The sequence below is a fragment of the Urocitellus parryii genome, chromosome 9, assembly GCF_045843805.1.
Source record: "Urocitellus parryii isolate mUroPar1 chromosome 9, mUroPar1.hap1, whole genome shotgun sequence".
NCBI lineage: Eukaryota > Metazoa > Chordata > Mammalia > Rodentia > Sciuridae > Urocitellus > Urocitellus parryii.
This window is the reverse complement of record NC_135539.1, coordinates 36,448,079-36,518,601: the sequence shown is the minus strand read 5'-3', so window position 1 is coordinate 36,518,601 and position 70,523 is coordinate 36,448,079. Positions and strand designations below refer to the sequence as shown.

The following is a 70,523-nucleotide window of genomic DNA, read 5'->3' as shown; positions in this document are numbered from 1 at the left end:
TGTTGTAGGTAGGGAGCCAGGAAGGTAGGCAGGACTATGACTCCAAGACAGCCCTTGACTCTCTCCAGTGAGGCATTCCCACTCCACTCCAGGAAAGGCTTCCCGTTACCAGCTCTTTGGGTTTTTCTAGAGAATGTGAGCAGCACAATCTTCAAGTGAATTCTCTAGATTGGAGAGGTCTATGTTCTGAAGACAGGAAAATAACGTGAGGGGATATGGAGATGATCAGGTCAGGACTCCCTGTGAGGAGACCCATAACCCACAGAGGAAGCAGCCTGGCATGACAGGAAAGAAAAAGAAGCCACAAAGATCATGACCCAACACAGCTGGAGAGAAGCGCCTGGAGGAGGGCAGAGGGTGGGAGAGGTAGGAGGGCCTGACTACAGGGATCTTGTGACTAGAGAAAGGGAGCAAAGACACAGAGAAGGATGAGCCAGCTCTGCCAGTTCAAAGGGTGGTCCTGATGGTCCATTGGGTCCATTTGTATTACAGCTGTTTATCTGCCTGCCTGTCCTAGCCAAATCAGGGTCCAGGAGAAGGGGTCCAAAGTGTGAACCTGGTCTGCCTCTCTGGGGACCTACCGGGGCCAGGATGGGACCTCCTCATTAACTGAGTTCTTCTAATTAAGTGCCAATTAGCCATGATTTGTACCCTTGCCAGGGGTGTCCTGAGGCCACCCCTGCCCTTCAGTGGGTAGCAGGGGCCTGGCTGGGAGCCCCCTTTCCCCGCATCCATGCAGCTACAGTGGCCAACGGTGGAGCGCGGATACGCGCACCAGGGATGCTGCACAGCGCGCGCTGCGCTCGGCACCAGGCGGCCCGGGACACACACAGGGCCGCGCATCTTATCCCCCCGCCCGGGTGAGTGGCCGGGCCGGGAAGGGTTAAGCCCACCGAGCTGGTGGCGGCCTAGAGCGGCGGCGGCAGCGGCGGCGGCGGCTGCGGGGGCCGGGGCGCGGGGGCGCAGCGGGCGGCAGGGGCGGGGGACAGGATGCGGATGCCGGGGGGACTTCCTGTGCCGGCCCCCGCGCCCCCGCCCCGGCCCGGCCAGCTGCCCGCACGGACGCACGCACTGGCGGGCGGGCGAGCGAACGGGGACCCGGCCCGGCCGTGGCGCCCGCCCCTCGCCCCGGCCAGCGCGGCCCGGTCCAGGCCGCCCTCGGGCTCTGGGCACCTGTGGCCGGCGGCCGTCCAGGACCTGTGTCGCCCGTCCCCAGCCAACCCAAGACCCCGCCACCCTGCAGCGCCAACCTAGGGCTTTGGCCCCGGCCCTGCTGCGCGCGATGGTCCCGCAGGGCCAGCCTTGAGTCCCGCGCGGAATTCGGGGCTCTGCCTCCTGTCCTCGCCCCCGCCCGAGAGTCTCCACTAACTTCTGCCCGGGAACTCCACTCTACCCCTTGTCTTGGCCCAGGGCGACCTGGGCATCTCTGACAGCGCAAACCCTGCCGAGTGCCCAGAAAGGCCCCAGGGTGGCAGGCGCCTCCCAGGCTCTTTCTGGATGGAGGCGCCTCCGGAAGGAGCCGGCTGAATGCTGTGGCCTTCACCTTGCAGCCTCTGCTGACCACACCTCCCCTAGTGCAGAGGCTGCAGCCAGCAGGAAATGCTGTACCAGGTGAGGCCCAGGGGAATTCACGCTGGGTGCCCAGACGCCCTTCTTAGGAGGGTTGGGCTGACTTTGACAGGCCAGAGGGAGCTGGAGGCAATCTGGGTGGGGAAGGGAGGCCTGGATGTGGGGCCACCTCTGCAAGGAGGCCACCTCTGAGGAGCACAGACAGGCAGGCCGCCCTGCCATGGCTTACAGTGCTCTGGGCACCTGCCTTTCCAGAGAGCTGGTGAGCTCCCAGAGCAGACTGTGACACTGGAGTCCCTGGAGACCAACAGGCCCATGTTTGAAGCGGTCAGGGAACGTGACTTAGATGGTCCAAGAGGACCCCTAATGCTTCTTCTGTGGCTCTAGCTCCCAACCTTTGTGAGTGGCTAATCCCCACAGTTGTGTCTCAATTAGGAGCAGCCTGATCAGGTGAAGATGGAATCCTGTGAATAATAGTCAGAAGAAGCTGGCCTGCCAGCTGTTCTGCACAGCAACAGGGACCAGGAGCTGCAACCACCTCCTATCTGAACAGCTTCTTTCCTTCTTCTCAGCACAGCCGGCTCCTGGGGACCCCGGTGTGACCACCAGGATGGAGGTGGGGCCAGCCACAGAGACCTTTGTGTTGGAGCTGCGCTGTCTTGAGGATGGGGGTCCAGGGCCTGCTGCCCTCTCAGGTGAGTGCTGGAGGCAGAGGCTCCTAGCAGGGACCTTCTGACAGAGCCCCAGGTATGCTCGTACAGAGATGCCCCAGGTATGCAGGTGCAGAGATGCCCAGGTGTGCCGGTACAGAGATGCCCCAGGGCAGCCATCCCCCTGCACTGCTTCACACCTGCTAGCTTCCATGCCTTGAATAACAACTGCAGGTTTGTCCTGGAATTTTTTTTGGCATCTCTATCAGGCTGCTCTCTTGTTATGAGGGGTACCCTGGAAGTACTGATGGCCTCTGCCCTGACCCCCACTTATATGCTGGCCTGACTCTGCTGCTCAGTTGCCCCAGCAGCCCAGTGACCTCCACTGTCCCACTGTGTGTGGGGCCACCCTGCACCCTGCTCTGGTTCCCAAAAGGAGTTGAGGAACAGAAAGCCATTCCTCCTCTGCAGCTTGTGCCTCAGATGCTCGCTCCCTTCCCTGAGGTTTCTCTCCTTGTCCACTTCTCCTGACCTCTGCTTCCCTATGTTTTTCTCTACCTGATGCTCAGAGGCAAAAATGTGGCTTCACCAAATCTTCCAAGAGCTCTCCCTCTGGGACCCATCTGGGTGAGCCTTCTATGGTGGCCATACTCATGAGACTGTTTCCTGTTGGGTGCTTTAAGGACCTGAGTAGGGCCTGGGACAATGGGGGCAAGTACACTAAACAGGGACTCTTCTGACTTATACATTGAACTGACAAAAAATCTTATGAGGTTATACATGTCAGGCAACATGTAACTACATATTTACTAAAGTGTCTCTATTAAAGGTGAAAAAAAAATGCTGCCCTAGGAAGTCACAGTGGCTAAGTAGCTAAGCTAGAAAGGAGGAGAGTCACACAGAGGTATGATCTGTGGCTTCCAGAGGAGGTGGGAGAAGGGGGTGTCTAAGAGACTTCAGTCCTGCTATAGGGACAGGTTTTCATGGCTGTCTTCATCCATCATCAGAGAACCCCCAATTGGTGTGAGTGTCTAAGGAAAGGGCTGTCATTGACCTATTATACTAAGCAAGGGTTGTTAAAAATATTTTTCTAAAAGGAATTATATGTATGCAAATATCCTCTGTTTTTATTAAATGTAAAATATGTAAATATCCTATGTTTTTATTAAATCAGTATATTCCTGGAAAAGTGGCCAGAAAGTAAAATTTATTTATTTATTTAAGTTGTAGATGGATGATAAATAAATAAATAAATAAATAAAATTTATTTTTATGTGGTACTGAGGATTGAACCCAGGGTCTCACACATGCAAGGCAAGGGCTCTGCCCCTGAGCTACAACCCCAGCCCTCAGAAAGTAAAATTTTATCAATCAAACCATTGCTTTCCATTTCATGATTGAAAATATGATGCTGTAGGAAGAACACGTGTTGAAATCAGTCTGAGGTGGAGAAAGCTCCTTGACTCACACTTATAAAGAAGAATTAGGATTTTCTGATAGCACAACAGTAATATTCAGAATGAGAAGCTGAATGTGGACATTGTGCTGAAGGCAGAACATAGCCAGTGTGCTCCTGTATGTGCAAGATTTCCTCTGCGCCTCGCACAACACTGGGGCTCTATATTTATCCCAGTTCTCACTGTGTCTCTGAGGGTATAGCTCTTTTTGCAAAAGGAGAAACTGAGGTTCCCAGCAGTTAACTAATTGGCCAGCCTTTGTGTTGACTTGGGGCTCTTAGTTCTTTCCATTCCTTTCTATTTGGTCTTTAGGTGCTTCAAATGGAGCTAGTTGTATCCTGAGTATTTCCGAACTGTTGTTACTCCATAGACTAATTCCTAACCTGTCGGGAGAGGTAATTTTCAAGCACCTGCTGGGTTCTGGGGAACATGCAGGGCCTTTGAGTCTGTAGGAAGTTGAACAGTTGAACTGGAAGAATTAGGTTCTCAAATGAGGACTTCCCACCTGAAACCTGATAGTCTCTCTGATACTTTGGTGATTTCTAGAAACTACTTGTGGTAGTCCTTCTAGGCAGCTTTACAGAAATGTTTTATTATTTACAGAGAAGGCAAGTTTCATTTATTTAAGATGTGACCGTCACTGAGGTCAGAGTTGAGCATGAGCTGGACTGTTGGAATGGCTGCTGGGATTTCCACTGGACAGTGAAGTGCAAGGGACTCCTGAAGGAATGATGTTGGGAGCCCCAGTCACCCATGCTAATATTGGTGCCAAGATCTAACCATGGAGCTTGTGTGAAGGGAGGCCCAGAGGAGGGGTCGGGGGGGGTCTAGAGTATAGTGACCAATGGTCACTTGGACATCCCCCACCCCTGGCATTTCAGTTTCTGTCATGCTGCTATTATCAATTGATCTAACATTTTTGGGTCCCTGCTGAGAACTTGTTAGTGTGTCCTTGAGTGACTGTATATGGGCAGGTCCTAGAGGGCTAGACTAGAGAGCTTCCTATAGATCCTTCTCTCCTAGCTTCCTGCCATTTCCACTACAGGTGGCAGCGGTGGGAGTGAGAGTCAGGAGGAGGAAGAGGCTCAGGAGGGGCGCAGTGGCCCACAACAGCCATCAGTGTCAGCCCCAGTAGGGGCCAGTAACATTGCTGAAGAAGCCCAGCCAGGACAACAAGAGCTGCTACTGCAACAGCTAGAGCAGCAGCCAGAGCTGCAAGAACAGCCCCAGCAGGAGCAGCCTCAACAGCAGCAACCACAGAAGCAACTATTAGAACATCAGCCAGAAATGCAACAGCAGCAGCAACAGCAGGATGGGCAACAGCATCTGCCTCAACTACAGCTGGAGCTACAGGAAAACCACCAATCTGTGCAACACCAAGAACTGAAACCACAAGTGCAGGTAATACAACAACAGGGACAGGTACCAGAGCAAGTGCAAGAGAAACAGTTACAGCAGCAGGAACAGTTACAGCAGGAAGTGCAAAAGCAACAACTTTTGCAACAGCAGCAGGAACAGTTACAGCAACAAGTACAAGAACAGCAGCTGTTACAACAGCAACAGGCACTGCTACAGGAACAGCACGTGCAAGAGCAACTATTGTTACAGCAGCAACAGGCACAGTTACAGCAGCAAGTACAAGAGCAACAGCTCTTACAGCAGCAACAGGAACAGTTACAGCAGCAAGTACAAGAGCAACAGCTCTTACAGCAGCAACAGGAACAGTTACAGCAGCAAGTGCAAGAACAACAGCTGTTACCGCAGCAACAGGAACAGTTACAGCAGCAAGTGCAAGAGCAACAACAGTTACAGCAGCAACAGGCACAGTTACAGCAGCAAGTGCAAGAGCAACAGCTCTTACAGCAGCAACAGGCACAGTTACAGCAGCAAGTGCAAGAACAACAGCTCTTGCAGCAGCAACAGGCACAGTTACAGCAGCAAGTGCAAGAACAACAGCTCTTGCAGCAGCAACAGGCACAGTTACAGCAGCAGCAAGTACAAGAGCAACAACAGTTACAGCAGCAGCAACTGCTACAACAGCAGCAACTGTTACAACAGCAGGAACAATTACAGCAGCAACAGTTCCAACAGCATCAGGAACAGCTACACCAACAGCAACTACTGTTGTTACAGCAGCAGGAACAGTTACAACAACAGTTGTTGCAGCACCAACAACAGGCACAGTTACAGCAGCAGCTCCTGCAGCAGCAGCAGGCACAGATACAGCAGCAGCTATTGCTGCAGCAGCAGGAGCAGTTACAGCAGCAGCAACAGCAACAGCTATTGCAACAGCATCAGGAACAGCTACAGCAACAGCAGCCTCCTCCAATGGAGCCAGAGGAGGAGGAAGAGGTGGAACTGGAGCTCATGCCAGTGGACCTGGGGTCAGAGCAGGAGCTGGAGCAGCAGCGGCAGGAGCTAGAGCGGCAGCAGGAACTGGAGCGGCAGGAGGAGCAGCGGCAGCTGCAACTCAAACTGCAGGAGCAGTTGCAGCAGCTGGAGCAACAGTTGGAGCAGCAGCAGCTAGAGCAGGAGCAGCTGGAGCAGCAGGAGGTGCAGCTGGAGCTCACCCCCGTGGAGCTGGGCACCCAGCAGCAGGAGGTGCAACTGGAGCTGACCCCTGTGCAGCCTGAACTGCAGCTGGAGCTGGTTCCCGCTGCAGGGAGCAGCGCGGCGACTGTCCCAGGGGCTCCAGCGGCTGTTGTGGTGGCCCCCCCAGGCTACGTGGTGCTGCAAGAGCTCATGGTGCTGCCCGCAGTGGCCACGTCAACAGTGGTGGCCATCCCGGGCCCAGCGGGCAGCGCCGCGCTCACTCCAGCACGGCAGCGGCGGCGACGGCGCGCACGAGACCGGCCGACCATCTGCGGAGAGTGCGGCAAGGGCTTCAGCCGCAGCACAGACCTTGTGAGGCACCAGGCCACGCACACCGGCGAGCGGCCGCACCGCTGTGGTGAGTGCGGCAAGGGCTTCTCGCAGCACTCCAACCTGGTGACACACCAGCGCATCCACACGGGCGAGAAGCCCTACGCCTGCTCGTATTGCTCCAAGCGCTTCAGCGAGAGCTCAGCTCTTGTGCAGCACCAGCGCACGCACACTGGCGAGAGGCCCTACGCCTGTGGCGACTGCGGCAAGCGCTTCAGTGTCTCCTCCAATCTGCTGCGTCACCGGCGCACACACTCGGGCGAGCGGCCCTACGTGTGCGAGGACTGTGGCGAGCGCTTCCGCCACAAGGTGCAGATTCGCCGCCACGAGCGCCAGCTGCATGGAGCTGGCCGCTCGCGTGGCCTTGGCCTGCTGCGGGCCTCGAGGCCGGCGCCGTCTACTGGCCCATCGCGCGCCCAGCAGGCCTCCGGGGCCACAGCATCCACCAACAAGGCTTCATGATGCGGGTGCGCATCTCTGCAACAGAAGGCAGAGGGCCAGGAGCAGGAAGGGGTCAGCCTGGAAGCACGGGGCATCCAGGGCGGGGAGGGTGCTCTTTCAAGCACCCTCCACATGAGTGGAGGGTGAGAAGCCCCACATGGAGTGGGATGGACACCTCGACCCCAGTTCATGGTCATGACCCCAGTACAACATCTCCCGGATCATCCTGGAATATCCTTGGGAACGAAAAGACTACCATCATCCCCCATATTCCCTGAGAAGTGCCAGGTTCACAGATCCACCCCCAGAAATCATCCACAAGAGAACAGCCACTGTGGCTAAAACAGCACGTGGGGAAACCCATGAGCGAGAGGGCTGCCAAAAATTTTCCCCTGAGAAAATTGGACTTAGTAGAAACAAGAACAGCCTGAGAACACTCCCCAGGACAATTGAGGATGTTTGACGTGGACCAAACACTCACCAAGGAATAAAATAAATCTGGTGAGGCACACATGGAAAATAATGGATCCTGGTGAAAATTATTTAAAGGAGGAAAAAAACAGGGAAAAAGTAAACTTACCTGCACTATGTAGGAAACTGATCAAGGCATTGAATTGTCCTCAGTGGCATTTGCCTTGAAAATACTTGCCAGTATGAAAATCTATTGGGCTGAATACAATTCTGATGAAAATACCTGTTTTCATAAACACAGGGTCACAGTGTCTATGGGGTCAATGTGCAAATAAGTGCCAGGAAGTCTTGATCTGGGTGGAAGGTAAAACCTTTCCCGCCTGGGGAACCCAGAATTGGAGCAGGTGTCAGAGGCAGGTTCTAGGCCTCTGCTGCAATGTTCTCAATCCACCAGAGGCCCTTTAATATTCCCTGGAATAGAGAAGCCTGTAGCTGAAACAGAGCGCATTCTGGGAGGGCTCTCCAAGGTCTGGAAGAAGCCTCCCCAGGAAAGATCTCCAAGATAGCCCCACCCAGCCAAGCTGCTCAGATGCTGCCCAGAGGTTGACTCCTTGAGACCTGGGAACAGAGATCTCTTGGATCAGGATAAGGGGAGGGGCACCTGAACAGACCTTGCCTTCTGGCCCCAGGATGTGTGAAGAATGTTGGGGACAAAGATTAGGAGGAACAGAAAGGTTATTTACCATGTTTACCAAATCGTCCAGGGCAGGGGCTGTATGAGCAGTAGCAATTGCTGATTCCTCATGGGAAGGTGAGCTGGTGGAGGATGTCACTGGCCACCTCTGGGCTTGAGGCTCTTCCTGGCCAACCTGACTTCCCACGTGGCTGCTTAGTTCCTGCCCCTCTCTCCCCTCCCTGCTTCTCCTTTACTAACACAGCCTGCCACATTTTACACATGTGTTGGTAAGTGAGAAACAAAACATAAAAAATAAAGTGAAGAAACACAGTGTCCTGTCTTTGTGATTTCACTTCTGGATTTTGTGTCTCCCCTCAGGTCTTCATTTCTAAGGAAAAATTGCCTGGGTATTCTAGAGCAGGAACTTAGTATTCATTCTCTTTGCCCAGTACTCCCCCAGACCCTTCCTTCCACCTGTGTCCCTTGGCCAGAGAATGGGCCTATTCAGTAAAACCCTCATTGGAAGAGCCAGTTTCAGCATTTTGTAAGGACAAGCTTTATATCGATTCAGTCCAGTTGCCGTGTGGAGTGCTGGGATGATGGTGAGAGCTCACTATTGGATGGCCATTTGGAGAGGGGTCATGAGACTGGGGGTCCCCTCTCAGTCCTGAGAGTCTTTAATTCTAAGACTTAACCAGTCAGATGCTCTCAGAGTTTTTGGTCATTCTTGTGTCTCACTGGCTCCCCACTTTCATCTCCAACAGTACACATCCTCAACTCTTTTTTTTTGGGAAGATGACCTTTGGGCTTCTGGAATCCCTTGATTCTATCTATGTAGAAAAGCTAGCTATCCCTTTGAATTGCCTTCTCTTTGGGGGCCCTTAGCCCATTAAGATGGTATGGGGAGACAAGCCAAGCTCTTCTGCTTCTGGTCAGGATGGCAGGGAGGAGTGATTCACATGAAGTTTGCCGGCAGGATCTGATCAAAGGGTACCATGTTGGGAAAATTGTTATTGCAAAGCCTGGAATTGGTAGGTTTTGCTGGGTACAGTTAATTCCATGACGGAGGGAAATGAGAGGTTTGAGTCCACAGATGTCATTTAAAGGCACATAAGGACATGAAGAAGGCCTTTATGCAATATTTAAAGAAACCCTATGTGCAAGGCCCTGGTTCAATCCCCATCTCCATAAAATAGAAAAAAATCCTCATTTCCTTTAGCTAACGGCAGGTTCCTAAAGACCAGACACAGGGCCTATTGCAAGAGGTTGCAAGAGCAGAGAAACTTCACAGAGGGCTGGACCAGACTCACATCAGGGCCCTGATATAGAAAGAGAGGGCTCCTTTAGCTTGGATTGATGAGCCCCAGGTCATGTGTTTGAGGTCAGTGAGTCCTGCAATTCCCCCAACCCAATGGGCCTGCAGATGTGGCCATTTTCCTTTGCATTTGTGTCCCTTGCCTTGTCTGAAGACCTTGCAGAGGTCTCATTGAGGTAGATGCCTTTCAGGGTGATGCTTGCGTTCCTTAAGGTCTGCCCCACTTCTCTTCCTGGCGATGAGACCTATAACGGGTTTCTAGGTCTAGTGTGGTCTGGCTTGGGGAGGACCAATTCTGTAGAGGGAGAGACAAAATTATTCACCAAGGGAGCTGTAAGATCTGGCTGTTATATACCTGCAGGAACCAAGAAAGCATGCCTAGATGGATACTCCCCTCATGAAGGAGCAAAGGAATGTGCAGAGGAGAGGCACTGGCCTCACCAGGAAGCTCAGCAGGGGCTGTTTCCTGTAGATAGATCAGGGCTGACACTGGAGGTGCAGTCATGGAGCTGGACTCCCTCATGTCAGTGGGTATAGCAGAATCTTGGGCTAGCAGGGGGCCAGCTGTAGTGCTTAACCACCAGGGGAAAGATGGACATGACTGATGAAGTGGGAAGTAAGGTTGGAATGGCAACCAGAAGGCTCAGATGCAACGGAGGTGTCTATGGTGGTGAGTAGTGACCATGGTGTTCCCAGGGGGTGGAGAAATGATCAGTCACCTAGGGTATTGCTATATATATCCCCCACAAAAAGGTCAAGTGGTGCCCTTGAAGGCCACTGTTAGTTTCCCTAAAGGAAAGTCATGATCTCTGGTCTCTTTCCCAGTTTCTAGATCTGAGCCAGTTTCTTAGATCCAGAGAAGTCAGGGCCTTAAGGAAGGACTTTATGATTCCACTGCATTTGGTGTATATGGACAGCAATGATTTTCTCGGCCCTCTTCCAAATGGACCTAGAGCCACTTACCCAAGTAAAATTCATCAAGGGGATGGGACACCCAGATCTTTCCACCAGGGGCCCTGACCTCACCAGGGTGACGATCTGAGTCACCCCCTCAGACCAGTCCCCTAAACCCAGTAGAAGTGCCAAAGGCAGAGCATCTAGAACAAAGTTATTGGGCAGATGAGGAGTATCGGTTATGGCCTTGGGGCCATCTACAGCTTCGGCAGGGACTGGGGCATACAGCCTGCCCCTTCTTTGATATGTGTTCCTCATGTGGAGTGGAATCGACATGAAATTGAGTGGTTGTATGTGAGGCAAACAGTGGTCTGGAGCCAACATTGATTCTCAGCCCACACCTTTTTGGATGGATCCTCTGGATGGATGTGTGGGTTCCCCCCACCCCTGGCCTGACTTCAGGGAGCTCAGCTCCCAGCAGCCAACACCTGAAGCTCTTCCCCTCATGCAGCACCAGAAGTGCCTGAGAGTAGATCTCCCCGCAGTAGGCCTGAACAAACTGGAGTGTGGGCCTGGGAAAGCCAGCTACCTCGCCTGAGGTCGGGACAACATGAGGGTATTACTTCTGCTCTGGTACAAGATCAGGTTCCCTTGGCAAGACTGCCCGAGCCTCTCCCCCTTCCTACCCTTCCCTGGCTGAGTTATCTTGATTAACTGCTTGCAGAAACGGTCTTCTTAGGTCTACTTTTGGAGAATGTGACTTAAAATAGGGTACATGGGCAAAGTCTGGTAGTAGGAGAGAGAGGAAGAGCCTGGCTTGCTGCAGGTGAAAGACAGGCTGGCTCCAGGTGTGGTGAGCATTCACTGAAGAGTCCCCAGTGGGAGAGAAAGACACAGACAAATAACCATGGGCATGGAGCAACTGATGGTTGTGGGGAGCCAGGGAGCCTCCTGGGAGAATCTAGACTGGCCAGAGGTGTTTGCAGGTGAGAACTTAGGAATTGGAGAGGAGAGGGAAGTCACACGTGTGCCGAGGCTCAGAGAAGGACCTGGAGTGGTTAGGGACAGTGTTTCTGGACAGCTGGAAGGTAGGCTCTTGGAGAGAGGGAACAGAATGAAGAGGTGAGCTAAGCAGGGGCTAGGTTTTGTGGTAGCACATGATTTTCAAGCCAAAGGGGGGTGTTCAATCCTGTTGGTATTTCCTATATTTTGCTCATTTGCATATTATTTGTATTATATCCATCTTTGTGACTGCTGACTTAATTATTTTCTTTAAATGACTAATACTGTTATTGAATGATTGATTGATTGATTGGGGGCAGGAATTGAACCCAGGGGAACTTAACCACTCAGTCACATCCCCAGCCCTGTTTAATTTTTTATTTTGAGTCAGGGTCTTGCTAAATTGCTTAGGACCTTACTAAGTTGCTGAGGCTGGCTTTGAAGTCTTGATCCTTCTGCCTCAGCCTCCCAAGTTACTGGCCACCATGCCTAGTGATATTGTTCTTAATAGATACGTGTAAAATAGAAACTGTTACGTTTAAAATAGAAACTGTTTCATTATAAAGGGAAGGCCAGTGGGGTAGCCTAAGCCAGCTATGTTTCCCAGAATTCCCTTTTAGAGTTCTAGTTAAGGTCAGCCACATTGGGATGCTTGCTGTGGGCAAAGAGAATACAGACTAGTTTTGGAAGAATATAATAATAAATGTCATCTATGACCAAGTGACCAGTTGCAGAAATGAGGGCTGTAATTTTTATATCCTTATTTTTATATAAATCAATTGTTTATATTTTAATCAATTTTTATCTTTCTTCCATTTCCTAAACATATAACACAAAATGTACTAATCTTGGCTAACTTTGTTTTTATTTATTTACTTATTTTTTGAGATGGAGTTTCACTATATTGTCCAGGCTGGCCTGAAATTCCTGGGCTCAAGGAATCCTCCTGACTCAGCCTTCCAAGTAGATGGAACTATAAGCATATAATTCCACACCTGACCAACTTTACATGTCAGTATTTAAGTTAAAGAAAATTTATTTGTGTTGGGTGGTCCACACCTGTAATCCTACCAACTTGGGAGGCTGAGGCAGGAGGATAGCAAAGCCAGCCTCAGCAAATTAGTGAGAAACTGTCTCAAAATAAAAACAACCATAAAAGGGTTTGGGGATGTAGCTGAGTGGTAAAGTGCTCCTGGGTTCAATCCCCAATACCAACTTTTTTTTTTAATTTAAGGGATTAAATTAAATTAGAAGCCGGATGATATTACCCAGTGATACATAATGGAGCTTTGTATTTCCTTGGGGGAAAGAATCAGTGTGGTTTGGGTCATATGAAGGTGGTTGTACCATGTTAGGTGGGCTGTTGTCTTTATTTGGAGGTTATGTTTTCAAAGATTTTTTTGTGGGGGGAAGGACGGGCAGTACTATAGATTGAAGCCAGGGATGCTCTACCACAGAGCAACATCCTCAGCCCTTAAATTTATTTTGACACAGGGTCTCACTACGTTTCCTTGGCTGGCCTTGAATTGCAATCCTTCTGGCACAGCCTCCTGAGTAGCTTTGGTTACAGGTGTAGGCCTGTCTGGGTTTCAACATATATTGGACTTACTAGTGATTGCCTGGTGCTCCATTTTCATCCTAATTCTCTACCTTTTACTTTAAAAATCCCCTTTTGGGGGCATGAGTTAAGTAATTTGAGGCCAGCCTGGGCAACATAGACCTCATCTTATAAAAATATATATATATGCAACTATGTGGTGAGTTCCACAGAAAAAAGCAATCTGATTGCACTTAACGATTAGAGCGCATGCATCTGACTCTGCTTCCCAGTGAGTTGACGTACACATTCCTCAGGTCAGCAAGAGCTGCTGTTGCATCCTCACTGGAAAAAGCCACGGAATGCTGGGAACTTACAAGGTTTCTGCAAAGTGTCCTGGCTTCTGCAGATCCCACCTGCAGGGAGACCCTCAGGGCAGTGCCACTGGGGGCTCCACTTGTAAAGGCTCCTCCTCTGTCCTGGAAGTTTGCACAGATATCTTCTTCTCACTTTCTCTCCCTGGGGGACACCTGGACCCAAAGCAGCCAGGAGCTTCCAGTAGCAGCAGCCATGCAGGCGACTCCAGGGTTGCAACAGTTTCCTTACTCACATGGACGAAACCCCTAGGAAACTCAGCTGGGAGCCATCTAGGAGCCATTCCTTTTCCATCTTCTCTGCTCAGTTGCTAAACATGGGCAAGTTCCAGGGTTCATTCTATGTCTGTTCCTTCCCTGTCCACACCCTGACCCCAGGTGCCTCTGCTCCTCTTACAGCCTCTTTAAATATCATCCATTTGCCCCAAACTCCTAACTTTCTGTCTCTAGTCTGATGCCTCCCCAAGGCTTCTCAGCATCTCATCCATCTCTTTTTGGCATCTCTACTCCAATAGCATCTTAGCATAAGTAGGCCTGCTCTCATGCTCTGCCCCCAAGGTGCCTCCTGAGTCCTGAAACCCAGCCAGGGTGTGAAGTGGGAAGTCCCATGAGTCAGGCCCTGCTCAAGGGTCCCCTGCCTGTCTCTGGCCCCTCTTTCTTCACCCTGGCCTCCCACCTCTGCTCTTCTCTTCTAACCACATCCCAGTCCCCAGTTCTTCCCACCTCCACCTCCAACTCCCATTAGCAGTCTGGGCAGCAGGCACAGGAACTGGTGATCCTCTTCCACACTCCAGAGAGACAGGAACTCTCATCTACCTTTGCCTAGAATGTCTGTCCTGGGCAGATCCATAATGAGGCCATGGAGTGGCCTAGTCTAGCACCTGGGCTGCCTGCCCTTCCCATCTGCCCCAGCCAGTCTGTCCCTAGGACTGAGCTGCATCCTGAGTTCTTGTCCATGTGGCCCACTCTTCCAGGCCACTGAGTCTGCCCTAGATTCCTCTGTGAGGAGAATTCCAAGTTGCAGACATATATCAGTGGCAGAGAAGTCAGAGGGTGACAGGACTGAAAATGGGGACAGAAGTGAATGATTAAGAGTTGGAGGGAGACCTGGGTCATGATGTCAAAATCTTAGTGCTTGGAGGCTGGGCAGCTGGGCTGGGAGAGGCCTCCAGTCATGGTCACCCCCATCCCCATCCCCTGACCATGGCAGCAATGGTTCCTTAAGCATAACCTACATGGCCAGGGGACACTGGGAAATTGTAGGAATACACAGAAGCAAGACCACCTAACATTGTGTCACATGGTGTTACCATCGTTATGTGGGTCCTCTACAATCATTGCCATTTAAATTATGATTTCCTCTTTGTGTTTTCCATTTTCCCTCTAGCATTTCCATGTTTTACTATCCTGGGATCACACAGCATCCTCTGACTTCCAGAAGTTCTCCACCCAAGGAAACAGCTTGTCTTTGCTGATGCAGACACAAAGCCCTGTGCACAGCAACCAGAACTCTGCAGTCCGCAGCCCGCTTGCACCTGGAAGGAAGCCCAGAGGGAGTTTGCCCTCATGGCCCTGTCTTCCTCTTGAATGCTGACTCTCACAACTGACTCCACCCCTTAGTGCCCCCCAGAATAGGGGATGGAACCCAAGCTTCATGCATGCTAGGCAGGTACTCTACCACTAAGTCACACCCCTGGAACAAATTTTGAAGGGTGAAGGATGAAGGCCGTGTGAAGCAAGCCTTTGTACAAATTCTAAACATGGGTCTGTACCCCCAACCCCACCGCCCTGGCAAGGGCTCCCCTGAAGCCCTTCCACCTGAAGTTTTAGCTGCATCAAGGGGTTCTTTGACTTGGGCCAAACTTTGCCACTGTCATCTTTCCATCCTCACGCATCATAGATCTTTAGATCACGTTTCTGCCTTCTGTGCTGGTGGCAGCTTAGGCCTGCTGAATCCATATGTGCTGGGAAATATAAAAGCAAAATGCTGAGATAAGGAAGAAAGAAAAGGAAGAAAGAAGGCGGGGGCTCACCAGTGAAAAACACACAGGTTATCTGTTTTCAAAAACTCATAATTTGGAGCTGGGGTTGTAGCTCAGTGGTAGGGCACTTGCCTAGCAAGTGTGAGGCCCTGGGTTCGACCCTCAGCACCACATAAGAATAAATACATAAAATAAAGGTATTATGTCCAACTACAACTAAAAAAATAAATAACTCACAAATTTACCAAGAGTATAATCAGTCTTAATTTTTCATATAATTATCATATCTACAAAGGTTTGTGAAAGTACATGTGTGTGTGTGTGTGTGTGTGTGTGTGTGCGCACGTGCACCCAGGTGGAGGTCTTCCCTCTCCTCTAGAATGTGTTCAGTAATAACAATGACAAAAGGGCTTTCTTGCAACTAGGTAGATATGTCTTGGGCTGACCCTTGGGCCATATTTGTGCCATGCTACAGTAGGTACAAAGGTTTATGACAAAGTATGGATATTCCTCCTCTCACTCTCCCCCCGCCCCAGACCCACCTTCTCCTTTTCAATTAATTCAATTATTTCTTATTTCTAAGATTCATACCATAATTTCTAAGTGGAGGGTGTGGTGGCATGTGTCTAGTTTCAGCACCTGGGAGGCTAAGGCAGAAGGAGCACTGAGCCCAGGAGTTTGATCCAGGCTGGGTGACATAGTGGGCACTGGAGGCTGGCAGTGAGGAGGCTGTCTTCCCACACAACGATCATCAGGAAGCTCATTCTGTGCACCAGCCTTCCTGTGGCTCCAAGTGGAACACAGCAGAATTCCAAATGTGGCTGAGGCCAAGGACATCTGTGTTCATACATGCAGGATCTGAGTAGAACTTGCCTAATTCTGGTCCCAGCTGCAGACTTATGCTATCCTCTAGCACCCGTCCACCCCTTAGCTGGGCAGAACTCCCTTCCACTCTGCTCCCAGGACTTACTCGGTTGTTTCCTCCCACAGGAAGCCCTCCTGGGATGCTCCCAGGCTCTCAAACTACAGAGCAGCAAGGAACCTGGCATGAAGGGTGGGTCCCTACTCCACTCCCAGGGGCCCATAGTACTGCTCTGGGGGAAAAAAAAGGAGTGGAAAACAGTAAGGTTTTAAAAACAGGTTTAATTCAGGACCTATTGCAACAGGGACAAAGAGACTTCATTATAGAACCCAGATCAGTTCTGAATACAACAGGGAAGGAGCTAGGGTGGGGGCAGGTGTCAGTCAGAGAGGGGTTTCTGCTGACAGTGACTAATAATGCTTGTGAAGGCAGACCAGGCTGATGGGACTTCAGCCAGGGATGGTAGAAGATGTGAGATCTGATCAGACGCTGAGGGGGGATTCTGGTTGGACTGACTTTGCAAGATTTTTGCTATAACTGGGCAACATAAGGATGGCACGGAAGCTAGAGGGCATGTTGAGAAGCTCCTCAGAGGAGTCTGAAGTCTCGTCAAGGAGAGAGTCTTTGTCCCCAGCCTCTTGGTCCTCCTCTGTCTACAGTTCAGACACACCCTGCCTATTTCTTGCAGGGACCTGGACTTGGTCCAGCCTTGCCTGGAGGGTGCTTCTGTCATCTGTCTGCACCCAGGCCAGTAGAGGGCTGTCTTCTCCACCTTTCTGCCCCCTGACATCCCCAGTCCCAGTGACCACCCATTCCAACCATGCCCTGCAGCTGCCTGGCCTGAAGATTGTGATGGACTTGGACGTGGACTGACATAGGCAGGAAGAAGGGTCTCCCTCTGGAAGGACAATGGAGGAGTGGTGGTGTCCAAGTGGTGTTGGAGATCACAGAACCAGAATCCTAAGAGGATCCGCTTCCTGCTGAACAATTTCCATTCCCATAGCTTAATTCTGTCACTTTGTTACTATCCACCTAGGTTACCTCAATAGTCTTTGGATGGCTTCCTACCACTTCACCATCCATGATGGCAAATCATGACCCTCCCCTGCCTGCTACCTTGGGGTCTCCAGGAAATGCTTCAAGCTTGTACCTGAGGTCATTGCTCAGGCCAAGTGTCCCCTACCCTATTATGTCCCAGTCTCTGGCCATTTTTCAGGCTTGGCTATCTGTCCCATGAAGGAGTATGGCCCCTCACTTCTGCTTTCTATCAACTCCTGGCCCATGGCTCTCGGGCCATACCTCAGTCAGGATTCTGGCACCCAGACTCGACGTCCTGCATCCCTCACTGCTATGCCCTCACCCCCACCCTAGAACTGTGGGTGACACTACACAGGAGCTCAAGCTGAGGCTGGAGGGGCAGCTGCTTCCCTCCTGCCCTAGCTCCACCTCTGCACCCCTCCCTGTGTCCTCTGGGGAGGGAAAGGTACCACAGCCAGTGTGGGCGTCTGTTTTCCTTGTTCCTGCTTTCTCCTGCTCTCATGAGGTGCACAGGTCTGGGCAGGCCTTGTCCCCAGGCAGACTGCCAACTCCCTCTCCTCCAGCTCCATAAACAGCTGGTAGCAGGTGGACATGAGCCCATCGCCCTCCTTTCTTCCTCCCCAGAAGGTGCATTGTGCCCTTTCAGTTTTCCATGGGTGGTACTAGTTCCCTTCCCTTCCTTACGTTTTTAGCTCACTGGGTGCCCAGGAGGGAGGCAGGTGATCGGAGGCCTTGGGCAGATCTACATTTGTGCCCATCATGTCAAAAAGAGGCATTCAGTTCCACCCCAGTCCTCAATCATCCATTGTAGGGAATGCTATAATGCCTCGTCTACTTTACAATTGTCATCAAAACACTCTATTCACTGCCAGGCAGGTTCTTACCTTTGAGACCTGAGGACTCCATGGTAAGTTCAGACGCCCTGAATCCCATTCCTGAGCATGGGGGCAGGGCCTGAGCCGAGTCTGGATTGATGTGTTTAACGGCCACACACTATCCTGGAGCACAATGAGCACTTTTGCTCTTGCAGGTTCCCTCCCTGATGATATCTACCCCGCCATCGACTTTCCCATTTTTCTTCCCACTTTCTTCAGCTCTGCTGCTCCACTGGGGGCTGTTGTATCTTTCTGCACATGATTCTTAAGAGTGGGGTGAGTCACATAGCTCCCATCTGAAGGCCTCTGCCTACCCTTCTCCCACCCACTTGGCTTGCAGACCTGAGAACCCCAGAAGTGAGCACAGGGCCTGGCATATGGCAGATGTGCCAGGCATGTGGGCTGTGTGTAAAACTGTCTTCATGGAGGTGGGCACAGTTGTGCATGCCCATGATACAGTCACTCAGGAGGCTGAGGCAGGAGGGTTGCAGTTTTGAGGCCAGCCTCAGCAACTTACTAAGACCCTGTCTCAAAAAAAAAAAAAAGTACTCATGGTGACAGAGCACACCCACTCATCCACACATGTGAACATGTCCTAAAAAGTGTGAGTTTGTAAGCTGGAAGTCCGGGGATAAGGTTTCAGACCTTGGTGAGAAGGAGGAAGGGGTGTAGTCTTGGACTCCGAGAACCCACATGAAGGGGCAGCCAGAAGCCCCAGTGGGCAAGACTTTCCTGGGACTGAGATTAATGGAAGCTGAGCAGCAGGGTCACTGTGCGTTCAGCAGCATCAAAGCTGCACAAGAGCCTCGAGAAGACATTGTGGAGTAAAGGGGGGGGGAAGGGAGGGGCTAAGGCTGGAACCTGGGTCTCCCATGAAGAAAGGATGGATGGCCTGGCAGGGTTATGCACAGGGTCAGTTGTTAGGAGCCACAGCAAAAATATTGATATAGGCACCTTTGGATTTAATGACTGCCAGCCGGCAATTCACATTCATATGGTAATTGGCATGTCACTCTTGTAATGGGAGAGTTCCCATTGGCTGGAATAGGATGGTAGGAGGGTGTTCCGGGGGAAGTGGAAGCCCCCCCCCCCTCAGGTAGAACACACACGTGGCGGACCCACCTGTTAGGGGACGCACACGGCCTCTCTCTAAATAAAACTTTGTCTCAGTTTGACTGGCTTGTGTTTTTGTGCCCAACCGGGTTGCAAGATTGCAAGCCCGCGTGCACTGACAGCTCAGCAGGGAATCGCTCAGCAGGGGTGCCGCAGGCAGTGCTCGGCAGCAGGAGCGGGACTCAGCCGGCCGGGGCAGGGCAGGTTGCGGCAGTCAGTTCCTATAGGCACCTGGTGCCAGAAGGCTCAGGGCCCATTGACTTCAGGACATGGGTGACCCAAGCATGGCCCACTTGTGACAGCTGAGCATTGCTCTAGGAAGGTGCAAAGACTTTGGGATGAGGGGAGCCAAACTGAGGCTGTGGGTAAAGTCTACTCATTAGCATCTGATCCAGACCCAGGGATTATAGACCTGATGGGAGGGGCCTGGTGGGGCTGAAGGAGGGAGGAGGGACGACTTTTACTTATTTTGACTGTAAAAATAAACACTGATCCTAGGTCTCTTACTAAGCAGTTGATGTTTAATTCTCATAAAATGGTGGGTGGCCCACCAGAGCACTCTTTGCTCTGGAAGTCACAAGTGTAGAGCAAGGAACATGGGTGGTAAGCCTAACTTTGGTCTGGGATATGCTGAGTTTGATGGACAGTGGGGCCTTTGCCCGTCTTCATCCCTCAGTGTCATGAGTTATGTGAATTTTGGAGATTCTGCCTATCCAGGTGATACCACTGGTTATTGGTGATGAGTTCTGCTCCCTCCATGTTTAAGTTTGAACACTAGAGGAGCATGCTGAGGCAAGCATATAAGCTGGGTTTATTTCAAAAGGGGTTGTTGGGTGTGTGGGAGACTCCCCACTGAAGTTAAGTTTCCCTCTCAAGAGAACATCATGGAATCCTTTACCCTTCCCCCTCCTCTCCGAAGAGCGAAGAGCGCCAAGCCAAAAAGCGCCAAATTCAAAACTTTTCTCTACCAATCCCCGCAGGACACAGTGTCCTCTCCTGTTCCTGAGTCACCCTGCCAATCAGCACCTGCCACATCACCTACGCAACCCTTCTTAAGCCTAAGCTTGCAAGCTCATGCTCTCTGCCCTCCTCCTCTCCTTTCTCTGCCTCTCCTTTTCTTCCCCTTCGGGCAGCCCCCCAATAAAATCTCTTGGTTGAATCTCCATCTGGGGTGAGTCACTCACCTTTCATTGGTGCCCTTACTCGGATGGGACTCCTCTGCTTTTAAGCAGGACCTCCATCCCGCCGGAGATCACCACCTAAGCGGAGACCAACCTGTGCCCATCTTCTCGATCACCTCCTTTACATCCACCATCGGCCTACAAATTGGTGAGTCTCCCTCTCCGGACCCCTAAACCTGCTGAGGCTCGGTAACAGGGAACTGGCCGTTGATCATCCGGCAGCCCCTGTGGTGTCTCATGGGGAGGAATACACCCCACCCAGACCTTCATTGTCGCAGTGGTCCTCTGGAGTCTTCCCCTTCCAACAGGCTTCGGCCTGCTTGAGAACTGGCAAACCCCCTCCCCTCCTCGAGCTTAGGTCTCCTTCTCCCCATTCTTGGTCCTAAAGCCTGGTGCCAGGTGGCCCATAGCCCGCATGGCTCTCCAGGAGGGCCCCTCACCAGAGGGGCCCTCAGCCTGAGGTCTCGTTCTGATATTTGGCTCAAGTGGGACGTCTCTCTAGTCAACATATCGCACCCTTCCTTATAGCCTCAAGGGGGGCACCTCCTTCCTGCCGGCCAACTCCCCTCTCAAATGCCTCCTTGGCAATTTGGACACCCTCAGCCTAACCCCGGAGATCAATCCCAAGAAACTGATAAAATTCTCTACTCAGGATTGGCCCAATTATCCCTTAGATAACCAAAACCATTGGCCCCCTTATGGGTCCTTAGACCCTGCCATTTTGTGGGATCTCTATAATTATTGTATGTGATCGGAAATATGGGCAGAGATTTTTATATATTCAGGCTCTCTTCCTCCTTCGTTCAAATCCGTCTCTCTGTACCTCTTGCAACCCAAAGCATGTCCTCTTGGCCTATAAACCCTCCTCTTCTTCTGCCTCCTCATCCATGGATTTCGGTCCAGCCAACAAGCCATTGCCATTATGTCACCCAAACCCCTCCCCTCCTCCTCTTCCCTAGTCAGCACCAGTCCCCACCCCTTCAGCTCCTCCTTCTTTGGGCCCTGCCCCCATTTCTCTCTTCAGTCCTCCATCACCGATTCCCCAATTATGGCTTCTTTGAGAGAGGTTGCTGGGGCAGAAGGGATTGTTAGGGTCCACATGCCCTTCTCCATAGCAGACCTTTCACAGATTGAAAAAACGCTTGGGTTCCTACACCACCAACTCTGCCTCATACATAAAGGAATTTCAGTGCTTACTCCAAGCCTACAGTCTCACTTTTCATGACATTTACATGATCCTGGCCAATACCCTTCTCCCAGAGGAAGGCAGGCAGGTCTGGGAACAAGCCTGTAATTATGCTGATGAGGTCCATCAAACCACCCTGGCCCACCCACTAGGCACCCAGGCAGTTCCTGACCAGGATGCTAATTGGGACTACAATACCACTGGCAAGATTAGCCCTGAGGGACCAACTTTCCACCTGCCTAGTGGCTCAGATGGGTGGCTCAGAAGGTGGAAAATGTTGAAGAAATCATTCAGGACAAAACCAAGAACCCTTCCACCTTCCTAGATAGACTGACTAAGGCTCTCCAGCAATATACTAATTTAGACCCTGAAACCCCTAATGGGGACAGCTCCTAATGACCTACTTCTCCCAGAGCTACCCTGACATTTGGGCAAAACTTAAAAAACTGGAATGGGGACCCTTGACTCCTCAGACTGAAGTCCTGGCCACAGCCTTTAAGGTGTACCACGACCGGGATGAGAAGGCCAGAAAGCAAAACTCCCAGATGCCGGCACAGGCTCTGCAGGGACCTACCCCACAGACCCCTTCGTTTTGGGCCAAATGCCCACCACCCAAGATGGCCCCTGGGCCCCGTTTTAAGTGTGGAACAGAGAGACACTGGGCACGAGAGTGCCCGAATCCCAGGCTGCCTACTCGCCCATGCCCTAAATGCCAATTAAGGGGTCACTGGGCCATGGACTGCCCCGGACCCCTAAGGGGAACCAGATCCACCCCAAGCCCAGACCTGGATCTTTTGGGGCTGGCCATGGACGACTGAAGGGGCCTTGGGACTCCCTCCACGACGACCACCATCACCTTTCAGGAGCCCAGGGTCACTATTATGGTGGATGGACGCCTGATTAACTTTCCTTTTAGACCCAGGGGTCATTTATTCAGTCTTGAGGGAGTTTTGGGGACCCACTCTACCATCCTTTTTCCCCATTGTTGGGGTAGGGGGACAAACAATCCTTCCCCTTAAAACCCCCATGCTCTCCTGTAGGTTTTACCACCATCCTTTCTTCCACCAGTTTTTGGTAATGTCCCAATGCCCCACCCCCCTACTGGGAAGGGACATCTCAGCCAAATTCCATGCCTCCATCACACTCCATCCCAGCCTTTCTTTTATCCTCACCCTTGCAGAAGCAGCCCACATGTCCGTAGGCTCCCCACCTTCGCTCCCTCCAGAGGTAAACCCTCAAGTTTGGGACACTTCCACCCCCTCTCTGGCTCACTGTGTCCCTGTCAGAATTCATCTTAAGGACCCTCAGCATTTCTCTTGTCAACCTCAATAACCTCTTGCAACTAGCAGTCTTCGGGCCTACAGCCCATTATTAAGGACTTATAGTGCAAGGGCCTAATAAGACCTACTCACTCCCCTTACAACACTCCAATTTTGGCTGTAAAGAAACCTAATGGACAGTACCACCTTGTACAAGACCTATGAATCATCAACGAGGCAGTTAGACCCATCACCTTCTGGGGCCAACCCCCTACCCATCTTCTCTTCCATTCCTTACTCTTCTTCCTACTTCTTAGTCATTGGCCTAAAGGATGCTTTCTTCACCACTCCCCTTGCTCAGGATTCTCAGGACATCTTTGCCTTCACCTGAACCAACCCTAAGACACATCATTCCCAGCAGCTTACCTGGACAGTCCTCCCTCAAGGTTTCAGAGATAGTCCACATATCTTTGGCCAAGTCCTGGCACAAGACCTTTGGGGTCTTACTCTTCCCCACTCCACCCTTCTGCAGTATGTGGATGACTTACTCCTCTGCAGTCCTTCCCTACCTGTCTCCAAGAACAACACTGTCTCCCTCCTTAATTTCCTCTCCAAAAGGGTTACTGAGTCTCTCCTCAAAAGGTCCAGCTCTCTCTACCAGCAGTTACCTACTTAGGAGTCCAAGTGTCTCAGAGAAAAAAGGCCATCACCCTGGACCGGAAACAGTTAATTCGAAATTTGCCAGCCCCACTCACCAAGGAAGATATTCTCCCTTTCCTGGGGCTGGGGGGATACTTCCGGCCTGGATCCCAATTTTTCTCTTGTAGCTGCAGGCTTCCTTGAGCACCCCCACCCCTACCCCCGCACCCCACTTACCTGATATGCATAGACCCTTTATTCTATATGTCCATGAAAACAAGGGCCTAGCCCTAGGGGTGCTAGGCCAGCAACAGAGACCAATGTACCTATCCAAACTGAACCCTACGGCCTGGGGATGGGCCCCCTGTCTCAGAGCTCTGGCAGCCACCTATGTCCTAGTCCAGGAGGCCAAAAAACTTACTTTCGGAGGGGAAATCACCATCTCTTCACCCCACCACTTGAAGGAATTATTGACCTACAAGGGCTTAAAAACTCTTCCCCCTTGCTGTGTTCTCTCTCTTGGTATCTTTTATACATGACCCACCATTTCTTTCCAGGCTTGCTCGTCTTTACACCCCGTGTCTCTCTCCCTGACTCTATGGACCCGCCACTCCATCAGTGGACTGAGTCCATGGAGAACCTTCTCCCATGTCCCTCCCACATTAAGGAGGAACCACTAACAAATCCCACCCACACCTGATTCATGGATGGAAGTTCTTTCCTGACAGAGAATGGCAGGCAGGTAGGATATGCCATCGTCTCCCTCTCAGAGGTCATAGAAGCCAAACCTATACCACTCCACATGACTAACCAGCAGGCAGAACTCATGGTGGTCACCCGTGCCTTTCAACTAGTCACAGATTGTTCCCTCACTCTTTATACTGATTCCAAGTATGTCTTTCATATGCTCCTTTCCCATTCAGCCATATGGAAAGAGAGGGGACTATTGACCACCAAAGGCACCTCCATAACCAATTCAAGATTCACCATTGATCTTCTCAGGGCATCTAGGCTTCCTTCAGAGATTGGGATTGTTCATTGTTGATCCCGTCAGTCTGACTCCTTCCCCGTCACTATGGGTAATTCTAAAGCAGACCAAGCTGCCCGGAAGGCAGCCATGTTACCATGCCCCACTATTGCTGTCATAACTTCAAGCACTCCCCCCACCCCATCCCCGGCTAAACAGGACCTCTTCACCTACTTACATTCTCTGTTCCATACTAGCCCTCAGAACCTCAAGCTCTTCCTACAGTCGTTCTTCCCACTAACCTAGGTTCATCCATGATCTCACCACTAAATGCACCATTGGTCAAAGAACCAATCCTAATACCCCTCTAGAGACAGGCTCCTTTCCCACCCACCAGGCTCGAGGACAATTTCTAGGAGCCAACTGACAATTGGATTTCACACACATGTCAAGAGGTATCTCTATCTCCTTGTCCTTGTAGACACCTTCTCAGGATGGGTGGAAGCTTTTCATACCACCAACAAAAGGGCATCTATGGTCACCTCTGTTTTGCTCTCAGATATCATCCCAAGATTTGGAGTCCCTACCTCCTTGCAATCAGATAATGGCCCCGAGTTTACCTCTCAAATCACACAACACATTGCTGGGGCTCTCCATATTCCCTGGGATCTACACATCCCTATCATCCCACCTCTTCAGGCAAGAGAGAACGTGTTAACCGCACCCTAAAGGAGGCCCTCCCCAAGCTCTCCCTCGAACTACATTTCGACTGGGTCAAACTTCTCCCAGTCACCCTGTTTTACCTTTGGGCGCTTCCCAAAAGCCCAACTCAAACATCTCCTTTTGAGGTGATGTGTGGACGCCCACCCTACCACCTGGGGTGACTCCTTCACCCTGCATTCTTCCAGAATATCTCAGTCATCCTCTTCTTAGTTTTATCCAAACCCAGATTTGGAAACACCAGGAAACTCTATTACCTGATCCCTCCAGGTCACACGTCTCTTTCCCCTTAACCCCAGGTGACTGGGTATGTTTCTCTCCTCCTTCTGGTGACATGCCTACCCTGACACCTAAATGGAAGGGCCCCCTAGGGGTTATCTTGTGCACTCCCACTGCTGACCGCCTACAGGAGTCCCCAGGCAAACTGACTTCAAGGATTCACATTTCCAGGCTGAAACCGGCCCCACCTCCGATCGAGGTAGCCCAGGCTGACCGTCCACCATCGTCTTCCCACAAATACATCTGCTCCACCACATCTGAGAATCTTTTAAAGCTTCACATCTCATGCCTGAGGGTAAAATTTCCCGTTCCTGAGGAGGACCTTCCTCAACCTGAGAAACCCTCACAATAACATGCCTCACTCTAGTTCCACCCTTCTCTTTGCCACCCTCCTGGCATCCACTTCCCTCACACCTACTTCATCTGCTTCGACAGACATCCCAGATTGCCCCAATAATTGGGATTTTCTTGTTTTGTGCCTTTCTATCATGTATTGTAAATTCCTGCAGAATCAAATAGGCAAAATATCTAATCAGACCTTTAACCAGCCTCTTCTCAGGGATTACCAGCTATTTGCTACTTCGGAGGACACCTATCCCTTATGTGAAGGCCTCACCAACGGCTGACGGAACTTCACCATCGTGGACATGGAGCTACAAAACGTAACATGACTGGGGAACTTCACTAGCCTGTCTACCAAGGGTTTCTAGGCCATTCGCTCTTGTGTGCCTCCTCCTGACCGCTGGTCTTTTCTCAGCCAGTCCCTCTCACTGGACTTCTGGCCAGAAGCTAATGTGGTGTTTCCTCTCCCCTCTTCTTCTCCTTGCCTTTGGGTATCTTTGGTGTTTTTAGGCTCATCATGTGGCGCACCTGGTTCGTGGAGGCCCTCCAACAGGACAGCTGGCTGATTCCCCCCATTTACAGGGACAAGGATTGGATTGGAGCCAATCCACCACCTATGGCTTTGAGGAACTTTCATCGATTTCAGCCCCAAGGAAATTCACATCTTCAGCGCCCTGGCCTTCACAGCTATGCTTCTCTTGTCGATTTATGTATCTATACTGACTGCCTGTCTAATTCTGGCTTCACTGGCAGCACATGAAAATGAGGCACTTTTCCTGATCATTTGTAATTTCCAGTTGTAGACTACTGGTCAATCTACAAACTGACTTGAGAGAGAAACTCCCACCGGAGTGATGGAAAAGAAGTTGTCTCCTGCGTCCGAGAAAAACTGTTCATTTTCCTAAGGACGTCTCCCTAAACTTGAGCTGCATTACGGTCCAGAAAACTGGCTCTCATCACCCTCCTTTGCCAAAGTTATTTCTGGCCTTCTTTGGCAAAGTGCTAGGGTCCCAGTTTGCCCTATGCTTGAGACCCTTGGAGGATTCAGACTTAAGGGCATTACTGCTTTCCATCCTTCCACTATAACTTCTGATTATGATAAAAGAAAAAATTATATGTCTTCACCTTTGTGTCTATTTGTTGTACTGTAGACTAAAGGAATCTCTGGAAGATAAGGGGGAGATCTACTGATTGTTAGGTGCATAACAAATACCCTTTTCCTGGAGGAGTTTATGGAAGGGGTTGGTTAAAATAGAGCGCCTCCCTCTTGTAGCATTAAAAAACAAAAACATTGAGTTCATCTGAGGACAGGAACAGTCATGCGAGATTTTAAACAGGCTTGTGAAGGCTAACTATGTGAACCAAGGGAATCTGGGTACTTTTTACTAATCATCCCATGCCTTTATTTCAGTCCTACAGTCTGAATGGCTAATGTCTGATCCAGGAGGCTCCTGGAGGAACAGGTGCAGGGGTGGAGTGCAAGAGAGTGTTGTGCGGCTTATACAAAGGCGAGTTGTTATTAGCCTTTCCTCTCAGTGACTTTTATCAACCAGTCACCCTGGATACTTAGGGCAATGGGAGTGGGGTCGGAGAAGGAACATTTGAATTTCACCCAAGAGTGGCCCAGGCTAGAATTCTGCAGTTGCTCCTGTTCTTTTATCCATCTCCAAGCATCCAAGGGTAGACCAGATCTAGAGATGCTGTATACTTATGCCAATCGCTCTCAGGCCTGGGTAGAAAAGTAGGAAGTGGCTTTGGCAGGACCCAACATGCCTGCTCTGCACAGAACAGGTGATTGGGAGCCGCCTAGGTCAGCAAACCTTTCACCCAAGTCTTGAAGCATGGCGGCTGTACTAACTGCATTTAAGTAACCAACAGGTGCCCACTAGCATCCTCCAGAAAGAAAGAGACAGAAAGATGCACCTCAAACAGATGTCGGGTGCATGGAGAGGAGCTTACCTTGGTGTAGATCTTGGTGTGACCTCCAAATATGATACTGCAGGTCACCAGTGATGAGTTCTCCTATCTCACATGTTAAAAGTTTAAACATTAGAGAAGCACACCGAGGCAAGCATATAAAGCAGGGCTTATTTCAAAAGAGGTAACACAGCCTTCTCCTGGGAGGGAGAAGGGAGCCATAGCTGGTATCCTGGTATCCTAAGAAGTGAGACATTCTGCTCTCTTTTTTTTTTTTTTTTTTTAACATTGTAGGTTTCCTTGGTTCTCCTGCTCTCTTCCCCTTATCTCTCCTTCCTGAGTACGTATGACTGGGCCCAGGAGATGCTTGGTGGGATGGCCAAAAGGTGAGCCCAAAAGGTGAGAAGCAGATGGACTGGGGAAGGGCCAGATGGAGCACCCCAGGACACATTAATTAACAACTTTATAACTCCCTGTAGGGAGAGGCAATTCCTGGGACAGGTTACCTTAGCAATATGTTGGAGTAGGGGCAGATTACCCTGATAAGGCCTATCTAATTCTGGCTTCAAGAGATAAGAGGAAGAAGGGAAGACCCTCAGAGAGCAGGATGAAATGCAAGGTCCAAGGGCCTGTGGAGTGGGGAAGTCTGGTAGACTCTGGCTTCGAAAATCTCTGCGAAGAAGGGCAGGGGAGAAATTGAGTCTTAAGTAAGGATCAGGTCAGGACTGACCAAGGTGAGAACTGACAGAAGCTGGAGGGACGTGAGCTCTTGCCCAACGGGGTGGCAGGTTCCAAGGCAGGAATTCAGCGATGGATTTTCTAACTACCTTCCCCTCATTTGTTCTCTACTCTGCTCTGGAACCTGAAGACTGAACTCTGAGGGCTGTGTCACCTAGCCATCGGGCAGCACTGGCAGGTGACAGGGTGCAAGAGGTAGGACTGGGCTTTCTCCATGCCCAATCCCCCAACGTCCCTCAATAGTCACAACTGCTACCTCGTGACCCCATGTCCACACCTCCAGTTTTCCCCTGACTCAACAACATCCTACTCTATCCTTTCCTTCAAGCATAAGGGTGGCAAAGGCTGCCAGACTGTGGTACCTCCACATTCCATTGCTTCCTTTTACCTGGTGATGCCACTGCTCTTGGTTAATTGTTAATTATCCTACTTCCCCTTATTTGGAACTCTCCTGGGATGAAGGTTGCTCCTCTTGAACTTGACAAGTCAGGTAGGGTGGGGAAAGGTTTTAAGCCGGAAGTACAGGTTCAAAAGCTTAGATACCCATAAGACCAGATAGAGGGTGCCACCTGGAGAAAGGTGGTGGGGAATGGTGGGTGCCAAGAATGGCCGTGCCTTGCAAAGTATAGGCCCTATATTGCCAGAACTTGGGAGTTTTCTCTTTGTTGTTTTTTTTGGTACCAGGGATTGAACTCAGGAACACTCAACCAATGAGCCACATCCCCAACCCTATTTTGTATTTTATTTAGAGACAGGGTCTCACTGAGTTGCTTAGCACCTTGCCATTGCTGAAGCTGGCTTTGAACTCACAATCCTCCTGCCTCAGCCTCCCCAGCCGCTGGGATTACAGGTGTGTGTCACAGCCCAGCCACTTTGTTTTAAAATGGAAGTCAATTATAAATTGTTAATTTAAAAACATCATGAGCCAAGTAGTCATAGCAAGGAATCAGATTCAGCTGGAAAGTGGCCAAGTGTGCTCTGGGAAGGGCAGGGCTTTGGGGCTGCTGCACTCCTCCCTTTCTGAGAGGTCTGAATGCTTCTCAAGTTCCAGAAGCTCTGCAGCCAGGGGCTGAGGTTCTCGAGTGGACCTAAGTTATGTCAGGCAGGAGTGAAGCTCCTCTGTTCCCCAGCGGTTGCTGCCTTGCCTCGAGGGTCCAAGGCGGGGCTCATCACAGAATGTACTAAGAATATTGGTACATGTGAGAAGGGAGCGGGGAAAGGAGCCTAGTCCACACCATTCCAGGCTGAAAAGAGCCCCGAATCTCTGTGGGAGCCAGAGCTCACCATCACACCCCAGCTCTGAGGCAGGTTTTGGGATGGAGTGAAATGCTTGCTGAATCCAGGTTTTGGGATCCCCACACCTATGACTTCGGCCTCCTCGTGGACTGCCCTGTATTTCCCATGGTCCTGACCACATGTTCCTTCAAGTGTAGCCTCTGCAACCCCAGGAGCTTCCTGAATACTGATGCCACGATTCATTGGACCCCTTAGTCCCTGACCCACAGCCCCTCACACTGACACTAGTGGCCTAGGAAGGGGGTGTAATGGACATGTGGGCACCTGGTCCACCTGTTCCAGTCCTGCTCTTCCATCGCTCAAGAGACCGACTATCCCTGCCTTTGTCAGGGTCTAGCAACACGCACGCCAACCCGACGGCCCCACAGGGTCAGCGCCTTCCTTCCCAATCGCGGAGTCCCCTGGACTTGTGGGACGGGCCCAGCGCGGGTCTGGGCACTCAGCAGGGGCTCCCTGGATATTGGATGGATGAGGCTGGCCGGGTTGGACGCGCAGAGGATGCTCGGAGGGCTGGACCTCGTGGGCGTACCCAGGAGTGGCATTGGGGTTTCGCGCTGGCCGAGTCGTGGGTGCCCGGGAGCCTCTGAAGCGCGCACCGCCCCCGCGCCCGGCCAGAGCACAGCAGCACAGGCTCCTTTGGATCCCCGACCGCGCGCCGGAGAGCTCCGCGTGACCGGAAGTGCCTCCCCCGTGGGCACGGACGGGGCGGGGCCGGCGGGCGGCACTTCCGGTGCCCACGCGCCGCCGCCGCTGCCGCCGCCGCCGCCGCGCAGCTCGCGGCCGTCACTTTGTGTAAAGCGGCCCCGGCGGCCCGCAGGCCCCGGTCCCGCGATCCGCCCGCGGCTCGGCCGGCCCGGCGCGCGGTGAGTGGGTCGCGCGGGCGGCCGTGGCACGGGCGGCGCGGGCTGGTCTGCTCGTGCTGGGGGCAGCAAGGGGCGGGCCGCCCTCCCTCGAAGCCCGGCGCTGGAGGCCTGGCGGGGCCGTGGGGCGGCCGCGGCGCTCGGGGCCAGGGCCTGGCGGGACGCAGCCGCAGCCGCAGCCGCGCGACCGACCTTCCTCTGCAGCGCCCACGCCCCGCGAGGCCCGCGGACTCTCGCCCGGGCCTGCGCGTCACGGGAGGGCTCCGACCCTCAGGGCAGGTCCAGGCAGGCACCACGGAGGGGGCGGGCTGGGGAGGACACGCGCGACACCACAGGAGGTATCCACGCCTCCTCTGCTGTGGTGGCGAAGGCTGGGCCGCGGCCGCCCCCGCCCCCGGGGACACACCCATCCAGAAGGGGCTGTCATAGGAATGGCTTCTTGGAGAGATGTAGGTCCGATTAGCCCCCTGGAGGGCGGGGTGGAAGCAACTTGTTCTGGTGCCCCAGCCTGCTTTGTGACCTTGGGGGGGGGGGCGGGCGTCTCTGATCTTTCCCTTATCTGCAAATGGAGGCCCGCTGGGCTGCTATGCTAAGACGCCCGTTGCCAGTAGGTGGGTAGGGGACCTCATTCCCGAGGGTGGGTAGGTGTGGGATGGAATCTGGGGTGTCCCTGTGGCCACAGAAGTGGGAGTGGGGCTGGCGTTTGGTGGAAGTCAAGATGAACTGGGGGAACGGGAGGTATAGGTACCCAGTGGACCAGCCCCCTACCTCTTCCTGTGTAGAGTAACATTGGCACTTGGTTTGGCCCAACAAGTATTGGCAGGTCTGGGGAACTGGCTGGCTTGGCCAGGGGCCTGGGATGGTCCCCATGTATACACCTGCATCAGGAGCAAGGAGGTGGGGGTTGCTAAAATCCATGGACAGACGATGAGGTTGGTGGCAGCCATCTTCCTGACAGATCAGAAGACCTCACTGGCCCCAACATCAGTGTGGCTACCCAGAGGGAAAGAGGTTGACTAGTTCAAGTGCACCATGCATCTCCCACACGTGGATTTCCTTGTCTTTGGGACTTTTGTGGAGTTTTTTTTTTTTTTTTCTAATTAGTTTTCAAACTTTTCTCCTTCTTGCAGGAGGCATCACCCCCAATTCTAAAAGTCTATGGCAACATATCCTACCTAGGGTGCAGGGCCCTAGTGGAACTGAGTGACCAAGAAATGAAGCTTTTTATCTGGCCTTTGTGGTTTCTGACCTGGGATCAGAGGTCAAGGAGAAGTGAGCAAAATGAGTTTTCAGAGGGCTGGTGGGCTAGAGGAGGAGGTGAGAGTGTGGGTCTGAGGAGACAGGGAGCAACCAGGGTGGAGCTGCAGGAGTGTAAACTGACCCACCCCTGAGTTCCACTCTGTTCTGAATCCTGGGTCAGGGCACAAGGGGTGTCTGGCTCTGCTGGGCATCAGGCTTGTCTGCTCAGGGTCCCTACACCTCTGCAAGAGTTGGATTTCTCTCTCCTCTGGTCACTAGTGGATGGACTTCTTGGGAGAAGGAACTTTACCTGCTATCCTCTTTGTAGGCAGAGACTCTGCTGCTTCTGGGGTTTGTTCTATCTCAGAGAACCTCTCCTCCCCCAGTGTGGTTAACCTGTTCTGGAACATGACAGTAAGCTCAAACACTGAGCTTTAAAAATTCTGTTTTATCACATTAATGATGGATTTTGGGGTCACTTCCTCAGTAAATACTGGAGTGCTTATTCTGTCTGGAATGGCGGGATTCAGAGAGGAGCAAAGGGAGCTCCTGCTGTTCCTCAGTTGACTGCTCTCAGGTAAAGAAAATGTGGGTGCTGCCAGGGACAAGAACAGAACTGTGCTCAACAGTGGCCCAGGGTGGAAGATCATCAGAGAAGGGGGAAGAGAGTTCTAAGAAAAGAGGGTGGCACATGTAAAGGTCCTGAGGTGGTGAGTGTGGGACTTGTGTATTCCCAAGCCACGGGCTCTCTTCTTTTGTTGAGTCTCCATATATAACGACCTGGCCTGGAGGAGTCTGAAGTTGTTGCTCCAGGTGGTGATCTGGTAGGAGATGCTGTGCTGGTGCTTATATACTTAGCTTGATTTTACCACCTGAGACCTAAGTGAGAAAAGCCCTCTCTGGGTGTGAGGTGGGTGGCATTTGGGAAACCACTGCTGAGTGTTCTCAGTGTGAGCACCCCACCAGGGCAAGGTGTGCACATGTGGTCCTATGTTTAAGGCAACTTTCAACACCAGGGAGCCAGAGAGATGAGGGCTGGGTTCTAGGAGAAGCAGGATGCTGGACTGGCCCTCCAGTGTCTAGTTCTGAGACCTGGGTGGGTGGGGTAGAGATTTTGAATCTAGTGTGGGGGAACCAGTGAAGAGGGAGTACAACCATCAGGAGAGAGATGGTCTTTGGATGCTAGGGGACCCAGCCCCCAGACTTCAGCAGACCTGCAAAGATACTATGGCCATTGAACTATAGGTTTTAAAACAGCTGTTCAAAGCAGTTTGGAAAACGAGTAGATGCTGCTGGAATAAAAGGGAAAGGATGTGGAGTAAGAGTCAGTCTCTGAGCAGTTTTCCCATGTGTGCCTATGGAACAGTGTTCTCGTGACTCTGGGCAATTTTACACAGTGTGGTTTAGGTGTTCTGCTGTGGTAGAGCTGGATGAGCTGGGGTGGACCCAATGTCTAGTGTGGCCACATGGCCTGATATTTTGGGATCTTTCTGGGACTCATGCCTTCATCCCCCTCAGGATTCTGGGTTGGACTAGGTTGCTTTGAAAATGGCCCTGTTCAGATCTCAGACACTCATGAGGCAGGTGCTGAGTGACAGACCCAGTCTCAGGTTCATACCCTAAAAGGAGCCACAGAAACCAATTTATCCAAACTGTGACTGTCCTGACCTGGTGAATGTGCAACTGTAAAGGAAGAGTGGTCCCAGGGCTCCCAAATTCCCATCTCCCTGAGCAAACCCACCTATGACATCTGTGGGAAAGCAGAATCTTGGCCTCTAGGGTTTTGGCATTTTATTCCTTAAGATTTTATGACACCTAAGCTTAAAGAATAGGGGGTCACAGAACATTTTGTATTGCCTGTGCTGGCCCACTGATGAGCCTAACTCCATGGCCCACTTAACCTTTCCCAAATGCCTTGGACAGTGAGAGGAAAGGACAAAGGAGAGGGCAATGCCTACTCATGGCCCTTTATCTCCCACAACAGGACAGAGTCTGATCTGCTGGCTTCTCGCTGCTGATCTCACCTTTCACCTGAAGAGGCCAGTGAATCTCTCATCCTCTCCTCCCACCCATTGAGTCTCCCAAGTGTCCACAATCTGGTTGTGCTTGGGCCCCGCCTCTGACATTCTCTGCTGGCCTGGTTCATGTATGCTGAAGACTGGGTAAGTATCTGTTCTCTGTATCACATGGGCTGTTTCTTGTAGACCACCTTTAGGCTGTGTTGCCTGGATTCCATGCTTCTCATCCTTGAGAATAAAGATTTAGGATAAATACTTGACTCACTCCAAAACTGGTAGTAGCTCATACCAAATGGTGAGAAAGTGGAGGCCATGTTTCAGGGGCTATTCAGGCAGCCTTTCTGGGTGCAGAATGTGCTGGTTGCTCAGCATAAGATGGTAGGTAGAGCCCCGATTCTCCCTCAGCTCTAGTGACTTCACCTACGTCTCCTGCCTTTATTTCAGGCTGCGTGAAGACCTTGCTTACAGGGAAGATGGCAGCTCTTCATACAACTCCAGATTCCCCAGCTACCCAGCTGGAGAGGGTAGAGGATGGGTCAGAGTGTGATTTTGACCAGGAGGAGGAAGAGGAAGAAGAAAAAGGGAAAGAGGAGGAGGTGGAGGAGGAGGAGGAGGAGGAAGAAATAGTAGTGGAAGAGGAAGAAGAGGAGGACATGGCAGAGGTGGTGGAGGAGGAGCAGGTGCAGGAGGTGGCAGAGGTGGAGGTGGAGGCAGAGTTGGAGGAAGAAGATGACGATGATAACGACACGGAGGAGGTGATGGCAGAGGAGCAGAGTCCAGGGTTGGGGACCCCTGAGTGTCTTAACCATGGTGGTGATGCCAAGTCCCCAGTTCTTCAGGAAAAGGGTAAGAAAAAGCCAATCCTTGGGGGTGGAAGTGAAAAGGGCTGGTGTGGGCCATGCCAGGGACTTGGCCGTGCCAGAGAGTGCTCTGCGGCCCCCTAGGGTAGAGCTGGAGCTGGAGTGGCAGGGGCTAGGTTTTGAAATGTGGGAGTAGCTAGGAGCTCTAGCCTTGCTTTCTGACTGGGCAGCAGTTGACTGAGTGACCAGACTAGGTATTCATGGACAGCTGACTCCTAAGAGGTTTTCCCCACAGCCCTGCAGGCTTCCCAGGTTACTGCTCAGGATGAGGATCTGGAGGAGGAAGAGGAAGAGGAGGAGGAGGAGGAAGAAGAAGATGAGGATGATTTTCTTACAGCTGGGTCTCAGGTGAGCTTCTCTCACTCACCTGGAACTTGGGTAACCTGGGCAGGGTTTCCTCAGGCGGGCTTTACACGTTAAGTCCTGAAGACCTCGAAGCAGTGGCAGTGGGATCCTCAGGTAGGGCCCAGGCTCTAGCCAGGACAGGGCTGCAGGTCTCAGGCCCAGGGGATATGGTTCTGCTTTCCTAGGGTGTGGCCCTTTCTAGGCTGCTGGGTTGTCCTGAATGTTTCAGTAGGCATTCGCTTATCTGCACTGTGCATGGTGACTTCAGAGGCCTGGCTGTTCCCCAAAGTCAGATAGTTCCCTTTACCTGGAGTACCTGTCTCCTACTGAGGGTCTGCTTTCCTGCTGCCCAGTGGGATCAATCACTGGTGCCCACATAGTTTAGTTGGTGCCACTTGTCTGCTCAAGAGTGGACCTTCACACTGTTGATGTTGCCACAGAATTTGCTTGTGAATAGGGGCTACAGGACTTGTTGTCTCCTCACCTTGATGTGAGTCTCGTTTTTGTACCCTGTGAGCTGGATCCTCCACCCTCTCTGAACCCAAGTCCCTGGTCTCTAGATGGGATCAGGACCCTACCTTCCAGGGCCAGGGTGTAGCCTGAAAGCCTTTAGTATTTCTGGGCATCTGTAGACCCAGTAATGCATGGGATGCTGACTATGTCCCATTGAGATCCATGTTTTAGGGCTTTAGTATGTTCTCTCTGACTTTATCATGTGGGCTGTGTGGGGGCTCTCTCAGCTTCTAACCAGGGCAGTGTCTGGGGCTGTTTTTTCCAGGGACTGGTGACCTTTGAAGATGTGGCTGTGTACTTCTCTCTGGAGGAGTGGGAGAGGCTGGATGCAGACCAGCGGAGCCTCTACCAGGAAGTAATGCAGGAGAACTATGGGATCTTGGTGTCCTTAGGTAAGGAAGGCCTTTTGTTCCTTATAGGCACCCTCCTACAATGACTGCAAAGGGCTTAGTTGTCTGAGGGGGTGCTTCTTGAGACTCAGGGTCTTGGAGCAGGGAGGTGCTGGGTCTAGCCTACTCCCAGGAACCTCGGGACCACTGTGGCCTCTGGTAGAGGTCAGTTGGGTGTCTGAGCCAGGGCGCTGTGTGTTATGGAGCTTCCAATCCTGCTCTGGGTGCTGTGCTTCTTGGCCCTAGAAACTTTGACGGGAGAAGGCAGGTGAGGGCATCCTGCAGGTGAAGGTATATGGGGCAGGGCTTGGTGGGAGGAGAGGAGGTTGGTGAGGGTGGGGTATGAATGGAGGGATGCACAATCTCCTCGAGCAGTGTGAGGTAGGGAGGGCTGGTCTTGGAAAGGATGGAGGAAAGGAGAGGGTCTGTTCATGGATAGGAACAGCTGCTCTGCAGCTGCCATCTGTTTCTCTCCTGGGCAGGATACCCAATCCCCAAGCCAGATCTGATCTTCCACCTAGAACAAGGGGAAGAACCTTGGGTCCCAGATAGCCCTCACCCTGAGGAGGGAGATATTGTCACTGGTGTCTACACAGGTGAGTATGAGATGGAATTTTGTGGGGTTTCTGCCAACACAGCTGCTCAGAGCTGATGTCTTTACCTTAGGTCTCTGCAGACCTGGTATCTGGTTCCACTGCTGCCTTTGACAGTTTTAGTGCTGACTATCTGGAGTGTGGGGTGGGTTCCATGGAGATAGAGCACTCACTGTGTACTAAGCTCTGCTCTGCTTGGGTCCTTTTGGTTCAATTCCACAGAAGCCCAATAGCTGGAAGGTTCTTAGAGAACCTTAAAAATGATCCCTCTCCCTACCATGGAACCTGGGATTATTATTGTTATTTTTAATGTTTTTTACTTTTGGTACTTGAAGACAGTGGTCAGGACTTCGGCTCAGAGCTGAGGCTATGTTCTAGGAGCCTAGCAGAATGTTAGTGCAGCCTTTCTAATGCTGAGACTTTCGTCAGTCCTCTGGCTTCTCCACCTATTTAACCATTTCTGCAAAAAAGTCCCCCTCAGCCTTCTCTGTCCCGCCAAAAGTCCTAGGCAGACTTCTGTTCTGAGTGGGCAGCTTGGGGCCTTCTGGAGAAGAGATTTTGGAGTGGTGTGTAAAGAAGACGTTTGGGGTGGTAAGTTTCTCTGGAGGCCTTGGACCTAGCTCTGGCTCCATTCCTTCAACTCTCTGAGCCCTCCTTTATTCATATGGAGAATAAAGAATATGAACCAAACCCATGGTTTCCAACCTGAGCATTAGAACTCTTGGTTGTGTTGAGGTCCAGTGGAATCACAGTCACTTTCAGTGTTCAAAGTGTGCAGTGGAGGCTTTTGCCCCACGGGCATCTGTGGCTTGAGCTGTGGGTATGTCAGCGCAGAAAAGGCTCTGAGTAGACCTGGAGCAGCCATACAGGTATTATACAGAAAAACACTGTAGTAACATTACACATGTCCTTATCAGAGCATCCTCACTTGCAATGTCATCTTTGTGACAGCTCTGGGCTGTGCAGGACAAGGAGGGCTTGTCAGCCTCCCTTTAGACAAGGAAATTGGTTTTTCAAGAGCTTGGTAGGTAGTGAGGCCTCGGGCTCTGTCTACAGTACCCCTTCACTGCCAGGTACCCTTCTACTGAGTCTCCAGGTTCTTGGGACCCTCTTGGGATCTTTCCTGGGCTTCAGAATTGGGTGTCTGAGCCAGTGCTCAGACAGTGCAAAAAACAGTGCTGCTTCCCTGGGATGAAGGGTTTGCTTCCTCATTTCTAGTCCAGTGCTTGGTAAAAACAGGCACTGTGTCTCATTGAGCCACCTGTGTCCATGGCATTCAGAATGGGTGTGGTGAGATTGATGGCAGCTTCCAGCAGCCTCCAGGTGCTGTGCCAGCCAGACCAAGCCTGGCACCATGGGGGTCCCAGAGGGCCAGCTGATGACTCCCACCCTCTCGGCAGCTGGCTTCTGCCCCTCTTCTGAAAGTGAAGGACAGAAGAGAAATACAAGACCCAGGATTGAACCAGCTTAATCATTACTCAGGAAAGGACAGAGATGAAGTTTAAAAGGCAGCAAGAGGTAGAGACACACATTAAGGTGAGAAAATCCAGTGATCAGCAAATACTGCCCAGCTGTTCTGGAGTCTGAATATGGCTGCCCCCAATAGATAGAGGCACAGCTGTTCCCCTCCCTCACCCACAGCAGGCAGAGACTGGCACCAGGCTGCTGGGGGTTCTGCTCACACCGCTGTGAGCACCTAAGGAGACCTCAGAGGCCAGTCCATTAGGTTTCACATAGCCATGCCCCAGAGGGGACCTTGGCTATCACTGAACTCCCCTTTCTTACTTCCATCGAGGCAGCTTGGGTCTTATCTTGCCCTAGACCCCTGGGCTTGGTGCAGAGGAAGGAAAGGAGTGCAGGGACACCCTGGCAAAGAGGCAGCCTTTTTAGTGCCTGGAACAAGGGGCTGGTTCAGGTTTCCAGGTGCTGGAGACTCTGACTGGGGTGGGGATAGGAGGGTATAGTGAGAGGAAGGTAGGCCTGTCCCCTGACCTGGGAGTGCTTTTGTTTTCTGAAATCGTTTTGAGGTGGGCCAGGCCTTGGTACCATAACCACACATAATCTGTGAAGGAATTGAGGCCATAGAGGTCACTGGCATTTCTCAGGTCACTCACCAGTGACAAGGAATGGCCTATCAGAGGAAGACCACTTGCTCACAGGCCTGTCGCCCTGGCCAAGAGGACAGATCCCAGTTGGAAGCCTGGCTGCCTTCCCAAGTTTGAGCTGATGAGCTAGGCTGAGGCTGATGTCTCTGATGTCCTCCCCCAACTAGGAGGGGAGGCTGCTGATGCCCACGAACCTGGCCATTTCATCCTCATGTACCTTGTTCCTAGTACTACTTCTGACAGTGGCAGGGGCTCTTGAGCCCAGCTTGAGTTTCTGTGTCTGGATAAAGTTTTGCAGGGTGGGGGTGGGGGTGAGCAAGAGCAGGTACTGATCTTATTCAGGGAATTTGGGAAGGGTAATCTGAAGGACAGAAGCCCATAGCTTTGCCTTTTCCCAAGGCCAGACCAGCTTAGGCCAGGAGATAGGTTTCCTGGCCAGTGTGTTTGGGTGTTCTGAGTGTCCCTTAGCTACCTCTGTAGCAGCTGGAGGCATATTCCCTTGCCCTGTGCCCAGAGCACTTCCTAGAGGTATCTGGGGGTTTCTGCCATTGGGTCACCAGACATCAGAGCGTGAGAGCCAGCTTCTTGCAGCTGGTGCAGGGCCTGGGCAGAGCAAGGGAGCCTGCTGCTGTCTGGGTTCTGGGTAAACCTTGGTCTTCATGAAGTGCAGGATCACCTTTACTGTCTTCAGAGGTCTCCAGGCCTGCAGAGTACCAAGTGCTAGTGACAGGGTAGCTCCAAGACAGCTCATACCTCAGCCCTGGAGCCTCTCCTATCCCTTTGCCACCTTGCCCTGTTGGAGAGGAGAACTTGCCTGCCCAGGTGCACAGGGCTAGTTAGTAACCTGTCTGGAGTTAGGGATTGGGACCCAGCCTTCTAGCAATCTGTAGCTCTGTGTGCCTGGCAGTAGAAAAGGGACACAGCCTAACAGCCCAATATTTGAGAGAACAGAGTCTCAACAACAGGGAAGACAAAGAATAAACAGCAAGGGGGAAGCCTTGGAGAATCAACAATGACACATGGCAGGGGTGGCACCTGTGTCCAGTTGTGATGCCTATGTAGCATGGCTACATGTACTTTATAGCTGTTTACTTTTTTAACCCTTGCAGCATTACCTCAAAATGAGATTACAGATGAGGAAACTGAAGTTAAATGACTTGCCCCAGGTCCCACGTACAAATGGGTTTGGGACCCCAGCAGAGCTGGTTCCCTTGGCTGCCCCTCAAGAGACAGCAGGGGAGATGTGGTAAAGGGGCATCAACCTATAGGAGAAGACCTGCCATGGAGCGTGAAGTGGTGAGACAATGCTAAGATCTGTAAGAACCCAGTGTGTTCAGCTTTGAAGGGGAGCCCGACATTGTCCAACAGGACTTTTTTTAGGGGGGAGGGGAGTTCAACTTGGGGGTGCTCAACCACTAAGCCACATCCCCAGCTCTTTTTTGTATTTTACTTAGAGACAGGGTCTCACTGAGTTGCTGAGCCCCTTAAGCTGCTGGGATCACAGGCGAGCGCCACCATGCCTGGCTCCAGAAGGACTTTTTAGAAAGCATCTGTGACTAGATGCTGGGAGGAAGGTGGGAGAAATGATGGTGACAACCCACAGTCCTGGGGTTTTTCATTCATTCTCTTGACATCCACCTGTGAAGGGGCCTTCTTTAGATTGCCTGCCCCAGCTCCTGTCACCTAATATTCCTGGTAGGCCAGAAACCTGTTTTCACTGTGTTTGACATAGATTATGAAAGTGTCCTTGTGGCCAAGCTCTGGTAGGTTCTCCCTTCCTAGATAGCTGACTTTGATCCCTGATCTGCTGGTGCATTTTAGTTTAACTCCTGTGGTCCCTCAGGTTCTTCCCAGAGGCCTAGCTAATTATCACCCAAGGTCAGATCCTGGGAGTAGGTGTTAGGTGCAAGAAGGTGAAGTGCCAGCTCCAATCCACAGAGCTTCTCTACTCTCTCCTGTAGTTCTGGATGAAGTAGCCATGCTCAATCCTCAGGGTCATTGTTGGATCACTGCCTGTCTCATTGTCCTCCAGCTATTGAGGAACACACCCCATATACTTTCTTATTTGAGTGACTTGTCTGCCCCTGTTGGGGTCTGACAAGTAGAGCTGATGAATCCTCACCTGGATCTATAAAGAGCTTTTGGGTCTTAAAGCTAGAAAACACCCTGCAAACTCTGTCCCTGGAGTGACTGTTACACTGGACTTCCCCATTCCAGGGCCAAAATCTCTAGACCTTATGCCACTTTAACAGCAGAAAGTAAAGAGAACAGAGCCTGGTCTTGGGGTCTGCTAGTCTCGGAATTCCCCAGGTTCCCTCCCAATGGCCTGATACTTCCTAGATCTCCGGTGCAGCCAGCTTCAAATTTCCTGGGATTCAGATGCCCTTCCCCCTGCTCACTGAGTGTAGTGGTGGCCTGCAACACCTTGCTGAGTGTTTAGGTATGGCCTCACCACTTGTCCCTGCTGTTGGACAAGTACCCATGCCAGCTCCAGAGGTAATGGTGAGCTCCCCCAAGTATCTGTCAGGATTGGTCCACTCTACAGAACCAGGTGGGGTGGATGGGTAGGGGCTCATCTTCCTGGACCAGCAGGCATTCCTCTTGCTCTTGGACTCTGGGGAAAGGTGCTAATAGAGAACCCTCCCTGTTCCTGGCAGTGAGGTGGTTCTCGCTGGCCCTGGTGTCCAGCTCTTTGAGGCTTATTAATGAAGCAAAAGGTCATTGATCCTCAATAGGTTCTGATGGTGGACTAATCCATGCAAAAATCTGTCAAGAAATTGTATTTGTTCAATTGTGAATTTTCCCTGTTAGGGGGCTCTGATTAGAAACTACTCAAGACTCTTATCAGAGCCAAAGGGAAAAGGCTTTTGATCTGACCGGCCCAGATTGCCTGTCTTCCAGCAGCTCATCCCTGCCCTAAGGTGTGTGTGCTCCAGCCTTCTCAGATTTGGGGAAGAGTTGCTGCCAAAGAAGAGCACCCAGTGAAAAGGAACAGGGACTTTTTTTTTTTTTTTTTTTTTTTTTTGCCATACAGGACACACTTGTCATTCAGTGGGTATAAGTGGCAGTTAGTGGTGAACTCAGGCTAATGATAAACTTTTAAAGCTTATGTTTACTACAATAGCACAGTATTACTAACTGTAGAAAAATTAGTATGAAAAATAAAATAACCCATTTTCTTGTCCCTTGTATGATCCATGTATGCTTTTTTTTTTTTTTTTTTTTTTTCACAATTGCAGTCAGGCCTGTGCCAGTCTCTGGCTTCACTGCACCTGGAAGTGTGCTGTGCTTTCCAATCAGACTGTAGGTCACCATAGAGAATGTCATACAGAACAAGGGCCTGGCAGGGTGTAGCATTTGATGTGAGGGAGCCAGCCTAGGCTTCTGAGAATCCATAGGCTCTGACCATCTCAAGGGTACACTTAGCAGTCCAGGCTCCCCCAGCCAGGTGACAGCTAAAATGGGCCAGAGTCTTAGCTGTAGACCCAAGTGGGCTGTAATGAGTTTCCTAGGCCCTGGCTATTGAAGCTTGAATCTTCCAGTAGCTGGGATCTGAAGGGCACAGTACAGTGTACAGGAGAGCAGGTATGCAGTTGCTCTGAACACCTGGCGCTGCCACAGGCCAGGCAGTTTCCTATATGTCTCTAGTGTGAATTAATGCTGATCCATACACAAGTTCCCCCTGTACATCATGGTGGCAGGCTGCCAGCACTGATTGATTTCATAAAAAGGAGACTACATACTTGACTCCAGAAGGGTGGAAGGGAACGGTTGGGGTGCAGCTCTGTAAAGGAAGGACAAGTAGCTGAAACTCTTGGGGTGCTCACAGTGTGCCCATAGTCCCAGTAGGCTTGGGGTTTCCCAAATGCACAGCATTTCAGGAAACCCAAGCTGAAGAAGGGTGGCTCACAGGGTAAGATGGGTTCTAAAGGGGAAAGGGATTCAAGAACCTGTGTGCAACAGGTTCTGCTTTGGGAGAGGGAGGGAAGCCCCCTGGCTGCTGTGGGAGAGGGAGGGATGCTGAGCAAACCTTAGGTGACTGTAAAGGTAGGTTCTGAGCACACTGAGGGTGCTGAAACCTCCAGGCTGCACTGCCCTCTGCTAAGCCGGCTAGGGAGGGGGCTGGCTTGGAAAACAATCCATGTCTCCTCTTTTTTGGGAACAGGATCCATTATGGGCTTAGCCTTGGGACTCAAAAGAATCTGCAAACAAGCTCACCACTTTGCAGTCTCAGGTCCTTCATAGGGTGGCAAGCCCTGGACGTTGCTCCAGAGGTGGAACTCTGACCTTTCTGGGAGGGATCCCCACATGGGATGCCCCACATCCAGAAAGTCCCCAACTGTGTGTGTGGCTTTATTGCCTCTGGTAGGGCAAGAATAATCTCTCACTTGGGTGAGTGGAGATGCCTGTCCACGACTAGAGGGAAGCCCCATGTCTGAAAAACTTGGAGTCCCTTGGAGGCCATGATTTCTCAGGGCAGGCACTCTGTCACATTCTCTTACCCCTCACTTCTGGTTTAACTTTATCGCCTTCAGGAGCCTGGTTCTGGAATGACGATATAGAGGACCACGAGGAGGAAGATGATGAGGACTTCCTGGCAGAGATGGCGGAGGAGGAGAACGAGCCACCAGGGCTATGGTCCGCGGCCTATGGCGTGGGGGATGTCCCTGGGACGTGGGGCCCTGACGATTCGGATTCAGCCCAGACTCCAGAGGAGTGGGGGCCGGACCCAGGCAGCCTTGGGGTCCTGGCGGAGGAATGTGAAGCAAAGCCCTTCCTACCTGGCCGGGAGCCAGGCTCGAACCTTCTGGCTCCCTGGTCGTTCCCCACTGCAGTGGCTGCCCCCACAGGGCGGCCTGAGACCACTTGCGATGTATGTGGCAAAGTATTCCCACACCGGTCGCGGCTGGCCAAGCATCAGCGCTACCACGCGGCTGTAAAGCCTTTTGGCTGCGACGAGTGTGGCAAGGGCTTTGTGTACCGCTCACACTTGGCCATCCATCAGCGCACACACACTGGCGAGAAGCCCTTCCCCTGCCCGGACTGCGGCAAGCGCTTTGTTTACAAGTCGCACTTGGTGACGCACCGGCGCATCCACACTGGCGAGCGGCCTTATCGATGCGCCTTCTGTGGCGCAGGCTTTGGACGCCGCTCTTACCTGGTGACACACCAGCGCACACACACGGGCGAGCGGCCCTACCCATGCCCACACTGCGGTCGCAGCTTCAGTCAGAGCTCCGCACTCGCGCGGCACCAGGCTGTCCACACAGCCGACAGGCCGCACTGCTGCCCTGACTGCGGCCAGGCTTTCCGCCTACGTGCCGACTTTCAGCGCCATCGGCGTGGTGGAGGCTGTACAGAACCCAGTGGTGACGGCCCGCGACAGGAGTCCAGTGAGGTGGCTGCCACAGTGGGGCCCGAGGAGCAGGAAGCTGGGCCAGAGGGGCCTGAGGAGCCTGAGGCCGTTGAAACAGATGGAGACCCCGAAGCGGAGGCTAGAGAGGAGGTGGCGGCAATAGCGGAGGCGCCTGCTCCGGAGAGCAAGAAAGACCCCGAGCCAGACAGGCGGTTCCTGGAGATGGGCAATGGCCTGGGGGAAGGCGAAGGCCCTTCCTCGCACCCACTTGGTTTCCACTTTCCTGTGCATCCCAAGTCTTGGCTCCACCCTGATGGCTTTCCCATCCTTGGCCTCCCAAACTTTGGAGAACGGCTACCGGCAGACGGGCGTCCCTTGCAGGGACCTTTGGGAAGCCCGCTGTCCCTGGTGGAGGGCACAGGGCTGGCCTGCGACCCTTTTGGTGGCGGCAGTGGTGGAGGCGGTGGTGGCGGACTGCGTGCCTTTGGGCCCACGGTTGGAGGGCTACTGGCAGAGCCAGCGCCCGCCGCGTTGGCAGAGGAGGAGAGCCCGTGGATCTGCTCGGACTGTGGCAAGACTTTCGGGCGCCGTGCCGCGCTAGCCAAGCACCAGCGCTACCATGCGGGCGAGCGGCCTCACCGCTGTGCTGACTGTGGCAAGAGTTTCGTGTATGGCTCGCATCTGGCGCGTCACCGGCGCACGCACACGGGAGAGCGGCCCTTTCCATGCCCGGAGTGCGGGGCGCGCTTTGCCCGCGGCTCACACCTTGCAGCGCATGTGCGCGGCCACACTGGCGAGAAACCTTTTGTGTGTGGTGTGTGTGGTGCTGGCTTCAGTCGCCGCGCTCACCTGACGGCGCATGGGCGAGCACACACGGGCGAGCGACCCTATGCATGCGGTGAGTGCGGCCGGCGCTTTGGGCAGAGTGCCGCGCTGACACGGCACCAGTGGGCACACGCAGAGGAGAAGCCGCACCGCTGCCCCGACTGCGGCAAAGGCTTCGGCCACAGCTCGGACTTCAAGCGGCACCGGCGCACGCACACAGGAGAGAAGCCCTTCCGTTGCGCCGACTGCGGCCGCGGCTTCGCACAGCGTTCCAACCTGGCCAAGCACCGGCGTGGCCACACCGGCGAGCGGCCTTTCCCGTGCCCCGAGTGCGGCAAGCGCTTCTCACAGCGCTCGGTGCTCGTGACCCACCAGCGTACGCATACAGGCGAGCGACCCTACGCCTGTGCCAACTGCGGCCGCCGCTTCTCGCAGAGCTCGCACCTGCTTACTCACATGAAGACGCACCGTGGTGCGACAGGTGCGCCGGGGCAGGCAGCAGCGGCGGCCCCGGCGCCTAAGGCCGAGGCACCCACCAAGGGACTCTTGAGTGCTAATGCGAGTTCCGGGTCAGGGGAGCGCGGTAGCACCTTGCTGGAGTTCGCTGGTGGGACGAGCTTCGGCTCGGAGCCTGCGACTGCATTTGCGGGGCCCTCGGGTACCTATGAGGAAAGCATCATGTGAGGGGCCCAAGGCAGCAGGAAGTTCAACCCTCTAGGTCACCGGCCCCTCCCCTGGGCGGCTCGGGCGCAGGCTGCTACGGGCCTGCCCCTTACCCCTCTGGCCTAGGAGTGGGGCCGAGGGTTCCAGTCCTGGGTGCGGTGCCTTCCTTCAGCCCTGAGTGTACCGCCTTCCGCCCCACCGCCTCGGGTTTCTTTCCACCGGGCCCCAGAGGAGGGCGCCGTTGCCCTGGAGCACGAATGGCTGTGTGGGGCGCGCTCCGGAGAGCACAGCAGCGAGTGGAGGCGGCCAGGGCTGGGGTCTGCCATCCCTGACAAAGACTGCAACATCTCTGGGTCTATGCTGCCAGGCAGGGTGGTAGGGATGGTGGGCGAGGCTATTTATTTTACTGGGATTCCAATTTGGGTGGCCCAGGTAAGTGACTTAGGAGTTTGTAACTGGGTTTTACATCGAGGTCGGAGAAGCCCTTGTGTTGGGGAGGGTGGGCTGGTCGAAGTAAGAGCATCCGGCTGCTGGGGTGGGTCAGTGTCAAGTCCTGTCTTCTGGGTTCAGCTGAGAACTTCTTTCATTCCTTAGTGGGAGATTCAGGGACCTTTCAGTGGTTTGTGTGTATCAGAAAGTTTTAAGAACTGCGTGGGTGACAAAAGGAAGCCTTATAGGTTTCCAAAGAACGGTGTTCCTCAATAATCCAGGGAGGAAATGGAAAAGCTTTGATTCTGTCGACTGTGGATATTTATTTCTGTCTCTTGTATGGCCTGAAGAATGTGGGAGGACAAAAAGCCAGAAACCAAATTTGTGGTCAGGGCTGACGGGTTATAGATATTCACAGGGTCCCCAGAGAGTTTGAAGCCTTATTCTCTAAAGTTGTTCACTCGCCTCACTCCACATCACTGAGATCAGCCAGGCGTTAGCCTTGGGTGGGTTTTGATCTCAGTTTCCCAAGTAAGTCCTTTGGTCCTCCCACCTCTGGCAGCTGGAGATGGCACACTCAGACATCCTTGGGACACCCCATTCAGGCTCTTACACACCTGGGTCCTAGCTTTCAATTCTCCCAGCTGCCACGTCTCCTGGAGCAGGGGGATACATGGAGACCTGCCCTTCTGAGTCCAGTGCTCATTTATATTAAAGCACTGAGATTGGTCCAAGGACCTTCCCCATGTCCCATACTTAGGGCCCTACAACCTTCACATGTCCCTTTAACTTTGCTTCAGTCATTCTACACTAGAAACGAGTAGTGTTTCTGTCTAGATTCACATTTCACAGATGGGTCAGTGGAAGCACTGAGGGTTTGGTGGCTTGCACAGTGGCTGCCCACAGGGTGTGGACCTGAGCCCCTAGCTCAGTGATAAACTAAGTACCCCACTATGCAAGGCCCCTGCCTGGTGGATGCCTCACCCTCTAGACTGGACTGTTGGAAGCCACTGGGCAACAGCTGAGACACTTCTCATGTGAGGCCCCCTCCCTTTGTGCTTTTTGGGCCAATGTGATTGGGGCCAGAGAACTGAGATTTTTAAAGTGACTGCATTCCCTTAGACCTAGTTCCTTCTGTTTTAGTGTAGACAGGCCTCAGGGGCTGAGAGCCAGCAGCCAGGCTGCTAGGGGCTGGGTGGGGTAGGAGGCGTCGTAGTTGGTGGGTGGGAAAGGGCCTGGGTAGTGGTGGTAAGAACTAGCCTGGCCGGAGTGAGGTGGTGGGGTGGGGTGGTGAGGAGGATAAGGGTCCCAGGGAGGGACATAAGCAATGGCCTCTCTGTTCCAGGTTTCTTCTCTCCCCATGTCTTCTGGGACATGAGCCTCAGGAAGGGTCAAAGGCTGGAGGAGGTAGGGGTTGGGGGTGTCTCTGACCTTGCCCTAGTGGCCAGGGCCTGGCACTGTGCCCATCCCTCCCAAGCCCCAGCTGCTTCTGCCCTGCCTGAGCTGTCTGCAGGAAGACCTAGCTTTAATAAAGAGTGGAGAAACGAGCTTTCTGCCTGGACTCTGTGCTGTTGCCGCTCTTTGGTGCCCATCAGGGATGCTCCATGAGGCCTCAGGCCCATCTTATTTCTACAAACATTTTTTAGTTTTCTTTTAAGAAACTAGAATTGGTCCCAGGATGGCACATGAGGATCTGCTCAAGATGAATTTGTTCCTGTGTTGCCTATATGCAAGTCTTGCTGGGGCTCCCCTACACAGCCACACACTTGTAATACATACACCTATCATGGAGCATTACTGTGTTTGCGGTTGTTTTGGACAGCCTCCCAGTGATCAAAGAAAGGGGCCAGGACCCCTTCCTGGTAGTCCAGACCCATGCCTGGGCCTTTCCTCCAGCCACAGCTCCACCTTCCAGGTTTATCGAGGGTTCCATTATCATAGGCTAGGTGTATCCTTAGGTCCCCAAAACACCTTCCTTATTTATTCTCACCACACAGTATCCCAGTGATCAGATTGTACTTTCCCTATGGACTTGAAAAAACAGAAGCTATGAAGTGAGTTTTATGTACATGCCTGTGGTTTACAAAGTCAGGCATGATGGTGCACACCTGTAATCCAAGCTACACAGGAGGCTGAGATAGAAGGATCACAAGTTCGAGGCCAGCCTGTGTAACATAGTGAAGATCTGGTCTCCGGACAAAATAAAAACCCAAAATATGATTTGGAGGTATCAGAACAGAGCAACCTAATATGTCAATTGGGGGGAAAAAGGCTTTTGCATGGTATATGAATGCCAAATCCTAGTTAAAATTGGATAGGTTTTTGAATTTCAAAGTCCATTTTGAAAAGCTAAATATTTTCAATAAATCTTACAACAGATTGTCTAATCAAATACCTTTTTAATTTATGAGGGGAGGATACCAATCTAATGATCATAGAAAAACAGTAGACACCCTTTGTTATAAGGAGGAGTGGAGCCCCAGTGACCTGTGAAATGTGACCTGCTAAAGTGACACCGCCATCTCTGCCATCCTCTTGCTGCTTCTCTCTTGCCCCTTTTCCCCAGCCACCTTCTTTTTCTGGTTCCTTTTTTCCTGACTTTTCTACTTTATCTCTTCAAACATTTCCTTCTCTCTCACACTCTTTTTCTTTCTCCTAACTGGTTACATATGGAATACAGTATTTTGAAATTTTGGGTTATATCTACTAAATATTTATCATCCTTGTTCATTATTAATTTTTTCCAGATTATGAAACACATGCTAGTTGTAGAAATTTCATTAGTACAAAAAGTCAAGTACAGCTGGGCGAGGTGGCGCACACCAGTAATCCCAGTGGCTTGAGAGGCTGAGACAGGAGGATCGCAGGTTCAAGGTCAGCCTCAGCAACTGCCAGGCGCTAAGCAATTCAGTGAAACCCTGTCTCTAAATAAAATACAAAATAGGGCTGGGTATGTAGCTCAGTGGTTGAGTGTTCCTGAGTTCAATCCCTAGTAGTAAAAAAAGAAAGAAAGAAAGAAAAAGTATACCTTCTTCATTTACTGAGAGGCAGTCACACATGCTGAGCCCATTTCTTCTGTGTATGTGGAAATAGCTTAAAATTAGAAACATTTTATGTATTTTCTGGCAGCTTGCTTTTATTTTTTCCATTTAAAACTATCTCACGGACATTCTTTTCTTACCCAACAGAGAGCTACCCCATTCATTTTACCCATTTTATCAGCATTTCATCCCAAGGATGTACCAAATTTAACTACTCCTTGATTAGTGGGTATTCGGTTGTTTCCAACTTTCCATAACTTCAATGCTGCAGCGTGGGTTGTTTTTATTATTTTTATTTTTTTGGTATCTGGGATTGAACTTGGGGGCACTCAAACACTGAGCTACACCCCCAGCCCTATTTTGTATTTTTATTTAGAGACAGGATCTTACTGAGTTGCTTAGTGCCTCACTTTTGCTGAGGCTGGCTTTGAACCTGCGATCCTCCTGTCTCAGCCTCTTGAACTTGAGGTCGTCCTGCCTGAGCCTCAGGAGCCTCTGGGATTACAGGTGTGTGTCACCCTGCCTGGCAGGGGTTATTTGCATATATCTTTGTGAACTTATGTAAACTGTAAATTTATGTGTTTATATGAGCTCAAACCTTAGAAGTGATACTGCTGGGCCAAAGAACATGCATAAATGAAGTTTTTGGATATAGCTAAATTTCTACCAAAAAGGGTTCAGTCCAGCCTAGGGGGGCACTGCAAATGCGCTAGTGGCTCCTGGCCTCCCTGACTATGGGCACCAACAATGATTTTAATTTTTGATTTGTTCTCCATTTTATAGAGAGATGAGTACCTTTAATTATTCCTTTTAAACAAATAAGTTATTGTTAAGACTCACGGTCTTTGCTGTTGTATTTCTGTGGCTGCTGACATATAAAATATCCCCACCCAGTCTAGAGTCGTTTATCTCCGATCATGGTTCTTGCTATTTCTGTTTTTGTGTCCTGTGCTTCCTGCTGCAGCATCTCCCTCAGTTCCCAAGGGGATCCTGAATCAGATGATGGACCAATAGGAAGTCCCGTTTCCTTCTGTTTACCTCTTGTTAATTCAGCAAAATCCCTGAACCCCTACCTAAGGAGAGTACCATGGTGGAGTTCCACAGTATGGCCATTCAGGGAGCATGTTTAATGCCCTCAAGCCCAAGTCCATGAAAACATTCTCATTCTCTAGCAATTTCAAAACTTCTGATTAGCAACCCAGTGAGAAACCCATTTTACATCATTGTGAATTAATGAATGTGTAGACATGTGCACATATGGACACACTTAATAAACCAATAATTTTTTTGGTGGAATTTTTATTCCACCTCAACTTATTTCATCTTTAGTATAAAGTGCTCATCTCAACTCATAAATCATGACATGCATTGTAAAGACCATAAGTTGAATTTCTTTTTTTTAACTGCAGCCCATCAACCCCCTTTCTGAGTGGCAGCTCTGGTAAGAGAGGCTGGCTCTCTGCATCAAAAGCTGTGGTCCAGAAGCCCTACTATCTGTCTGCATCTAAGGATGCTGGGAAAGGGGTGGCCGGGACAGCATGCCTCCCCATAGGCCCAGAGGCTCCTCCTTCCTCCAGAGGCTCAGTATCAGGGTGGCTGCTAGGAATTCAGGGCTCACTCTTCCCTATTGTCCTTCTCCCCATTAGGTTCCCTTCAGAGGGAGAAATACCAGGAGAGGCAATAATACCTGCTCAGTGCCTGTGTCCCAGGCACTGCCCTGAAACTTTATGTTCATTAATTCCATTTAATCCTTACAAGAAATCTATTACTTACATTCCCACTTTTCAGATGAGGAAACTGAGGCATAGAAAGGCTCTGTCACCTGCCCAAGGCTTGCATGGTGTGACTCTAGCATGCCTATGGGCACTTATGAAGGTGCTTTAGGGGTGGCCGTGCAAAGGCCAGGCATGGTATTGGAGCACACACAGGAGCCTGTGCAGCTGGGCTGGCTGCTTGCTGCAGGTGTGTGGCTCTAGCTCTGGACAGTGGTAGAAGAAGGGGGTTAGAATCTGTGTCTTGCCCATTGTATCAGTTACTTCTGTTGTGTTATAAAAAAACGCTCTCCCAACACATACCCACGTGGTGTTTAACACAACCATTTTGTTATGCCTCTGGTTATTCAGGGGCTCAGGAATTCAGATGACCACAGCATGGATGGCTTTTCTCTGCTCCTTGACTTCTGGGAACTCGGCTGGTAAGGGACTTGACAGTTGGAATCACTGCCTGGAACTTGCGGCAGGAATTTAGGACTGCCCACTGGCATATTCACAGGTAGCTTCCCTGTGTGGTGTGGTTTCTTCGCAGCATGGTGGCCTTGGAGTGGGTGGATTTCTTATATGGCAGTCCTGAGATCAGGGAAGTTCCCACAAACAAAGCAGAGGCTTCATGGTCCTTTTTGACTTCATCTTGAAGTCATAGACTGATACTCCCACCATGTTCTACTGCTTGAAGCTGATTTAAGGGAAGGGACACAGATGCTCCAGTGGTCATTGGCAGGAATGCCCAAGAATTTCATGGTTGTTATTATTCTCTTTTTTGGGGCTTGGGGGCTTGGGATTTAACTCAGGGACACTTGACCACTGAGCCATATCCCCAGCCCTATTTTGTATTTTATTTAGAGACAGAGTCTCTCTAAGATGCTTAGTGCCTTGCTCTTGCTGAGGCTGGTTTTGAACATGAGATCCTCCTGCCTCAGCCTCCAAAGCCACTGGGATTACAGGTGTGTGCTGCAGTGCCAGTGCCTGGCCCATGGTTATTATTTTTAACTGCCATATCTGTCATTCCTCAAATGGGTGTTAGCTGCCTAAAATAAACTGATCTTCATTTGGGTTTTTAGGGGGCCCTCAGCAGAATGGCTGGCTCCTCCTTTATCAGGAAGGGGCAACCCCCAAACCACCACATATTTCTGCTGTACAGAAGTGAACCACCGAAGCACACAGAAGAGTGATAGGAGAGGAAGTAGAGATAATTCAGGAAACAGAAGAGAACCCTAGAAACTAAGAAATTAATCTTCCAAGATTTATTAAGACATTGTAAAAATAGGGACTGAGTGTTGGGAAAAATGGAAACAAGAGAACAAGAAACAAAAACTTAGAAATTAAATGAAAAGAAAGACAATGGAAAAGACAAAGTTTAGAAGGTAATGTTTGTCTCTTACACTACAGAGCAAACAAAGGAAAGAGGCAGAGATAATGACACAGGATTAATATAAGAATTTCCACACTCATCTAATAGGAATTCCGGGAAGAAAAAAAAATGCACATGTAGGTTGGGGAATGAATACAGGAAAACTCAGGCTTGATGGACAAAGTTCTGAACAACGAAAGTGTCATGAAGTGTTAGCGAGTTGGGGGAAGATCAGTTCCTAGACACATTCTCTTGAAAATCCAGAACAATGGGAGAGAAGATTCTTCAAGCTTCTAGAGAGGACACAATCAGTCAACTGCAGAGGAACAGGGTAAGACTGGCCTTATATTCACCATTAGCACAACATGGAACAAAATGTCCAACCTTCTTAGGGAAATTAATCTTCTTTCTGAGATTTAGTATACAAATTTTCAGACATAAGCAAAATTGGCAGGAACATAGCCAGGTGCAGTGGCACATGCCTGTAATCCCAGCATCACAAAGAAGGAGGAGGAGGAGGAGGAGGAGGAGGAGATGGAGATGATGGAGGAGATGGAGATGATGGAGGAGATGATGGAGATGATGGAGGAGATGATAGAGGAGGAGATGCTGGAGGAGGTGCTGGAGGAGGTGCTGGAGGAGATGCTGGAGGAGGAGGAGATGGAGATGATAAAGGAGCAGAGCTGTAGTGAAAGGTGAGTCAAAAGGGAAAAAGGGACCTTGACTGGGAACAGCTAAAGTCAGAATATCTCAGGGCCATTAAGTGTGCTTCACCACCAGTTGTGCTGGGGGATGGGGGAATCAGGATCCTGCTCCTACTCTGGGACACAGTGTGATTATTGGTGCCACCTTCCACATCTGACAGTCAAAGAAGCCCCATGAGGCTCCACACAGTCTTTGTTTTGTAATTTCTTTTTTTAAACTTTGACGTTTTAGATTCGCCCATCTTACAAAAAAAATTTCATGTTTATTTTAATTGACACCCAGTAATTTTCACATATTTATGGGGTACAGTGTGGTATTTCAATACATGTATATCATGTGCAAATCAGATCAGGGTGATTGGCTTATCTAACCTCAGATATATATAATTTTCTTTTGTGGAAACATTAAAAAGTCTCTCTATTAGCTATTTTGATATATTCAATTAGTCATCGTCAATAACGATGTCTTGTTAGGCTGTAGAACCCTAGAAGTTATTCTCCTAGCCAAGTGCAGTTCTTAATCATTCCCTCTCTATCCCTCCTTCTCTCACCTTCGCTTATCTTTGAACATCCTGAACACACTGAAGTTCTTACCATATTACTCCATCAACTTAATTTCAATCTGAAGCAAGTTCATGCTTTCAATGGTAAATGTGATGACTGTTTTTCTTGGCATTAGGTGTCTTCAGTTTTTTTTGTTTGTTTGTTTGTTTGGGGGCAGTACTGGGGATTGAACTCAGGGGCACTCAACCACTGAGTCACATCCCCAGCCCTATTTTGTATTTTATTTAGAGACAGAGTCTCACTGAGTTGCTTAGGGTCTTGCTGTTGCTGAGGATGGCTTTGAACTTGTGATCCTCCTGCCTCAGCCTCCCATGTTGCAGGGATTATAGGCAAGCATCCAGGTAGATGTCTTTGGTTTTTAAAAAGTTCACTGTGAGAACACAATGAAGGGGCTGGGGTTGCGGATCAGTGGTGGAGCGCTCGCCTAGCACATGTGAGGCTCTGGGTTCGATCCTCAGCACCACATAAAAGTAAATAAAACCAAAGTATTTTGTCCAATTATAGCTATTTTTTTAAATGAACACAGTGAACAACACATCTTTTAAGAGAGATTCTCAGAGTCATTTTTTCAAAAAGTCTGTGTAAATTATTTATAATTTTCCTTAAATGAGATAGTAAGAAATGGTGTCATGGGGAGCTGCTTCAGAAAACACTCTAAGTCTGAATTCAAGTAAAAGAGAGCTTTGTTTACCTGGCCAGGGACTGTCACCCACCCATACAGACTGAAGCTCTGTGGGAGAACAGCAACTTTCTGGCCTGTATCCTGGGAACTTAAAGATGAAAACCACAACTCCGAGGCTTTCCTTAGCGTCATGCAAGTAACCCAATCCCAGAAATTAAAACAATAGTAAGCAGGACCTGTGAGCCCTAAGCAGGACTGGAATTTTCCAGTTAGCAAGCAAGCAAGTACAGAAGCTAGAATAAAGCAATCAGCTTTGCAATTCAGTTGACCACATTCCTGGGTTCAAGCAGGTGCTAGACAACTGTATCCTGGGTTTGATTAGGGGTCAGTGAGGGCGAGAATCTGTCAAAGTCATGTAGACCCACAAGTGTACTCAAACCCAGGATGTAAAAAGCTCACCATGACTACCACTGCATCCTGAGTAGGGTACAATTTGTGGGGTACAAAGTACATAAAACAATTTTTATAAGAAAACAGCTTTCATTTCAGTTCCTCAGAAACAGCTCTTGTAACAGATTTTTATAGAAGGCAGCAAAACGGAGTCTTAGGCCTGTCTATGACAGTTCTTACATCATAATTGTCTTATTTATCAAAATCATATCTGTAATCTATATTTTTTACTAATCTATAACCTATAACTTACATTCTTACCAATTTTATTGATTATCTTACACAACAATAGCTGTAAAGGACCATTAAAAACAAAAAACAAAAAACACCCAATTGATCAGTTCACAGTTTGGTAGAGTCCAGTTCCCTCTGAGAACACAGCGCACAAGGCATTCTCAGAATCATGGTTCCAAAGTTTTCCTCATTGTTTGGGAATTTACTTTGCAGGCTCATTTTGAGTAGGAGTTTGCATATTTTATTGTTGTTGTTTGTTTGCTAGTTTTGGGTTTCTTTCTCTCTTCCCCTGCCCATTTTGTCACTTCTGTGGATAACATGCTCTATGATGCTGTTCCAAGAAGAAGTTGGCATACTGCAGACTGAGGCTAGGAGGCAGCATGCGGGAAGCTGGCCGGGAAGCGGGCTCTCAGTTACCTTGGTCTGGGATATCTTGCACAATTGGCATAAAGGCTAGAGAGGCAGGCTGAGCTCCCAGGAAACCAGTCTCTAACTGCAGGTGAGCAGCTCTATTTCTAGCTAGGGTTCTTCTCTCCCCAGGAACCCTTAATGAGCCCTTTTCCTCCCCAGAATGGAGCTGCAGCCACTGCAATTCAGTTCTACACCCAGAGCCCACAAGGCCTTCAGTTCTAACCACTCACGTTGTTACTGCTCAGTTTTGATCTGCTGAAACGTTTGCCTTACTTTTGGAGCCTATAATTGTCTATTCAAAAATTTTCACCTTTTGCTGCTATGTGATTGAAGTAAAAGGATATGATATCCTAAATGCAAACTTGCCACACTTTCTTGCCCAAGTTTATAATTTTTATTATTTTTCTTTTGCTTTTCCTAGGTGTCCAGGCTGTATCTATTTTCCCCTTCTTTTTCTCTAACACAAAAATCTCCATATTTCTGGTGAGACTGTTTATATTTCCCAATCTTCCTTCCAGGTAGAAGTGAACAATTTTATGTAAGGAAAAAAAAATTCACAATGTGGTGTTTCATTTTGAGGTATGCATTTTTCCCCCCTTGACTCTTCTTTTTCTTATGCCTGGAATGCAGATGAGATGGATAGAGGTTAACAGCCATTTTTGGAAAATGAGGGAACTTCAAGGATGGAAAGCTACATGCTGGTGAAAATTGTTGAATAGAAAAACGGCAGGAGCTGGATCCTATGACTCCGGAAAGTCTTGTAAAAGCCATAGTCTGATAATCTGTAGACGTCTCATCCTTAATTTGTTAAGCCAGTGGGAGCAAGCACATCCCACCTCCAAAAAGGCCAGGAGACCATGACTTAGGGCTGGGCAGTTAGTTCTGAACTTGGGCAAATCATGAGGTTTGAACAGACTTTCTAGTAAGGGGTATGGTCATCTTTTGTAGAACACTCAAAACATGACCTTGCTACTGAGGCACACAGAGGCAATCATGGCATAGCGACCAGGGCAGGGTTTGTTTCTCTAGGTAGTAATTCTCCTGAATGCAAATAGGAAAACCTAATTTGGGCTGATGTATGAAGAAAAGGAAGTCAGCGGAAGGATATGCACAATTGGCATAAAGGCTAGAGACACAGGCTTAGAAATTGGGAAAGATCCAAGGTGGGCGAGGCAGTGCGGACAGCCCTGAGGTCCTGCCCCACAAGCTATCCATTTGGGAAGACTAAATGCCCCTGCTCAGCTGATGCTCAATAACACATCTGCTGCTGGCTCCTGCTCCTGCTGTCCGGTGTCATTTCTCCACTGATCCTTTGCACTTTCGTTATTCCCTGGATATTCAAGGTCCCAGCCAGAGGCATCTGTGTCGGACACAGACAGGGGGTCTCAGGAGAGGAAGGAATGGTGAGGGGTCGGTGAAAGGGGGTGGAGAAACAACACAGACACCAAAGTGAAGGTGTTGATCCCAATCTTTACTTGTGAAGTTAGTCATATATACTTTTGGCAGGCTCACAGTACTTTGTGGTTACAAAACAGGAATCATTATTCAAAGAAACAAAGTATTACGGAGCTACAATTAGAATAGAAGAATGTATCTTGGCTTATGCATAAGCAAGCATTTTTCCTTTCAGTTCGAGTTTTGCTTTGAGCTGTTTCTGCTTAGTTAACTTTTAATAATAGTTAGAAATGTCCCAAACTATTGGCCTATACCTTGACTATTCTTTCTTGACTTACTGACTGGAGCCGGTGCCATGGATACGGCAAGTGGTTAACTTGTTATTAATTTTAATCAAACAAGAGTAAGAGCACAAACCATTGTGCACAGGAACAAGAACAAGTTGCCCAGTACTAAGCACTCATCTGTCTTCTTAACATTAATTCTTCTTCTCTAGATTTTAATTTAATTTCTCAAAAACTTCTTTGACAGGAATACAGGGAGTTTTTCATTAAACATTAACAATTTACGCTCCACAGCTGAATCATTGCATTTAGAGCAAACAGATTTATTCTTTAAAAGTAGTTGCATTAATTGGGAAAGTCATGTTTTTTCCTTCATACTTAATGGTCATATGAGAAGTCGCAACTATACTTATTAAAGGAATACAAAAACAAACCAGCCCATTCCCAGAAACATACTGCCCTCCTCCAGAGGATGGAGGCCTTGTGCCATCCAACCTCAGTAGGGCCTTGCCATTGCCTGAGTCAGGGGAGGGGCGCAGCACATCTGATTGGCTGAGCTTGGGTCATGGGCACATTTCCCAGCTACCAGGAGGTGGGGTGTCCCTGGCTGTGACATCTATAGTGGAATGTGGACACTGGCTTCCATTAACACCCACAATAAAGGACCCTAACAGTCAAAAACCATGAGTAACATCTGCTCTACCCTGCCACCACTGACAGACCCGCAGAGCCTTTGGCATCTGTCCCTGATCACGGGAGCTGTGGCATTTTTACACCCACTGCCAGGCTGGATCAGGCAGAGAACATGCAGAGATGGGACAGGTCTCTGCAGATGCCTTTCCAGGCCTTTCTCCTTCTCCACCCTCTACATTTTTCTCATGCAAGTCCTGAGGATGTCCCTTTCCGGATTTTTGTTCTCTGGTATCCTGGGCTTTGCTCACCACCTCATCTTGGCATCTCTTCCTGGTTTCTCCATCACAAACCTGAGCAGCAATAGTTTGGAACTTGAATGGCCCCCAAAGCTCCACGTGTTAAAGATTAGACCTCTGGGATGGTGCTATTGGGAAGTGTTGGAATCTTGAGGAGGTGGGGTCTCCTGGGAGGTCCTTAAGACACTGGAGTGTGCCCCAAAGGGGACTGTGGGACCCTAGTCCTTTCCTTTCCCTTTTGTTTCCTGGTCATGAGGTGCATAGCTTGCTCCCTGACCTTGCTCTCCAGAACTCCCACCAGGATCTTGAAAGCAATGGGGTCTGCCTGATTATGGACTGAAACTTCCAAAACTGTGAGTCAAAATAACCCTTTTCTCTTATACATTAAGTGTCTCAGGTATTTTGCTGTAGTGGCAGGAGGTTAACGGACACATGACCCTTTACAACCCCAATGCACATTGGCTTGGCTTTAGTGTCCTTTCAGAGAATTCCCTTCCAGGTGATCAGCCCATCTCAGAGGGCCAGCTATTTCCTTGCTTGTTATACCCGTTAGTGCAAGTCAGATGAAAATCATCACTGGGACCAACCAGGCCCTCCTGATCCACTCTGCCCAGATGCCGATTATCACACCCTGTCTCCTTCAAGAGTTCTTTTCAGGTGGCGATAACAATAGTTTGGCAGGCGACCAAAATGTGGACCTGGTGTATTTCCACTTGTCACGTCCATTCACGGAGCTGGTGGTCGAATGCTGGGCAGTCTGCAAGAAATCGAGTGTCTCCATGATCGAGCCAGCAAGTGCAGTGGTGTCCCAAACTGTGCACAAGCATATCTAACTGGCAGAGCCTCACCAGAATTAGAACCCTAGCCACGGGGAATCTGGGAGACATGGGACTTAGCTTCCCAGTCTTAGCATCCCAGGAGAGCATGCTGGAAGGAAGTGAGGGTGGGTTTTGTGTTTACCCCCAAAACCTCAGTCCCTGCCATCAACAGGTAACCTCATAGGAGGCAGGCTTGTTGACCCCAGGATTTCTGTGATGTGGCCGCCTAGTCCCCAGCGTTGAGTTATGTCAGCGAGGAATAGACCACAGGTGAACCTATCTGTCAATGACCGGCAAACACTGTAGTTTCTATTCACATAAGGTCTTGACAGTTCTGGGTCTGCTGTATAAATCATCTCAGGAGGCGCCGATCAACCCAAAGATATTTGGGTGACTTAGGGCACGTTTTCTGGGACTATCAGACATTTAGGATTCTTTCAGGAGGATGGCATCACAATATACCTCCCTTCTTCTTCTAGACATTATCAACTACTTCATCAGAGACTGTTTCGAATGTCCTGGGCCCTTGCAGTAGAAGCACACAGATTCTTTTATTTTTAAAATCAAAGCAACATTTACATAATATTTACATTACATTTGAAAGTGCGAAGTTCTGTCATCTGGTACACTTTCAATATTGTACAACCACCATCTCCATCTAGAATCACATTATCATCACCCCTAAAAGAAATCCTGTGTCCGTTAAGTGGTCACTCCTCATCTGTTCTCCACTCAGAACTTGGCAGCCACAGATCTGCCTTTTCTTTGTGTGCATTTGCCTATTCTGAGCATTATCATTTATACAAAATCATACAATATGTGACATTGGTGCCAGTATGGTCACTTAGCATAATGTTTTCAAAGTTCATCCACACTGAAGTGTATGTTGGCATTTCCTTTTTATGATTGAATAATAATATTTCACTGCGTGCACACAGCCCAATCTATTTGTCCATTTATCTGTTGATGGATGTTTGGCTGTTCCCCTTAGGACTATTTGAATAATGCAACTTTGCCGCATTCACTTACTTGTTTGAGTAGCTGTTTCAAGTCTGTGGCGTAGACGTCTGGGAGTGGAACTGCTGAATGATGTAGTAATTCTGTTTACCTTATCAATCAAATAATTGTCAACCTAAATTAAAAAAAAACACAAGCAGAGAAACTGGTATGTTTTTCATCTTAAATGTTCCCTAAAGTCTCAAGTTTTAAAGGCTTGGTCCCCAACATGGCCATACTGGGAGGTGGTGGAAGTTTTTTAAGATTGGGATCCAGTGGGAGGTCTTCAGGTCATTGAGGGTGTGCCCTGGAAGGGGATAGTGAGACCCCAGCCCCTCCCCCTCATTTAGTGTTGCCATTGTGAAATGAGTGGCTTTCCCCTGCCTCAAGCTTCCTCCATCCTGCGTCTCCACAGGTCCAAAGCAATGGGTCAATCAGTCATGGATTGGATAGTTTAAAACTGTGAGCCATAAGAAAACCTTTCTCTTTATAAGCTGGTCATTTCAGGCATTTGTTATATCACAATGGAATGTTGACTAACAGAGAGAGGTTCTCCAAGGGACATTGAGATTTATTTGGAAATAGCAGAGCATTGCCATGAGAATATACATGCTGCAGTGAACTATTTGTACTTGAAAGATTGAGGCAAGGGGAAATTTTTAGAGACAAAAATGAGGAGGATTGCATCAGATATTTTGAAACAATTGACTTTGGCTTTAATAATTAGTAATGAGTGGCATTGGCCTGAGGTTGGACAGTTGCTGGGCAGACGTCCTTGTAGAAGTACTTTCTGTAAATTAGAAGTACTTTCTGGCGTGGTCTCTAGGCGAGCTTGTGGTTCTTGCAGGGTCTCACTGAGTCGCCCAGGCTGGCCTGGTACCATTATTAAGTATCAGGAAGCCATGCACAAGAACTCTTCCTGCACATCCTCCTGGATTTCTTTAATCTGTTGTTATTATTGTTCAGGTTGACACAAGTGACTCCATTTTGATTCTGACAACTTTCACCAACTGTATTCCAATGTAGCTACACCTTCTCACCTTCCCACCAGCATTGTATGAGGCTTCCAATTTCTTCACATCTTTGTCAACACTTATTTTTAAAATGATAGCCATCCACCATCCTTGTAGGTGTGCCCAGATTATTATTATTATTATTATTATTATTATTATTATTATTATTATTGGTACTGGGAATTGAACTCAGGGACACTTAACCACAGAGTCACATCCCCCAACCCTTTTTATATTTTATTTTGAGCTAGCATTTTGTTAAGTTGCTTAGGGTCTTGCTAAATTGCTGAGGTTGGCTTTGAACTCAAGATCCTCCTGCCTCAGCCTCCTAAGACACTGAGATTACAGATGTGTGCCACTATGACTGGCTGAGATTCTTAATAAGCAAGGTAACCTAAGCATTAGACTTCCTGTCCACAAACCAGAATGGATGAGGACATTCTGACGAGATCACAGCTTACTCAACAGTATTCTCTGGGTTTCCCCATAGAACAAACTTGTTTCCCTGAGGATTCCCTGGGCTTTTCTGATAATGGGTCCATGAGTGTAACAGGGCAGCGGGCAAATTGCCAATGGACGGATAACAAGTTGTTTTGAAAATTTTCCAATTGGTTCACCCGTCTTCCAGGCTCCTGAGCAGCTGGTGCCCCCCATGAATCTCATACATGACGGATATGAGTGCATCGCAGGTGGTGACCTGACCTTTACTATGATTGGTCCCAAGGGGTTCCTGCTTTAAGATAACTGACTTTCATTTCCTATATAAGCTAACAGCAGCTTACAATACAGCCCTCATTTTGTCACTGCCACCTGTGTGTGTGTGTGTGTGTGTTTTGATCTCTGACGATGAACGTTGAGTTTTCAAAACTCATCTCCCCAAGATCTGAAATATTGTCTGAGATCCACCTCTGCCTCATTTCCAGTGTCACATGGAAGAAAATGTTGCACATTTTGGATGCAATATCTGGTGAACTAATAGGTTTGCAACTAAGGGAAGTAAAGATTTGGTTTTTCCCTCCTCAGTCCTGATGGAGCAGGACTTTCTTCTCAGGAAGGGCAGGAACCCACAATTAGATCAGAGGTGCAGGTTTTCCTGGATCTCCCTCTGTCACGCTCTTGTGGCTTGAATTAGTTCTTCAACAGAGGGAGCCATTGATTTAGGGATTGCAAACCTGGAACTTGACTTCTTGGGGGAGCCAAACGGGACTTTGTCCTCATAATATTGCTTCTTAAGTTCAAACCTCATTGAACTATGACTAAGAACAAGTGCTCAGAGACATAAGCAGTTCCGTGAGAATCTATAAGACAACCTGCCAGGGCCAAGAGAACACTGGTAGTGATGGGATTCCCTTATTTTGAGGTTGTGAGGACCAAAGAGGAGAAATGCCTGCAGCTTCTAAGACCCACTTTGGCTTCACATGCAGAGAATAACTAGGAAGACTCTGGTTTGTGAGAGTAGCATAAGGAAGGGGAGGGGCTTAAGACAACAGGAACTTATTACCCCACAGTTCTGGAAGCTGAAAGTCCAAAATGGACCTATCATCAGGCCTGTGCTCCCTCTCCAACCAGGAAGCCTCTTCCTAGCTTCTGGTGTTTGCTAGAAATCCTTCGCTTTCCTTGATTTATAGATGTATCACTGCAATCTCTGCTTCTGTTGTCACCTGGCTGTCTTCTCCTTGTCTCTGACTTCACATGACATTCTCCTCTCTGTGTCCCCCTCCTCTTCTTATCTGGATTCTAGGCATATTGAACTAGAGGCACACCTTACTGCAGGACCATCTCAGCTAATTACATCTGCAATGATCCTGTTTCCAAATGAGGTGGTCATGTTCTGGGATGGTGGGTTTGGAAGTTTGATGTATCTTTTCTGGGAACACAATCAACCTATAACAGACAATAATACAACGGGAAAAAAGCAAACAGATGAAGAGATTGATAGAAATGAACACAGCCCTGATGCTGTTATTTGGTTTTCTGGATTGGAAGCAGGCAAGATCCACCCAGACTTTTTTTTTTTTAAGTTGTAGTTGGACACAATACCTTTATTTTATTTATTTATTTTTTATGTGGTACTGAGGATTGAACCCAGTGCCTTGCACTTGCTAGGTGAGTGCTCTACCACTGAGCCACAAGCCCAGCCCCCACCCAGACTTTTTAGTTGCTTAAATGAAATAGGTTTTAAATTTTTTTCCAGCTTAACTCATTTGAGTTGAGTGTCTGTACTTGCAGCAGCAAAGAGTCCTAAATGGCAAAGCATCTGCATTTGTCAGCTTTGCATCACTATGATGCAATGCCTGAGGTTATTACCTTTATAAAGAAAAAAAAGAATATTAAGCCCATATCTTGAGGGGGTCAGGGCATGGCTCCTGCATCAGTTCAGGTGAGGACCTCATGGTGAAAGACAGATGGCAATGGCAGGAGTGAGTGTGTGTGGGAACAAGTAGCTATGTCTTTTTAAAAAAATATATTTTTCTTAGTTGTAGATGGACACAATACCTTTGTTTATTTTTATGTGGTGCTGAGGATAGAACCCAGTGCCTCACATGTGCTAGGCAAGAGTGCTCTACCACTGAGCCACAGCCACAGCCCCACAAGTGTTCATATTTTGAGCCGAGAAGCAGAGAAGGAGCTGGGTAGGGCCAAATCGTTTTTATAGCAACTCTCTCCCAAAGACTTTCAAGGAGTCCAATAGGAATTACCCTTTGAGAGCAGAGTCCTGGAATCCTAAAGGACTCCTACTACGTCCCAGGTCCTCTCCATAGCACCACTCCAGGGACCAAGTCATTAATCACAGTTGACCCTTGGGGGACACTTAAACTATACCCAAAGCAAGCAGCATCCCTCATGTTTCAGATTACACTCTCAAATGGGACTTCGGTGTTCCCCAATTCTAACTTAAATTTACCTGTTCTACACTCTTATACTACTCCACGAGGTCTAACCTTTATAGCTCTTATAACAAATCACATTACATCATCACATTATTATTTGGGCTACTGGCTTAATGGCCATCTCCTTCATGACACACTATGTTCCAACAAGGCAGGGACAAGGTTTGCTTTGTTCTTTCTCCACACTGACCTGCACAGTGTCTGTGAGAAAGAATCTGTACAACTAACAGGTTTGAATGAAGGAGTCATTGAATGGTAAAAGGTGACATTGAAAACTAGAGACACCAGGTTTGGGGTGGTCCTTAGCTAGTGACAATTCTCTACTGAGTTGGGAGCTTCTCAGTGTGTGTGTGTGTGTGTGTGTGTGTGTGTGTGTGTACACTTTTTTGCAGTGATGGGGATGGAACCTAGGGCTTCATGCCTGCTAGACAAGAACTGTATCCTTGAGATGTACCCCCCATCCCATTTTATTTTTTATTTTGAGACGGGGTCTCACTAAGTTGCCCAAGCTGGCCTCTAATTTGTGATCCTTCTGCCTCAGCCTCCAGGTAGCTGGGGTGATAGGGGTGTGCTACCTTGCCTGGCTTTCTTAGCATATTTTAACCTTCCAAACTTCCAAACATCCTCAGTCTAAAAGGTGCAAAGACTTACTTTATAGAAACTACTACTCATAAAAGGCAATCTAAAATTCCAACTATTGATATAACAGTTTTTATCTTTTATTAAAAAATCAAGTTTAAGATGAACAACAACAACAAAAGCTTGATTCTTTTTCCCATTTCTGCTTCGGAGTCTCACTTGCATGCCATCTGTTTCCTAAGGGCACCTGCCATTATTCATCTCTGTGTGTCCCCAGATATACTAGATGCATATTCAAATCCATGTACATCCTGCCCCCATTTTAAATAGATGGTAGTATACTATACGCTGTGCTTTTTATTCTTTTCACCCGTATATCTTGGAGTTAGTGCTTATCATCACAATGAGGAGCTACCTCTTCATTTAAATGCTCCGTGAATTTCCATTGTATCAGTGTTATAATTTTTCACACTCAGTTTCCCTTAAATGGACATTTAGGATGCTGCCTGTCTTTTGCAACTATTTCTGAAAGGAGTATTCATTTGCCTTTTGAACATATCTGCAAATATGACCAGAGGATAAATTCCTAGAAGTGAGATTGCAGGATCCAAGTGGATACTTATTTTCAGTTTTGCCAAGTTGCCCACCAAGTAATCAAAACAGTGACCATGCATGTCCCTATAGAAGTCCTGCTTTCTCACAATGCTGCCTACAAAGCACGCTGTCAAACTTCTTGGTCTTGGACAACCTGAGGTATAAAACTCAGGGCAGTCATTTTCAATAAAAATTTAACAATCATCAGCACAGAGAACTATATACTCTAATGCACAACCATGAACCTTTCCTCCACACTCAAACTTGATGTTGATTAATGTCTTAACATTGATTCAGAAATATCGTTCTGTTAGAAATAAACATTACAGGTTTAGTGGAACACATCTGTGTCACTCTCTAATGTCATTCCTTTCCTTCCCATTATGGAGGTGACTGTTGTCATGGATTTTCCATTCAGAACTCCCAGGCACTTACAGTCATGTGCTACGTAACAACCTTTCAGTCAATGGCCAACTGCCTATAAGACAATGTTCCCATAGGATTGTATCACCTAGTGACATCACAGGAACCTTAGTTTGTGTAAGTGCACAGCATGATGTTTGAACAACAAAATGACCTAACAACACATTTCTCAGAACATAGCTCTTTTGCTAAGTGACATATGACTGTATTTATGTTCCCAGTATAATACTTTTCAATATTGTAAACTGTATATATTAGTCATTAAGTTCTGTGTATATGTCTGTATTTATGCTATCACAAGAGAAATTTTAAAATATTGTGAGACAGGTCTGGGTTGTAGCTCAGTGGTAGAGCACTCGTCTAGCATGTGTAAGGCTCTGGGTTCTCTTCTCAACATCACATAAAAATAAATAAATAAAATGAAGGTATTGCATCCTACTACAACTAAAAAAATATTTTAAAAATCATGAGACAAATGAAAATGAAAACAACATATCAAAATTTATGTGTTGCAATGAAGGCAGTGCGAAGAGGAAAATCTGTGGTTATAAATGTTTGCATTGAAAAAGATTAAATAGTTTAAGTCAATAACTTACATTTATAACTTTAGGAACTAGGAAAAATAAGCCCAGAGTTAGCAGAAGGCAATAATAAATAATAAAAAATAAAGCAGAGATAAACAAAATGAAGAATAGAAAAAACATATATAAAGTCAATGAAAGTAAGAGTTGGTTCTTTGAAAAGATCATCCAAATGGATAAATCTATAGCTGGAGTGACCAAGGAGAAAACATTGAAAGAGGGATCAAATAACAAAGTAAGAAATGAACATTGGTACTGATTTTGCATAAATAAAAGGATTATGACAGTTTTTCATAAGAAACTGACAGGTTTCTAACATATAAAAATGTTGCCGGTGCACAGAGATCGTTTTACTACTTTTCTAATTTGGATGCATTTTATTTCTTTTTCTTGTCTAATTGTTTTGGCTAGCACTTTTAGTAGTTTTAAAAAAGATTTGTGTGTGGAGTTGAGAATTGAATTCAAGGCTTGGCACGTGGCCAAGCAATCAGTCACTCTACCACTGAGCTACTCTACCACTGAGCTACTCCCTCAGTAATATTTTGAAAAAAGTGGCAATATCAGGCATTCTTTTCTAATTCCTGATCTTAGTGGCAAAGCTTTCTATTTTCCGCATTGAGTATGGTTTTACCTATGGGCTTTAATATATGGCCTTTATTTTGTTAAAATAGTTTCTTTCTGGTTTTAATGAGTTGGGTTTTCATTTTAATTTTTGTTTTTGTGATTTGTTTTGTTTTCTTTTAAATCAAGAAATGCTGTTGAATTTTAAAAATTTTTTTAGTTGTAGATGGACACAATACCTTTAATTTTATTTATTTATTTATTTATTTTTACGTGATTCTGAAATTGAATTTGTTGCTTCACACATGCTAGCAAGTACTCTACCACTGAGCTATACCCTCACCTGAATTTTTTTTAAGTATGCTTTTTAAAAATTAATTGAGATAAACTTCAGTTTTCCCCCCAATTTTGGGGGGTACTGGAGATTGAACCCAGGGGTACTCTACCTCCTGAGTACAGGATTACAGGCATGCATTATTATGCATGGCTTTTAAATTTACCTTTTAACTTATACATAAAAACATAAAAATTGAACATGTTAATGGGAAATCATGTAATGTTTGAATTTATGTATACATTGTGGAACATTTGAAGATTGATTGATTTTCAGTTGTTGAATTACTCATATATATCTGGGATAAATTCCACTGGTTTGGTGTATAGGAGTTTTAGTAGGCTTCTGGATTTATTTTTACTGAGGATTTTTACATTTATATTCATAGGATATGTTAATCTGTGGCTTACTTGTGGTATCTTGGTATATTTTTATGGCTTTGGTATCAAGGTAATGCTGGCCTCATAGAACAAGTTAAGTTTTCTCTTTTTCTACTATTTTTTTTGGGAAGAGTTTGAGAAGTAGTTGTGTTAATTATTCTTTAAATGTTTGTTAGAGTTCACTGTGATGTCATCTGGTTTTGAGCTCTTCTTTCTTGGGAGATATTTTTTGTGACTGATTTATTTGTTAAATTTACAAATCTTTTCAGATTTTCTGCTTCTTCTTGCATCAATTTTAGTGGTTTGTATATTCCTAGGAATTTGTCCAAGTTATCTGTATGATCCAGTTTTTTTGGCATACAAGTGTTCATAGTAATTTTCATCATCTTTTTTTACTTCTTATGTGTGGTAGTCATGTCTCTTTGCACTTTTTGATTAAAGTAATCTTGGCTTGTTTTAGCACTTTGCAGTTTAACAACTTATTAATTTTAACTTCTCCTTATCTTAAAATATGACTGAGCTTTCCCTTGTGATGATATTGAATCTATAGATCAATGTAGGGAAATTCCCATCTTTAAAATATTGACTCTTCTAACCCATGAGTATAGATTGTGTTCATGAGAAGACAGTATCTTTTCATGACTTTCAATATTGCTCTATAATTTTCTGTATAACTTCATTTATTCTTAACTGCATCTATAAAGTTCAAATTTCTCCAAATGTCTCAAAGTGTAATTTTACATGAAGTCAGGATCTAAATAAATTCCAGACATTGCCTATAACCCATGTCTTCATTCTCTTTTAGTGACCATTTATTACCTCCCATTTCTACTATTTTGTACATTTATTTGTTGAAGTATTAGATGATTTTCTCTGTAAAATTCTCTACATTCTTGAATTGGTTGAGCGCTTACTTATGACTTTTTAAAAATTTATTTCTCTATGCTCCTCATTTATAATAGATGGGCAGGCTGACAATAAAACCTGCACTTTCTGGCCAATTTTCACATCAGTAAAGTTGGAACAAATAGCCTGTGTCTCCTGATGCAGAACCATTATGACTATTCTCATCAAATCATCCAAGTTCCATCTGATCAAGCTTCTAGGTCTAACCATGACTTGACAAGAAATAGAGAGATGGCAAAATAGCATTCTGAAAGAAATCTAACAGGATTAATTAAAGTTAAAAAATGGATATAAACTTTGATCCACTAAACCCTCTTCTTGCAATTTATCCACTAGAAAAAAAGAGCACAATAAGGAACAATAATCATAATAATATACATGATTAGTGCTTATGTTTTCTCTATTCAGTGAGTTCTCACAACAGCTCCCTTCTCCTCACTTTCCCCAGGAAGAAAAGGTACATGAAGACAAGGCACCTTTTTGTGTCACATGCTCGGAAAAGAAAGAACTGAGACTTTGGCTCAGTCTCGATGGGCTGCCTTTATATATTTGCCTTTGTAAATTGGAGTTTGTAGCCTTCAGCATAAACTGAAGGCTAAATTCCAATACTATAGACCAGTCAAATAATGTATGTACATCTGGGCTATTGAATATTTACCACCAATTAGAACAAGTTACAGTCCTGTATTACCAGTGTGGGCAGATGTCCATGACATATTGTAGATGAAGGAAGGCAAGTTACAGAGGAATGTGAATGGTTTAATTTTTTAACAGAAAAATCCTGAGCCCGTAGTACTCTAGTGGCTAGGCTAACTGCCGAGGCTTTCTGCCAGGCATTGCTCACTTAGTTCACACTCCTTCCAGGAAAGTGGGAGGAAACTGGGGCACAATGGCTTGTCCCAAGAGCTGGAGAACTGAGGTCTGATAGGAAAGGCAGCCTGATTGTGGAGCTCCAGCCCTTAACCCTCAGTAGAACTGTCTCCTAGACATTTTTAAAAACACTTTGTGCAAACACACACACAAACCTGTTCTGTCTCCCTGATACCACGTTGGCACATAGTCAATTCCACACCTACAGTGCAGGGCACCGGGTGACCTTGGTTAAGGTCCTTTGCTCTGCCCCAGCTTGGAATCCTCTTTGAAAATGTGAACGAATGCCCACTTTTGGGGGGCAGGATTACTATGCTGTGCTACCTTAGACCGTGACATTTCATAAATAAGAATTGACTATAATTTGGCAAGTGATTTACCACTGAGATATATCGCCAGCTTCCCTGTGAAAAAAAGTAAATATTTGCAGATAAATTTAAAGTCTCCTTAAGACAACATAAACCCCCTCCTCTGAAGATATCCCTCTTACTAATTACTTATGCAGACTTCCTGGACTTTCCTATGATTCTGTATCCACTTATGGTAGCTATAGAGAAAACATAAGAGAGCTGTCACACACCCATTGTATTTTGGATTATGTAATTTGAAATAATGCTAATGAAATGAATGGTAAGCCCTGGAACTGAAATGATATATTTTTAAAAATTGTCAAGAATCCTAGACTATTGCACGGCACAGTGGCACACACCTGTAATCTCAGTGGTTCTGGAGACTGAGGCAGGAGGACCGTGAGTTCAAAGCCAGCCTCAGCAATTTAGTGAGACCCTAGGCAACTCAGTGAGACCCTGTCTCTAAACAAGATACAAAAAAGCGCTGGGGATATGGCTCAGTGGGTAAGCGCCTCCTGGGTTCAATCCCTGGTACCAAAAAAAAAAAAAAAAAAAAAAAAAAAAAAAAAAATCAAAGCTGACATTGCTGCAGTGTGGTGCCCTTTGAGCTGATGTATGGAAATTAAGTCCTTTAGGGTTCTTGCTAAATTTCTGAGGCTGACTTTGAACTGGTAATCCTTTTGCTTCAGTCTCCCCAGTCTCTGGGATTACAGGTGAGTGTCATGGCACCTGGCCTATTTACTGTTTTTTTTTTTTTTTACACGTTATCTACTTTTATTCTCTAAAAAGCATATGTTCAATTTTTAAAAAACGGAATTCTATCTTTTTAATATTTATTTTTTAGTTGTAGGACACAATACCTTTATTTATTTATTTTTATGTGGTGCTGAGGATTTAACCTAGGGCCTCACATGTTCAAGGCAAGCATTCTACCCCTGAGCCACAACCCCAGCTCCTTGGGGTTCTATCTATGTCTTTGGTTGAATAATGATTCCAAATTCGATTATGAACTTTCTTACAGATGAGTTAGCTTAGTTTGCGTTATCATTTTGAATTTATTTTTACATATTCATGTGGTTAAACATTTAAATTGTCTATTTTTTTTTCTTTTTGGTACCAGGGATTGAATCCAGGGCTACTTGACTGCTGAACCACACCCCCGCCCTTTTTATTTTGAAATGAAGTTCTGGGTAAGTTGCTTAGGCATCATTAAGTTGCTGAAACTGGCTCTGAACTCACCATCCTCCTGGCCCAGCCTCCAGAGTTGCTGGAATTACAAGCATGCTCCACCACACCCAGATAAATTGTCTAAATTTAAGTTCCATTTTTTTTCTGTCATTAAACTGTGAACAAGATTCTTACACACATCTTTGGACAATTATTTCATTAATATCCACTCCTAGAAGTTGAATTGCTAGGTTAAAGGATGTTTTTATTATTGATATAGAGTAGGTTCCAGAAAGTTTGTGAAAATTACCTTTATAACTGTCACCAGGGAAATGAATATTTCTTTAAATCTGTACCTACCCTGAATATTACTATAATTTTAATTCTCTTTAAAATTTTACTTTCCAAAAATATTTGGTAAATATTTTTTTTCTTTGTCATGATGAACTTTCTCATATATTTG

General features: G+C 48.6%; 2 protein-coding genes across 4 annotated transcripts; both read left to right on the top strand.

The window, feature by feature from the left end:
• The first annotated feature begins 1,430 nt into the window (after positions 1-1,430).
• On the top strand, positions 1,431-8,457 carry Znf853 (zinc finger protein 853). Of its 2 annotated transcripts, none has more exons than XM_077802972.1 (3): positions 1,431-1,611; positions 2,142-2,264; positions 4,722-8,457. In XM_077802972.1, exons 2-3 carry the CDS (start codon positions 2,180-2,182, stop codon positions 7,058-7,060), a joined length of 2,424 nt encoding a protein of 807 aa, XP_077659098.1. In that variant the 5' UTR covers positions 1,431-1,611; positions 2,142-2,179; the 3' UTR covers positions 7,061-8,457. The 2 variants fall into 2 exon arrangements, with proteins under 2 accessions (XP_077659098.1, XP_077659097.1); XM_077802971.1 differs by having other exon boundaries at positions 1,513-1,611; positions 2,147-2,264.
• Positions 8,458-30,424: 21,967 nt separating this feature from the next.
• On the top strand, positions 30,425-47,382 carry Znf316 (zinc finger protein 316). 2 transcript variants are annotated; one of them, XM_026407177.2, is made up of 7 exons: positions 30,425-30,505; positions 33,726-33,903; positions 34,204-34,605; positions 34,855-34,967; positions 35,743-35,869; positions 36,349-36,462; positions 43,100-47,382. In XM_026407177.2, the coding sequence occupies exons 3-7, from the start codon at positions 34,233-34,235 to the stop codon at positions 45,427-45,429; spliced, it is 3,057 nt and encodes a 1,018-aa protein (XP_026262962.1). In that variant the 5' UTR covers positions 30,425-30,505; positions 33,726-33,903; positions 34,204-34,232; the 3' UTR covers positions 45,430-47,382. The 2 variants fall into 2 exon arrangements, with proteins under 2 accessions (XP_026262962.1, XP_077659096.1); XM_077802970.1 differs by lacking the exon at positions 36,349-36,462.
• Positions 47,383-70,523: the final 23,141 nt, after the last annotated feature.

What these genes read in the sequence shown, in the direction of transcription:
- Znf853 (XM_077802971.1), top strand. An exon ending in AGGGCCTGCTGCCCTCTCAG is followed by an intron (nt 2,265 to 4,721) that starts GTGAGTGCTGGA and finishes TTTCCACTACAG; the next exon opens with GTGGCAGCGGTGGGAGTGAG.
- Znf316 (XM_026407177.2), top strand. Translation starts at nt 34,233, where the DNA reads ATGGCAGCTCTTCATACAACTCCAGATTCCCCAGCTACCCAGCTGGAG. An exon ending in TTCTTACAGCTGGGTCTCAG is followed by an intron (nt 34,968 to 35,742) that starts GTGAGCTTCTCT and finishes TGTTTTTTCCAG; the next exon opens with GGACTGGTGACCTTTGAAGA. An exon ending in TGGGATCTTGGTGTCCTTAG is followed by an intron (nt 35,870 to 36,348) that starts GTAAGGAAGGCC and finishes TCTCCTGGGCAG; the next exon opens with GATACCCAATCCCCAAGCCA.